Genomic DNA, 54,879 nt, shown 5'->3' with positions numbered 1-54,879 from the left:
GTTTGTCACGGCAGCCCCAGCAAACTCATACAGGTACACACACTCCACACAATTGCATATATATGTTCAACAAAGGCATGCACAACAATAGCCGTAGCAGCACTATTTATAATAGCCCAGAGTAGCCACAGTGCCTGTCAGACAGAACAAGAAAGTTGTGGTGTCTTCATGTATTATAATACTCCACAGCAGGGAGAATGAGCTACAACTACAAACACACACAAGAGCACCAAATTCGGAGTTTTGTTTTGCATAATCTGAAAGATTGGAAGAGCATTATGGAGGGACAGCCTTCCTTCCTTTGTTATTGGACAATGATGGCCTTTGCACCACAGATGATGTTCCAGCCCACCTGCTGGGACACACAGATGAGGGCAAGAGCAGACCTTCCTGGTGCTCAGAGCCCCTGGCTGTTGGATAGAGGATGAAGGGGAGTCTGAAAGGAGTCAGGGAGACCTGGGACAGGGCTGCTGCTATCGTCCAGGTTCACTCATGGCAGAGTCAAAGGCAGAACTCCAACCTTGGTCCCCTGAGTCTGTGCACCACAGCCTGTGCATTTCTATCTACTGGGAAGCCCGGTGCAGTCAGGAGAGCCCCAGCCCTGCCCCTCCCTGCCATGACCTGCAAGCCTTGGTCTGAATCCCTCCCCACTCTGACTTGGGACAGGCTTCTGCCTCTAGGCCTTGTAAGCAGCTACTTGCCAGTTCAAGTCTTGCTCACCCTCTGGGGTCCTGAACATAAAGGGCAGATAAATTCTTCTTGTGGAAGGTAGGAGGTACGTAGGTCCTGAGAGTCACAGAGCCTGAGGGTCATTCTATGGAAGATTTGAAGGTACATCTGAGTTTTTGTAGGCTTTTGTTTAGAGCTGCCAGTAAGACCATTTCAGCAATGTGGGACAGTGCAGAGGTATGTAGTACACACACACAAACACACATACACACACACTTAATCACAGAAACCACTTTGTGTGTGATTGATTGGTTAAGAGTCCCCTACAGCTGGCCATTCTGAAGCCTGTGGAGCTGAGGGGGGCTGGGGGGCCTCCCTGACCAGTGATTCGTGGAACAGTTGTGAAAGGCACAACATGTTACCACAAGACGAGGCTCATAGCCCAGCAGTCATCCGACTTCACTTGTGGCTAAATCTGGGCACAGAATGGAGATGATGTCACTAGAGCTTCAAGTTATTTCATCCAATTAACCAAGAGTTAATTAGTATGTCCAAAGTACTTTGAAGCTGAGGAACTCTGTTTATTCATGACTGGATGGAAGCAGCTGGCCAGGAGAGGCAGCACAGGGGCACTGACATTGTAATGGGAAGTTGGCCAGGCCTCTGCCTCTGACTTGCTGTGAGCCTACTAGGAGACGCTTGGGAAAGAGTCTGCAGATTGTCTTGGGGTTGCCACAATAAAGTGCCATACACTGGGGCGGGGGAGCACTTAAAACAACAGACATTTCTCCTCTCCCAGTTCTGGAGGCCAGGAGTCTGAAATCAAGGTGTCAGCAGGGCCACTCCTTCAGAACCCTCTAAAGGAGGATCCTTCCTGCCTTTTCCAGCTTCTGATGGCCCCAGGCATCCCTTGGCTCATGGCCACATCACTCCAATCTGTGCCTCTGTCTCCCCAAGGCTTTCTCCTGTGTCTGTGTCTGTGTTTTATCTTCTCATAGGGCACCGTCATATAGCATTAGGGCCCACCTGAATTACCTCATCTTAACTTGATTACATCTACAAAGACCCCATTTCCAAATTGGGTCACATTCACAAGTATCTTTTTGGGGGACACAATGAAACCCATAACACTGCCCATCTGAACTCCGGTGGCTAACAGTGCTTCATTCCTATGAGTTTCCCTCCCTCACTCCTTTCCTCAGCATAGAAACCTGGGATTGACTGAGAGGGCCAAAGGCTTCTAGAAGGAGCTGGACAGAAGACTCTAGGAGGGGATTGTCATTGTAATAGCTCTTCTTTCATGAATGGGCTTTCCTTCTTTTTTTAAAAAATATGTTTTTATTAATTTCAGAGAGAGGGAGGGAGAGGGATAGAAACATCAATAATGTGAGAGAATCGCCGAAACCGGTTTGGCTCAGTGGATAGAGCGTCGGCCTGTGGACTCAAGGGTCCCAGGTTTGATTCCGGTCAAGGGCATGTACCTTGGTTGCGGGCACATCCCCGGTAGGGGGTGTGCAGGAGGCAGCTGATCGATGTTTCTCTCTCATCGATGTTTCTGACTCTCTATCCCTCTCTCTTCCTCTCTGTAAAAAATCAATAAAATATATATTTAAAAATAATAATAATGTGAGAGAATCATCCATCAGCTGCCTCCTGCACACCCCCTACTGAGGATCAAGCCCACAACCCAGTCATGTGCCCTGACTGAGAATAAAACTGTGACCTCCTGGCTCAACCACTGAGACTGAGCCACACCTCTGGGCTGGACTTTTCTTCTTGAAATAATCTCATCTCTCCCTGAATCTTGGCCCCCTTATCTGAACAATGAGGGTGCTGGCCTATATGCCCTAACTGAGTTCAAACATTGGAGGAGGAAGGTTAGGCTGAGGGGTTGCTAGAGTTTGGTCCCAGAAGTATGCTGGGTAGGGCTTGACTATTCCCAGACAATGAACTTGGGTCCTGGAGAATTCCTTCAGCCCCCAGTCATTACAGTTTTCTCATTGCTGGGTTCTCATGCCAGTGGCCTACCACAGTGGAGGATTCCTCTGGTGAACCCCCAAGGCAGCTTCTGCTTTCCCTTCAGCTCAGCTCTGTGAAGCATTCAAGCTGAATGAGGAGAGGCAGGCTCCAGGGTGCTAATGCCTGTGCTGGCACTGCAGGGGTCATAGGGAGGTTCTGAGCAGGCCCTGCTTTGGAGGACTCCTCACTCTGGAGGGAGGCAGATGCAAGAGCCAGGCATGTTGGTCTGGTGTCATCAGTGGAGGAAGCTCTGAGCAGGCACAGTGGGAGGCTAGAGGAGGGCACAGTGCGAACTTCACCTGGCCTTGTTGCCAATCCAGTCGAGAATTGCTAGGCAGAGGGCAGGAGGCATTCCAAGGAGAGCCCCCAACATGCTGCCATTAGAAATGGGCCTCCCAGGCTAGTAGGTTTTCCTGTAAAGGTTCTGAGCAGACTGCCCATGGAGCCCCAAGTCTAGAGAGGCTATAGATGTCAAAGGTTATCTTGTGCCCCTTCACAATGAAATCAGCCCATCAGCACCCAGTGGTCTGAGCAAGAACTAGCTTTGGAAACCTCTGGAGCCCTTAGGTCTGCAGTGGCATGGGGTGACCTCTGCTGAACTACAAGCAGAGCCTCGGAGCCTTGGGTCTTATCCTTGCCTCTCTTGCAGGGCCCAGTCTCTTCAGGCTTGGTCTTGGTTCCACTTGGACCCATGTTGGGAGCCCCTTTGGTCGGCTATGAGTTGAGGGCCTTATTCTGGGCAGCCTTCACTTAGTCTCTGAGCTTCACTCTTCCAAAAGCTAATCCCAGCCCCAAACAAGGCACAAAGAGGCGTGTCCAATTCCCAGTGCCTCCCCTCCCAAGATGAAAGTCCCAGTCCCAGGATCAGAGGTCACCGCCCTGGGCCTGGAGGCAATGTTCAGACAAACACTGGTTCACCTGGGCCACAGGCTTCTCAGGCCTTTCTGAACCAGCCCCACAGACACACCCACATTTCTCAGCACCTTCTAAGCCAGCACCAGTCTATTAGTGACCTCTGTACAAGTTTTGCAATCATCAGTAGGTGCCAAACTAGCCATGGAATGATTAGAATAGTATTTGGCAGATGACTGCACGGATCCAGCCCAGTTTGCATAAAGCATTTGGCCTGTCAGAGGTGAGTTGGAGCATTGGGTAGGCAGTCCTTTGGCACTCTACCCAGGGGCTTGCCTCCCCCAGTAAGCTTGGCAGGGGCTGCCACACCCTGGATTCATAGCTTTGGAACTTGTTGGGACTTGTCTGGTCTTTGGTCCCCCTTCTAGCAGGAGGCCTGCCTTATATCTGTGCCCCAGTACCTTTCTTCCATGCCTCAGCAGCTTGCTTAGCACCCTCTTATGATGCATCTGCCTGTATTGACCAGGCTTCAGGCATGACTCTACCAGGCTACCTACTCAGCTAGTTGCCTCACTACCTTATACTGAGGTTCAGATATAACCTCATGCCTGACTGGTTTTGCCAGGACACTCCCGCCCTGCTGACTATTGGCCCAGAGGGGTCCCTTTCTAGATATGTACATCTAGCCATTGTGGTATGTTGAATAATGGCCCCCAGAGGTGTCCACATTTTGAGGAGATGTGACAATGAAAGCATATTAGAGTGATGCCATAGCCAAGCCACTCAAAGCTGAAAAAGTCAAGAAAATGGGTTTTCCCCTCAGAATTTCCAGAAGCAATCAGACCTACTAACACTTGGACTTTATCTCAGTGAAATTGATTTTGGACTTCTGACCTCCAGAACTATAAGAGAATAAATTTGCATTGTTTGAAGCTATTAAGTTTGTGGTAATTTTTTATAGTCACCACAGGACTCTCATACATCCAGTGTTCCTACCCAGTGGAGAGGTAAGGAAGGGGCTTAGGCCACTTAGGATTACCCTGGGAAATTGAAAGGCCATTGGGAAAAATAATGTTGGGCCAGAGGGATGCCAGCCTGGGGTTGAGGCCCAGTTCTGCCCCAACCAGCTGTATGTCTTTTGAAAGCCCTACCGCTAAAGGCTTTGGGCTTCCCTGTACAAAGTGAAGATCATAATAAACAGGCTTGTTGTGACAATCAAAGGAGAGAACACTGGTCCATATGTCTGTCCATCTGTATATTTGGGAATGTGCTGGCTGAGGAGGTGCTGAACAAAACCCAGCTGTCTGCCAGCCTTTCCATAACTCTGTTCCTGTCATCTCGCTCAGCATTCATCTTTGGTCTTTTCTCTAATCCCCTCCTACCAAAACCATTCAACAAATCTGGAGTGTCCACAGCATGACTAGTATTGTCTGGGGTGGGAGCTGAAGGGGTCCTCAAAGTCTAAGGAAATCTGCCCTTGAGAAGGCCACCATCAAAGAAGAATATGTAGGGGAAGATGAAGAAAAGATACAAGTTTCATAAAGAGTTCATGGAAATCTGCCTTGAGCACCAGTGTACCACAACTGGGATGACACTTGCTGCCTCATGCTGCAGCTTTCCTGTGACCACATAGCCCAGTTGAATAAATTGTGATTCTTCCATTAATGACTACCTTCCCTTCCCTTGCTGGATCATTAGCTCCACAAGGGCTCTTATCTCAACTGTTCACTATGGTGCCCTTGCCCCTAGCACAAGGCCAGTTACACAGGAGGTGCTCAGAACATATTTGTAACTGTTAGACCTTAGGGACACTTCCCTATTCACTGTCTGGGAATCTACTCTTAGCCCTCAGCCTCCTCAAATTCTCTGCACTGGCTGACACCACTGACCACTCTCCTCCCTAGCTTTCCTCGATGCCTTAGTTTTGAGTTCACCTTTTAATCCTCCAGGTCCCATCCTTCATCCTCCTGTGTTCCCATGACTTCAAGTAGCAGCAGTATGCCAAGACCCCTCAAATATTGATCTCTTGCTTTCTAGAACCCCAAGATTCCTCAGACTCACTGTGGCCAGAATGCAAGCTTTCTAGTTCTTTTATCCCTCCCTGTCCATTAGCTCCACATCCAATCATCGAGTATTGTCTATTCTAGCCCAGAACCATCTCCAGACTATTTCTTCTCTGTATCCTCATAACCAGTTTTCTGAGACATACACACTCTCACCCTCTCTCCTGGACTGCAGAAGTAGCTTGCCATTGGTGCCTGCCTCCAGTTCCTCACTTTGCACTCTACCCTCACCATTCAAGCACAAATGTCGCCATGTCACTCTCTAGGGGGTGATCAAGTCCAAGCTTCTTGACCCCTGCAACTTCATCTCCTACCATTTCTAGCCATAGCCCACAGTGGTTGCCTCAGCCAAAGGCTAGAATACCATTCCTTCTCTTCTCAGGTTGACCAAATTGGTCTCATCTTGTTTCTTCTTTTTCTTCTTCTTCTTCTTCTTCTTCTTCTTCTTCTTCTTCTTCTTCTTCTTCTTCTTCTTCTTCTTCTTCTCCTTCTTCTTCTTCTTTTGGTTAATTTTGTTGTTGTTGTTGTTGTTAGTAGGCATTCTAGTGAGTGTGAGGTGGTATCTCACTATGGTTTTGATTTGCATTTTCCTAATGACTAATGGTGTTGAGCATCTTTTTATTTGCATGTTGGTTTATCAGTCACTCTTAAGCAGATTGGGAAACTTTATCTGTAAAGGGGAAGATAGTAAACATTTTAGGCTTTGTGGGTCACACAATAACTGGTCAACTCTGCCATTGTAGCATGAATGTAACCATAGACAATATGCAAATGAATGAATGTGGCTGGGTGCCAATAAAACTTTACTGAGCGAAGTGGACAGCAAGTGGGAGTTGACCCTGAGTTCAACATTTGCAGAACTCTGCTTTTTTTTTTAATGTTAGAAAACTGCTTTATTGGAATTGTGTATTATGAAAAATTTCAAATGTACAGAAAAGTAGAGGAAATCTTATCTAATAAAAGAGTAATATGCAAATTGAACATCACTCCAAAACACAAGATGGCTGCCCCCATGTGGTCAAAGATGGCCGCCCACATGTGGACACAAGATGGCTGCCACAAGATGGCCAGCAGGGAGGGCAGCTGTGGGCGATCAGGCCAGCAGGGGAGGATATTTGGGGGTGACCAGGCCTGCAGGGAGGGCAGCTGGGGGGGACCAGGCCTGCAGGGGAGGGCAGTTAGGGGTGACCAGGCTGGCAAGGGAGGGCAGTAAGGGGTGACCAGGGCAGCAGAGGAGGGCAGTTGGGGGTGACCAGGCCTGCAGGGGAGCAGTTAGGTGTCAATCAGGCTGGCAGGGGAGTGGTTAGGGGGTGATCAGGCTGGCAGGCAGAAGTGGTTAAGGGCAATCAGGCAGGCAGGCAGGCAAGTAGTTGGGAGCCAGCAGTCCTGGATTGTGAGAGGGATGTCCAACTGCCCATTTAGGCCCAATCCCACAGGGCCTGAATGGGCAGTTGGACATCCCTTGAGGGGTCCCAGATAGGAGAGGGTGCATGCTGAGCTGAGGGACACCCCCCATGCATGAATTTCATGCACCGGGCCTCTAGTAGTATATAATAAGCATTTGTATACTCATTACTTAGGTTTAACAATTGTTAATTTGCCATCCTTAGTTTTCTGAAATAGTTTAAATATTTAAAATGAAATTATACACTGAATTATACACTGAACGCATAATAATCTGGCCACTGGCCGAGAAACCAAGATGGCGGCATAGTTAAACACCTAAACTGCAGCCTCGCACAACAATTTCAAAAATACAACTAAAAGACAAAATGGACATCATCCAGAACCACAGGAAAGCTGGCTGACTGGAATCCTACAACTAGAAGGAAAGAGAAAACCACAAGGAAAGTCAGAGGAGCCGTAAAAGCCTGAGGTACAGAGACACGGGCGTGCACGTGCGGAGAGGACGGAGCAGGAGAGGACAGGGTGGCTGAGTGCCTGGCTGGCATTCTCTAGAGGGAAGGAGATAAAAGCTCCAGACTGCACTGAACCCCAGCTCTGACTGCACTGTACCCCAGTTCCGGGTGAGACCCTGGGGACCCAGGCTCATACTGGGGGAATCTGGGCTGTAAGGCAGAAACGCAGGGGAGCGGCGAAAGGCAGAGCTCCGGAGGCGCGCACGGGAATGCGCACAGAGGAAGGTCTGTTGACTGTGCCACTGAATTGCCCTAGCGGGAAGGAGACAAAAGCTCCGGACTGCACTGAACCCCAGTTCCGACTGCACTGAACCCCAGTTCCGGGCGAGAATCTGGGAATCCAGACTCATTGGGGAAGAGACTAGACTGTTTGGCAGCGGGCAAAACTCCAGGGTGCCTTTCTCTCAGAGGTGCTTGCAGCTAGTACTGAGGGACACTGAGGGACACTGAGACCCAGGAACCTCATAAGGCGGAGCTGACGGGAAGCCAAGGCTGTAGGCTCCACCCTGAAACTCCGCCCCATCCAAGCTGAGCACAGAGGCTTTTATAATTTTGCAAGTCTAGTCAAATAAGGCTGTCTCCCAGTGTAGACATAGCTGATCCTCACAGCCAATCGGCCTGGAGGTCAACTCCTCCCACTGATACCAACAACAATCAAGACTTAACTACAACAAGGCTGTACACACAGTCCACAAAGGGGTGCACCAAGAGTGTCCACCTCAGGTAACTGGGGAGGCCAAGCCACTGGCCCATATAGGACAACTAGCACACAAAGCTACCCTACCAACTCAGGGAAGCAGCGAAAATGCGGAGACAAAGAAACAGATAAAAAAAAAACAACAAAGAAATGGAGGAAAACAAACAACTGGAGATAGAGTTCAAAACCACGGTTATAAGGTTTTTCAAGAATTTCCTAGAAAAGGCCGATAAATTTAGCGAGACCCTTGAGGATATGAGAGAGACCCTCAAGGATATGGAAAAGGACCAACTAGAAATTAAACATACACTGACTGAAAATAAAAAATATTATACAGAAACCCAACAGCAAACTAGAGGAATGCAAGAATCAAGTCAAAGATTTGAAATACAAAGAAGCAAAAATCACTCAACTGGAAAAGCTAAAAGAAAAAATAATCCAAAAATTTGAAGATAGTGTAAGAAGCCTCTGGGACAACTTCAAGCGTACCAACATTAGAATTATGGAGGTGCCAGAAGAAGAGAGAGAGCAAGATACTGAAAACCTATTTGAAGAAATAATGACTGAAAACTTCCCCCACCTGGTGAAAGAAATAGACTTACAAGTCCAGGAAGTGCACAGAACCCCAAACAAAAGGAATCCAAAGAGGACCACACCAAGACACATCATAATTAAAATGCCAAGAGCAAAAGACAAAGAGGGAATATTAAAAGCAGCAAGAGAAAAACAGTTAATTACCTACAAGGGAGCACCCATATGATTGTCAGCTGATTTCTTGACAGAAACTATGCAGGCCAGACGGGAGTGGCAAGAAATATTCAAAGTGATGAATAGCAAGAACCTACAACCAAGATTACTCTACCCAGCCAAGTTGACATTCAGAATTGAAGGTCAGCTAAAGAGCGTCACAGATAAGAAAAAGCTAAAGGAGTTCATCAACACCAAACCAGTATTATATGAAATGCTGAAAGGTATTCTCTAAGAAGAGGAAGAAGAAGAAAAAGGTAAAGATAAAAATTATGAACAACAAATACATATCTATCAACAAATGAATCTGAAAATCAAGTGAATTAAAAATCTGATGTACAGAATAAACTGGTGAATATAATAGGATCAGGGGCATAGAAAGGAAGTGGACTGACAACTCTCAGGAGTAAAGGGGTGTGGGTGATGCGGGAAGAGACTGGACAAAAATCGTACACCTATGGATGAGAACAGTGCGGGGGAGGTAAGGGAAGAGGGTGGGATGGGAACCAGGTGGAGGGGAGCTATGGGGGGTAAAAAGAGTAACAACTGTAATAATCTGAACAATAAAGATTTATTAAATTAAAAAAAATAATCTGGCCACTCAGTATATATATATATTAGAGGCCCGGTGCATGAATTCGTGCATGGGTGGGGTCCAGCCAGCCTGGCCAGGGGGAGGGGACATGGGCGGTTGACCAGCCTGCCTGCTGGTCGAACTCATGGTCGAGGGGACAATTTGCATATTAGCCTTTTATTATATAGGATATACACTGAGTGGCCAGATTATGCGTTCAGAGATCATAATAATCTGGCCACTCAGTGTATATATCTCCTGACATTTTGCCAGTTTAATATGCATCTTTACAAAATAGGGATTTTTTTACATAACCCCAATACCATTAATTTACCTAATGATTAATAATAATTTCCTAATATTATCTAATATCAAGTCACATTCAAATTTCCCTATTTTCTTCCAAACATCTCTCAAAGTACCTCTGGTCAAACCAGGATCTGATGAAGGCCATGTATCATGCTAAGACCTCTGTTCTTACTCTTAAGTCAAAGAGCACTTGGATTATTACTTTCTCTGTGGGACTCAGAGGGTAAGGGCTCTATCTTGGTCACTTCTGCATCCTTTTGGACTTAGTAGGTGCTCAGTTAATATTTCCCGAATTGATGGTCTCCACCCCCCCCCCCCCCCAATGGAGAACAAAGCCAATAGTGTGTGTCTCTCTCAGAAGTTGCTAGAAAAGGCATCTTGTAAGAGTTGCTGGGAGACAGGTTGCAGTACAGAAAAAAAGGCTGATAGGACTTCACCGTCTTCTCTCTCCTTTTATCCCCTATTCACGTAACTCTAGAAAGTTCTCTGGGCTGAAGGAGCAAATGTGAGCAAACCTCCTGGGATTGAGTGGGTGAGAGGCAGATCTGACTAAAGGAAGGCTCTAATTTGGCTCCATCATCATTTTGGGTTTTCCATGATCAATAACTAGGCAGTGCTGGTGAGGGAAGATTGTAGTATCTCCCAAAGCCTCATTTCTTTCTTCTTCTTTTTTTTTAAAATATATTTTAATTGATTTCAGAGAGAAAGGGAGAGAGAGAGAGAGAAACATCAATGATGAGAGAGAATCATTGATCGGCTGCTTCCTGCATGCCCACTTTTGGAGATCGAGCCCACAACCTGAAATCGAACCTGGGATACTTTAGTCCTCAGGCTAATGCTCTATCCACTGAGCCAAACCAGCTAGGGCAAAGCCTCTTCTGATGAAATGCTGTTGGAGATAAGGTTTAGAATGAACAGGAGGCTGTGGGCCTAGCAGGACAACAGGAGAAGCTTATAAGCTAGCTTTCTGGGATTGGATAGAGGGAGGGAAGGCAAGGGAAGTCACATCAAGAGGTATTTCAGTTTAGCAGAAAGAAAAGCCTCTTTTCTCTCCATTCCCAACTATTTGTGCTCTTTAAGCCCTTCATGTTGGAGAGCCTCAGATCAGAGCCTATGTCCCTCCCTCCCCACCTGGGCACCTTTGCTGCATTAGGCTGCCTGAATCAAATGGGTAACCTGCAGTGCACTGGCCTCAGGGGTCAGAGCCCAGGGTCTAGCCAGGGCTCTGTTAACTGCCTGAGCGCCCTTGGCTGTGGCTTCTTCTCTCTGAAGCTCCCCCAGCTGGTCAATGTGGGTATTGGTAGCTTTCCCCTCTAAATACCCTTCCAGTCTGGTTACACTTACTGGGCACCTTCCCAGGAGCAGGCATTGTACATGAATTTAGGGACATAGAAATAAATCAAAAGCCCCTGGCCCTTGACAAGTGGACATAGGAGAACTGGGCAGCTAAACTGGTGATTACCTTATAACTGAGGAAGTGCTTTGATGGCTTCCAGGCTTTGTAGGAAGCCAGAAGAGAAAGACCCTTTTGAGAGAAAGCTGGGAGGATGAAATGCTGTTGGAGATAAGGTTTAGAATGAACAGGAGGCTGTGGGCCTAGCAGGACAACAGGAGAAGCTTATAAGCTATCTTTCTGGGATTAGACAGAGGGAGGGAAGGCAAGGGAAGTCACATCAAGAGGTATTTCAGTTTAGCAGAAGGGAGAACTTTCCACCAGCAAGGGCTATTACACACCAAGGAGAAAGCTTAGAGCTACTTGTCAGTGCATAGAAATGCACACCAGAGCTTGGAGTGCTGTGGCCAGAGGCCTCAACCATTCCTGTCTGCTGAGCCATCCTCCGCCTTGGTTCCAGTCCTTCCCTGTTTTAGAGTCACAGACTCTACAGATGGAACAGCGAGCCACAAGCACTTCTGGTCCAGGAACACACGCAGATGGGAGTGCTGATAAGGCCTGGAGGCCCATTCTGTCCCTCAGTTTGTCTCTCCTGGACCCTCTCTACAAAGTGGGCTTCTCCACAGCTACTGGCCCCCATTCCACTGGCTCAAGTTTTGATTGGGCCACAGTCACGTTTGAAAAGCAGATTATAGCTATGTGCCTTTCTTTTCCTGACAAAAGACACACTCACAGGTGACTCAAAGGCTGCATCCAATTTACTAGTATGTGGTTCATAGACCTCCCAAATCACACATGAACACCGGGCTCAGAACCTCTGCTCCAACCAGTCCCACTGGCTGCTCCGTTCCCCAGGCCTTGGGTTGTTTCCTTCCGTTGGCTGCTGTTACTCTAGGATTCCAGGCCAGGCAGGTGGTTGAATGTGTTTCCTGAATGCCCATTCTGTGCTGTGGGGACATTGGTTGGCTCTGCCATAAGAGCTCCTGGACTGGTGGGGGTGGGAGAAAAGTACACAGAGGGAATACACGAAATGAGGCAAAGATTGAGATCCCCAAACTGAGAGCCTAGAGAACAGGCAAGGTTTTCAATTGGGAGGATCCGGGTAGGCTTTTTGGATGAAAGGGAGCTGGCCATTCTGGACCTGGGGACATATGGAGAGGACATTGCAGGAATCCAGGACAACCTGAGCAAAGGGATGTATGACAGGGCACGAGCAGTTTGGGCGGAGCACAGCAGGTGTGAAGCCCAATAGAAGAGGCTGGAAAGGTGGGCTGAGCACAGGCCATGATGGACTGGCCATGGAATGTGTTAGGAGAAAATCAGGACCCACTGAAGCTTTTTCAGTGGAGAGGGAGGATCTAGGTCTGTTTTAGGAAGGACTCCCTGGATGTGCATAGAGGCTGGATCAGAGGAGACAGATCAGCTGGGCTGTGCCAGTACACCTGACCCAGGTGCGGACAGAGCCAGGTGCTGAATGAACTAGGTCGACATCAATGGGGTGGAGAGATGACTGAAATGAGAGATCTCCCCAATGAACACGCAGAACTGGGCATGGACTTTCAGCTGTCCCCTTTCCCTCGGCCCGGATTGATTCTACAGATGGATGTGCCACAGGAGGGGCACAGGCCCTGGTAGGTTCTCCAGGAAGTCATTTTAGGGAGGTGTGCTGCAAGGCTATCGGCCTTCAGGAAAGGAACAGGTCGGGTGGCCCAGGGACTTGGGCCTGTGAGGGGGCAAGTTCAGTCTTGCAGTGGCTGAGGCAAGGTTCTAGTTAAGACAACGAACTGGTGGGAGGCCACTTCAGCGGTCCAGACTATTGGCAGGGCTTGGGAACAATGTGCCAGGCCCACCCCCAGAGTCTCGGTTCAGTAGGTGTGGGGTGGGGCTCCAGAGTTTCTAACAAGCTCTCGGGGGGAGGGGCTGGAGGCTGTGGTTTCCTGGCAGTTAGACTTTCTACAAACAGGTTGGGGGGCAGGTTACTTGGGTCTGGGTCAAGACTGCAGGGCAGAGCAAGGAAGGGCAGCAAAAGCCCTCACCAGTCGGGGAGGGCGGCCCTTTGCTCACTTGGGGCTCAGGGTCTGTCTGGAGGGCTCCCCCAGCCACTTAATGATCTCAGTCTCACCTTTCTGATCTGCACGAACGATGGTTCCTTGGGAAGCCTTTGATGGCTGTTCTGCCCCATTTCCAACTGGGCCAGGTTCACTTTCAGTCGCTCCCACACCTTTCCTTCTTGGAACTTTCAAGTTTCCAATTATGTATTGATTTGCACGAGCCCACTAGAATGTCAGCTGCGGGCTGTGTCTGTTTATTCACATCTGAAGCCCGGACAGCGCCCAACAAACATGTGGAAACATGTACAGTTCAGAGTTTTACGAGGGACATCTTTGGTCAAGGCGGCTGCTAGCATTTCCCCAGGGAAGCAGAGAGGACAAAGCTGAGGACACTTTGGCCCTAGATGCTTCTCGGTGAGGCCTGCCAGCCTGTCTTCCAAGCAGAGACCCTCCTCCCGGCATCTCTGACAGTGGAGTCCTCCCATTCCATGCCTCAGTTTCCTCACTCCCTCTCATCTCCCTGAGGAAATCAGGTAGGGAGCTCTGACTCCTTTCTAGGTGCTTCCATGAAGCCTTCATTTCTATTTCCAGGGCTGCATCACTTCCTAATCTGGTCTCCCAGGCTCCACACAGAGTGGCCAAAATGAGTTTCTTGATTTTAGTCCGCCATGGTTAAACTGGCAATGGTTTCCCCTGCCTACAGGGCAACGTTCAGTCCCCTTGGCTTTGCATCTGAGGCTCTACCTACCTCTCCAGTCTGACTGACCTCCCACTGCTCCACACTTCCCACCCCAAGCCAGGCTGGTCACTTCTGTACTTCACTGAATCTGAGAGAGACCACGCACTACTAATGAAACTATGACAAGCCACTGATTGTGAACCCAACCTTTAAGCCTGAAATGCCACCTAACAGCCTCTACCTACTGACTCTTATCCATCCTTCCAAGGTCCAACTCAAAACTTACCTCTTTCACAAAGGTTGTTTTTTGATGGTCTTGGCTAGAAGCCATGTCTCCTTCCTCTGAACTTACACCACCTTGTCTCCAGTGTATCATTTCCTGCCTGGTATTTCACAGGATTGTGAATGTATCTTAACTCATCTATTTTTAAGGGCCTTTGGGCAAAGACTGTCTTATTTCTGTTTATACACCCCCTACCCTATCAGTTTAGCAGTCTCTCCACAGGTGGGCATCATGCCCATATTACACAAACCAAATGGCGTGTGCAATGTCTTTATTCCAGCCTCCCCAACTTTGGACAAAAGCAGAGAAGAAAACAGGTCTTGAGGATTACATGTCAATTAGTCTTAGAAGAAACCAGGTTCTGTAAGCAGAACATCACCAGGAAAGAGAGAATGCTGAGTCATTATATGCGCTAGGCCTTCTGGAAATTGGCTGGAAGGGTTCTGTGTGAGGGGTTCTATGCGCGAAGTGCCCTTTCTGCCCAAACTCCAAGCAGATAAAGGAGACTCTTTTCTGTCTGACCTTTCCCATACCACACCATCAAGCAGTCTGATGTCAGGAGAGTCACTAAACAGCTGAAAGAGCATGCCACGGGGACAGATCACCGCTGTGCCACTAAGGACAACGGGACGCTGTTGATAAAGTGAAATGTGACCATGACAGAATGTTTTATGAAGAAAATAAACTAACAAAAAAAACCACAATGCAGACAGGCACTGCAGCTGGGCCTTGGAGATCTTGGAAGCATGTAAGGATAAGGAGGGGAACCACGAGGGATTGAGGGGGAGGGTTACAGTTGCTTAAGCTTTTTAGAAGTGTTTGCTCTAAACTCTATTTAAAATGTACACTTGCAGTCTCACCATGTGTTTCTAACTGTTTCTCCTCTAGGATGTTTGTAATATGTGGCTCCTTAAACAGTCTGTGGCTTCTACTCTTATATTGGTTTGCATGGAAATGAATCTAGTTCTCCATCCTCAATTAGCAACGGGGTCGGTTCTTTGCTACAGCTTCCTTGATTATGTACAAGGACAGAGGGATGATAAGGACCCAGGAGAAAGGGGGGATGGGAGAGAGAGAACACAAAACAGAAGAATACAAAGCTGCCCGCTAAAGGTCCAAGTCTGAGCCTGTGCTTCCACTAAGGCTTCACTTGTGGTCATGGGAAGGCCGGGTGTGCTCCTATCTAACTGGCAGGAGGTACCTGAGCTCAGAAGAAAGTCCCTTGAAGGAGGTTAGTGTATTGATCCACGAGGAGAGGTTTTGGAGGCGGAATGTGGTGAGAGGGCCCAGTCTCCGGGGCCTCACTTGACCCTCCGCAGGTGGTGGAAGCTCTGCACAGTTCGTTCCACAGCGTCATCCATGGTGACCAGCGGCTGGTAGCCCAAGGCCTTTTTGGCTCTCTCACAACTGTAGTAGTGGAATGTGCCAGCCAGCGCGACCCGCATCGGGGTGAATGTGGGCTGGAGTTGGATGACAGGACTGATCACCATCACCAGGAGGGACAGCAGGAGGGCCAGGTAGTAGGCCACCCAGTAGGGGATGTGGTACTTGGGGGCTTCATAATTGAGGCCTATCAGGATGCGGGACAGGAATGTCCAGAAGGGGATGGGCTCGTCATTGGTGATGTGGAATGCCTGAAGACAGAACAAGAAGTTAGAGACTGCTCCGCAGAAGGAGGGATGAGCAGGCCATGCTCAGAGTTCAGCCACAGCTGTTGGCTCAGCCTAAGACCAGTGGCCACTCCCCGTCTGCCTGCCCGCCACAGCTCCTTTGCAGGGCAGCTCAAAAGTGAGGTGGATATTAAGCGCATGCAGATCACAGCATTTCCGTGGTCCTCTAATCCACAAGTGTCAGCTACTGGCAGACAACCTTTGGATTTGCAGCTATGGGCCCCTTTAGGAGCAGAGAGGGAAGGCAGTGTAAATTTCCTCTGTAAGTCAAGCTTTACAGTGAAGTTTAGATTGCACTCGGGAAGGCACGTTTGTTAATTTCATTTGGTAACTGTGTTAAGCATGGTGACATTAATCTTCTTATCTTCAGGCACAATGAATGGGTCATATTAAGTTTCTCAAATGTGCTGCGTTTGGTCTAAACCAAGCATGTCAAATTCACGGCCCACGGGCCGCATGTGGCCCACAATAAATATTTTTGTGGCCCAGCCAATATAACGGTATGTAACAAACGTTTTAATAAAAATTTCATAACTTAATTTTTACAATATCCTGTTATACATAATTATTAATAACGAACTACAATGTTCGCTAATGACTGATGACTATAATCGTGTTGCATTCATTTCCCTTACGCGCCTTCGGCGCAGTCGCACCATTTCTCTCCACTAATACTAGCAGTGAATATTTTAGCAGCCGATGGCCACCTCATTAGTTTTGCACTGACTTGTTTGCTGTGCGCAACAGGAAATATTTCGCTTTTGGAGAACGAGAAAAATAGATTTGCGTTACGCTTATTGTGCAGTTATTCAGTGTCTGGTAAGTTCATGTTCAAGAAAAATATTACTTTTTATTAAAATATTTGATTATTTTATGTTAACGATGACTCATTTATTTCAGCCCTTTGTATTCAGCATGTCTCTATCGAAATAAACCTACGTTTCTATGAAAATTGGAGCTTTTGTATTTTTGTGGTCCACATAAACTTAAACCTTGTTTATGTGGCCCATGTTAGCCTTTGAATTTGACATGCTTGGTCTAAACCAAAAGCCACCCCAAGAGTTATATGAGTGGGAAAATGGAACAAGTCCCGGAGAAACAAATGAGGCCCAAATAGGAGGGATTCCAAGGCAGGAATGAGAGGAAAGGATGAGGGGCCAAATGTGCTCTCTCATCTCTGGGTGAGCTCACCTCCCCCACATGCCCAGCCTGCCCACTGGATGCCAAACGCCAGGAGATTCAGATACATCTGCACCTCAGGTGGGGTGAGAGGCATGAGCATGGCTGGACGATGAGAGGAAAATGGAGACACTTGAAATGAATGGGAGGAAGGGTGAATAGCACACACTCTGACCAATGTTCACGGGACCCTGCCTGGAGTAGCCACGTCCAAGGTAGGCAGTCAGGTTACGTTCACGAAGAACCAGGCCCGAAAACCAGAGAACCAGGTCCTGGATCTCTCAACCGCAGCTCACACCTCTGGACTTGGGCTCCCCTGTGCAATATGGTACTGCCATGATGCCATACTCCTGACCATAGGGGCATAACCTCAAGCCAATGGGATCTTAAAGCAGGTCTACCAGGATCCAGAATCACAGAGGGAATGATGTACCAGTGCATCCAATCACACAGAGAAGAAATCTGAAGATGGGCAAACGTGCAGGGGGAGCATGTGGTGGGCCAGCCATTGTCGAGCTGAGAGAAGCAGGTGCCTTACCTTCCCACCCAAGGCCGTGTCTTGGGAGAGGTGCTCTGCAGCCAGAATGTGTCCGTGAACCACATTCTCCACGAAGGTGAAGTCCACCAAGTTATCCCCGTTTCTGTGGGTATACAGATGTGGTTACACTGGGCTGGGAGCACTCAGCTGCATGCTGAGACCCTGCACATGGACCTGTGGTTGCCCCCAAGTCCCAGCACTTTATTTTATTTTTATTAATCCTCGCCCCAGGATATTTCTCCATTGATTTTTTTAGCGACTGGGAGGGGGCGAGACAGAGAGAAAGAAACATGGATGTATGAGAGACACATCGATTGACTGCCTCCTGACCAGGGCCGGGGATCGAGCCTGTAATTGAGGTATATGCCCTTGACCAGAATCAAACTCTGGACCCATCAGTCCACGGGCCAATGCTCTTTCACTGAGCCAAACCAGCTAGGGCCTGAGTCTCAGCATTTTAAAAGACTCACCTTGAGATCTGTAACAGTTAAAGATGTGCAAGGGGCCAGGACTCCTGGGGCCCTCAGAGGCAGTGGGATACTTAAGGGCCAACTAATGTATCGGAAAGCCTGGTGCCCTGCCTGCCCCATCCCGGTATGGCCAACATTGGTGTCGTCTGCTCTGAGCTCCACTTTGGGCAGCAGCCCTAACTCCTTCTGGGACACACTGGGCTAATGCCTTGCTCTGGCCTCATGTGTTTCTACCATCTCTGTGTAATCCCTCAAAGCAATAGGACAGGGCAGCCAAATGAAAGGCAGGGAGGCAAGGTAGCAAGAAAAAGACAGGAAGAAAAGGGGAAAAAGGAAGGAAGGAAGGAAGGTAAAGTAAATGTATTGGGGAAGGCAGCCAGCCACACTGCCACTACCTGCTAGGCCCCACCACCTGCACCTTACTCAAAAAGGAATGTTAATGCCTCCTATCTTCATGGATGCAACAAGAGCTGAGGGCCTGGCCCCTGACCGTGGGTCAGGCTTTCCCCTCTGAGCCTGTTCCCTCAATTTCCAAACATGGACACCAATAATTTCCCAGCCTGCCGGAGAGAGTGTACCAGGTTGAATAGTGTCCTCCCCAAATTCATGTCCCCTTGGAACTTATTTGGGATTTTGCAGATGTAATCAAGGTTAGGTGAGGTCATACTGGAGTAGAATGGGCCCTAAATCCAATGGCTGCTGTTCTTACAAACCAAGGGAAATTTGGACAAAGACACACAGAAAGAGATCATGCAAAGATGGAGGCAGAGACTGGAGTGATGCATCTATCTAAGCCAAGAAATTCCAAGCACTGCCAGCCACCACCACCAGCTGGGAGAGAGGCCTGGACGAGACTGTCCCTCAGAATCTTCTGAAGGAACCAATCCTGCCCACGGCTGGATTTCAGACTTCTGGCCTCCAGAACTGGGAGAGGATTCCTTTCTGTTGTTGTAAGACTCCAACCCTCCCCCCGCTCCCCACCGCCGGCCCCAGTCTGGGTCATTTGCTATGGGAGTCTCAGCAAATGAACATAGAGGGCAATAGAGAAGGCCACGTAAGAAGAGAATTGGCCCTAGTCAGTCTGGCTCACTGGATAGAGCATCCAGCCTGTGGACTGAAGGGTCCTGGGTTCGATCCTGGACAAGGGCATGTACCTCAGTTGCAGGCTCAATCCCCGGCCCTGGTCTGGGCACGTGTGGGAGGCAACCAATCAATGTGTCTCTCCCACATCGATGTTTCTCTCTCTCATCGATGTTTCTGTCTCTCCCTCTCCCTTTCACTCTCTCTAAAAATATCATTGGGTGAGGAATAACAACAAAAAGAGAGCTGAATGTAACTGATCTTTGTTACAGTGCGTTCAGGGGATCTTGCAGAAAAGCAACAATGGGCTGACTTACCCGATCATGAACTTCATCTTGCCTTTTCTGGCTGCCTCAATGAGGATGGGGACCAGCTGGGGGTCCCTTGGGCCGAAAATGCCATGGGGGCGGATGGCTGTGGTTAAGAAATTCCTCTCAGGATCATTGGCGCCCAGGACTTCCTGAAGGAGAGCAGAAGGAGCAGTGGATGTGCCGTACCAGCTAAGCAGTACCTCCCACAGGGGACACAGGTGCTGCCCACTGCCCGGGGCTGAAGATCTGTATCAATGAGTGGTATAATTCTGGCTACTTCTCTACCCCTCCACCCCCACCATCCAAATTGGAAAATGCAGGAGAGACAGCTGGGTCAAAACCAGTGAGATCAAACAGAAAGGCCTGGGTTTGGGTACAAGACTAAAATGGGGAAGATGAGCCTTGGCAGCATTTTGTGGAAAAGATCTGGGGGTTCCGGTGAGCCAGTCAGCCCTGAACCTCCCACGAGGCTGCTGCCACCTAAGGGGCTCTGGCTTTAAGCTCTATTATGCTGACGGCACGTTTCTGCCAGTCTTGGGCTGCTCTGGCTAGTGCTGAGCACCACCTCCCAGCAATGGGCTCTGATGAATCCACGTGGGTCACAAAAAAGGGCCCGACAAGGTGAAAGGTATGGGAGAAACAGGACAGTCAATACAGGTCAAGTCCTCAGAGCAGTGCCTAGTACCTAGTAAGCACTCAAGAGGAGGCAGCAACTATTCCTGTCATCCATTGTCAGCAGGAGAGGAAATCTACATTCTTTGTGGCTTAACGGACAAACTAGAACTTAAGGGCATAAAGTACAGAGAAACGGGTTTCGCCTCAAAAGTTACACAACTTTCTAAAGGATTTGTTGTTATTGGTAAAAATGGGGAACGTGCCAGTACCTACCTTGACAGGACTGTGTGCTAATGAAATGAGATGGCCCTGCCAATTGTTTCTGTGATACGCTTGGTAAGTATCGTTTATCACCTCACCCTAGGATCTCTACTCTACAGTGGCAAAATTTTTGTATATATTTGGGTCCCAGAGAGTTGAAGTGATTTATTGGGTTTAGAACCATTGTAGCTGCCCAACAGTGAAGAATTAGCCTCGCATGAGATTCCCAGAGCTGTCTCTCCTCTTCCCGCCAGGCCCCTGGTCCCCATGGCAATGGGGGAAATGACTAAATAAGCCTTCCAATGCCCTCTACCAAGGCTCATCTCTGTTACTAAAAAGAAGAGAGGTGAAGGGGTCCTAAGTCAATACCACATTCATTGTCTATGTTGGGAGGTCTGAACACCGACAGTGAGTTACTGTGTGCCAACAACGGCTGACAGGATGCTTTAGTGGGTTACTTCTGGGTGTTTACAGGCTTTGCTTTTTCCCATTGAGCACCGAAAGTCAGCGCAAGTGACACACCAAAGGTCTGGGCCATAGCTGCCACTTGCAGCTCCTAAGCACAAAGGGTGGAAGTCCCAGGCGTCTTGAGTGAGTGCACAGGGCCCATTGGATGCTTCGGTGCTCTCTCGGTCAAGTCCAAGAAGGTGGGAGTTCTGTGAGGCTCTCTATGCTCCAAGGGGCAGGGACAGGACTCCAGCTTGCAAAAGGCCAGGCCTCCACTCCCTGGATAGGGGAGGACCTTGTGTCTCTCTGAAGATGAGTTCTCCTGGGACTTTCTGAGCTGGAGTAATAGCAAACCGGTAGCAGGCCCTCAGGTAGTACGGGGGGACTCATGCCAATTGGACACTAAACTCTGGTTTAGTGGCTGTGGTGTGCTACAAACTCCTGGGAGAGGTAAACCCGCAGGGCCCCATCTAAGGCAAGCTGTCTGTGGCTGATGAGCATTCATGGCCTTCAGCTGAGGCTGTCCTCATGGCAGTGTCCTCCCTGGACATTAACCTTGGAACTAGCTGTTGTCAGGGTCCCCAGAGCTCAGGAGTCTGAAGGCTTGGTGCCTGTTACTCAACTCAGATTGCTGCTAAATCCAGGTTCCACCACCTACTAGCTGCATGGCCTCAGGGAGCTTCTGAATCTCTGGGTATCAATTGTCCTCACCTGTAATCTGATGATGATAATAGTACCTACCTTAGGGCATCATTGTGGCATTGAAATGAGGCAGTTCCAGTAAAAGGAACAGTGTCTGGCCACATGAAGCTATTTTGTTATGATTTTTTAAACTGAATTTCACCCACAAATTTTACTTCCCAAGTTAGGTACTTAGGCCTCAGAATACTAACTTCATATGTTTACAAACATTTCTCTTAGGAATCTAAGCCCCTCAGATGTTCCTGGCACTCGCCTGGCACTCAACCAGCTCTCAGGTACGTACTCTCTCCTGCAAGATCTTCGTCTCCGTGTAGTAGTCAATGGGTTTCATGGCATAAGGGAGGTCCTCAGTTCCATTCTTGATGTCAACGCCCTCAAAAATGACACTAGCACTGCTGGTTAAAATGAGTTTCTGGCAGAGGAGAAAGGAAGATGAAAAAAAATATACGAGTTAGGAATGATCCCTAACTAAACATTCCAATGGTTGTGGATAAAAGAGAATCAAATGGTACCTGTTCATGACCCTTGCATGCAAGGCACTATACAAACTAATGACTGTAGTGCCTTCACTTTTCAAGCTTTCTTAAAATAATCCAAAGATCACCGTCTTTTGCAGCTATGAGGATCCTAGGCACATTATGGCATTACATTCTAATATAGATTTCACATTTTTAAAAAATCTTCTATCACAACTGAGGGATAGAACAGGCTTCCATTATTCATGGTGTCTCACTATGGGAGTGATTCTCCATGGCAGAAGGATAGCCCACAAACTCTGAGGGAGATCTGTCTGAAAAATACCCCTGCTGATTCTGACACCAACCTTGTCATATCAGCACATGCACCCAGGCCCACTTGAGAAATACTATTCAAAAGGAAGATGCTCTCTTATGAGGGTCTCCAGCTCCCAGCCCATCTGATTAAAGGAACCTCATCCAACACTGAACATCATTAACTTGAATCATATCTTTTTTTAAAAGTATCTTAGGAATCTAAGCCCCTCATATATATATGTGTGTGTGTGTGTATATATATTGATTTCAGAGAGAGGGAGAGGGAGAGACAGAAACATCAATTTTGAGAAAGAATCATTGATCTGCTGCCTCTGGCATGCCCCCTACTGAGGATCGAGCCCGCAACCCAGGCATGTGCCCTGACCGCTAATGGAATGTGACCTCCTGGTTCATAGGTTGACGCTCAACCACTGAGCCACACTGGCCGGGCTTGAATTTGAATAATATCTTAACCACTTTTATTCAACACTATCCTGGAGTCCTAGGATAAGACAAACAAAAAAGTATTGTAATTTGAAAAGAAGAAACAAAACTATCACCATTCACAGATATGAGAAATGTGGACACAGAAAACACGATGAATGTACAGAGAATATTAAAGTTAAGGGTTCAGCGAAGTTGCTGAGTACAAAATCAATATACAAAAATCAACTGTGTTCCTATACACTAGCAATTGAAAATGTGATGTAAAAGATATTTCAATAACTATAATGAGAACATAGGGATAAATTTTTCAAAAGATGTAAAAAACCACTATCTTACCTAATAATAGACAAACATGTAAATTGACCATACCTCCGCTATGCCCACAGTCAGAGTGAGTATGCAAATTAACCCAACAAAGATGGCGGTTAATTTGCATATGTAGGCGCCAGTGGCCTGGGTCCCAGGACCATCCTCGGCAGCCAGGTCACTTGGAGGTAGGCCCCGCGTGGGCTCCTGGGCAGGGCCGAGCCTGTGATAGGAGCCGAGGGGAGGCCCCTGCCCAGGCCTAAAGCCTGGGTCAGAGGCTTTAGGCCTGGGCAGGGGTGGAGCCGGCAATCGGAGGGAGCTGGGGGGCAGGGGCGATCGGAGGGATCTGGGGGGCCCTGCCCAGGTCTAAAGCCTGGGTGAGAGGCTTTAGGCCTGGGCAGGGGCGGAGCCAGCGATCAGAGGGGGCAGGGGCCGAGCTGGTGATCGGAGGGAGCTGGGGGGCCCCTGCCCAGGCCTAAAGCCTCGGCCAGAGGTTTTAGGGCCTGGGCAGGGGCCGAGCCAGCGATCGGTGTGAACTATAGAGGAAACTCCTTTTCTGACCGCTCATTGGCTAAGCTCCCTGTATGCCACTGGTAATATTCTTAGTAACTTGGGTAATAAGAATCCAAAAAGGTGATCTAGGTTTTTTCCACCACACCCCTGGAGAAAAAAACGAAGGTCAGCTGCTGGAGGGCTAAGAAATGTCATATCCTGCCCTAGCCGGTTTGGGTCAGTGGATAATGCCTCAGCCTGCCAACCGCAGGGTCCAGGTTCGATTCTCATCAAGGGCATGTACCTAGGTTGCAGGCTCCCCACTGGCTGGGGCCCAGGTCAGGGCTCATGCAGGAGGCAACCAATCAAAGTGTTCCTCTCACTTTGATGTTTCTCTCTGTCTTTCCCTTTCTCTTCCACATTCTCTAAAAATCAATGGAAACGTATCCTCAGGTGAGGATAAAAAAAAAATAAAGAAAGAAATGTCATATCCTATGAAAGACACATCTTGAAAATGCCTAAAGAAAGTTGTCATTTTTCCATGGTGAAGGGACTGGAGTCCGTGTTGATGAAAACACCTTGGTGGCTGTGGTGACTGGCAGTGGCTGCAGCAGCGGGGTGATGGGGCTGGTGCCTTCCCCTGATCAGCCTGGTTGCCTTCCACAAAGGGAGGCCAGACTGTGACTTAGGCCCGCTCCCCACGGAGCCTAAGCCGTCAATAGGACATCCCCTGAGGACTCCCAGTATGTGAGAGGGGGCAGGCTGGGCTGAGGGACACCCCCTCAGTGCACGAATTTTGTGCCCCGAGCCCCTAGTGAAGTATAAAACTCTACCAAAAGGCATTAGAGAGATAAAGAGAGATCACATGTATTTATGCATAGGAAGACTCAATATTGGAAGCATGTCAATTCTTTCCCAAATGACCTTTAAGTTTGATACAATTATAATAACAATTCCAGTAGGCTTTATTAACTCAACAAACTGATCCTAAAAAGTATATGGATGAACCCTGGCCCGTGTGGCTCAGTTGGTTGGAGCATCATCCCGTACACTGAAAGGGGGCCGGTTTGATTCCCAGTCAGGGCACATACCCAGTTTGCGGGTTTGATCCTCGGTTGGGGCATGTATGGGAGGCAACTGATGGAAGTTTCTCTCTCACATCAATGTTTTTCTCTCCCTTCCTCTCTAAAATCAATTTTAAAAACATTTTAAAAAAGTATATGAATGAGGAAAGGGCTAAGGTTGACCAAGCAAATTCTGTAGAACACGGTTGGGGGTGACTTGTCCTACCCCACACTGAGATGCATCCTTAGACTCACCGAATTAAGGCAGAGCACAGTGGCCTGAGCACAGACAAAGGCCAACGGAGTGGAAGAGAGGGCCAGGCACAGACTCATGCACAGAAATGTGTGACAGCACTCACTCCAGCCTTCCCCTTACCTGAACCCCAGCCTTTTTGCAAGTTTCAATGACGTTCCTAGTGCCAATGTAATTCACTCTATAAAAGAGTTCCTTGTTGTTACTGGATGGTGGGGGTGATGCGCAGTGGAAAACTGTGCTTACACCTTTCAGAGCTGGGTACAAGTCCTGGAAAAGCAAACAAAGACAAAACAAATCACTCCTGCCTTGCACAAGTAAACAGCCTCCTCACATTCCCACTCTCCAATCTGTGGCGCATAGGTGTCTTGCCCTTTTAGAATTCTACAGTTAACAAAGAAATGCATTCTCATTGTAAAAGATTCAAACAATGCAGCAGTACATGCGAAAGAAACAATGCTGTCCCTTTAATTACCCCCTCCCCATTAACTGGTCCCTAATAAAAACCAGTTTGGGGCATCAGAAGCCTGTGGGACCTGGCCAGAGGCAACATCTGTGCCATGGGGTAAGGGCATGATTCAGGACACCTGAGGGTAAAACTTCTGGGGAAGATGAGCTTATAGACACAAATTATAAATCATATGAAAAAGTCCCACACCATGAAAGACAGTGTAAATGGCCAATATACAGGAGTATTCTTTTCTGTGAAACTAGACATAAAACAACAACCTTAAAAGGAATTGAAAACAGGTATGTTTAATTTACTGCTAAGAGGAACCAGAGGTCCCCAGAGCAATGCCTGATTGCAGATCTGGGGCAGGAAATAGATGAGATGAGCCAGCAACACCTTGTCATACTGGAAAGCAAGAAAGCTCGCCAAGACTCCTGAGGTCCTGCTAAAAGGACTAAAAGCCAGTTTATAAAGTCTCTCACTGGCCAAAGAAGGGACAATTTGATCACCAGTATAATACAATTTCCTTCTGCAAACTGGTAAATAAAGGGAAAGAGTCACGCATTTAATCTGCATAAGTTACAAAGATCTGAGGTAAGAAACAAAGAGAGAATGATAGCACGTCACCATTTGGCAAAGCCTTAATTAAGTAATAAGATCTAAGAATGACCATCAATAGATGCTAACATCACCAAGACAAAGACGCCCATGAATTATGTGCCTAGATTCACTGATTATTAATATTGTGTCGCAATTCCCTCTATGTAGATATGCATAGACATATGTTTGTTTGTTTGTTTTTTTCTGAAACCATTAGAGAGTAAGTTACAGACATCAGGCTACTTTGCCTCTAAACTATTCACCTAGCATCTCCTAAGAACAATGCCATCTTCCTAAATAACCACAAAACAATGATCACACACAGAAATGTAACAGATAGGACACTCTTGTCCAATAATTAGTCTATATCTAAATTTCCCCAATGGTCCCAATAATGTCCTTTATAGCCATTTTCATATTTGGATCTAGGATCCAATCGTGGATCGATCACACATTGTATTTAGTCCTCGTACCTCTTCCAGGTCTTTGAATCTGGAATAATCTCCCTATCTTATTTATTTATTTATTTATTTTGTCTTTTGGAACACTCACTTTTCAAGCCAGTTATTTCAGAGTGCCCCTCAATTTGGATTAATCTGTTTCCTCGTGATTAGATTCAGGCCTAATACTTTGGCATGTTGGCTTTGATCACTTGGCTAAGGTGATGGCTGTCAGATTCTGGCCATAAAAAAGGTACCTCTTTCTTTGTGTAATTAACAAGTAATTTGTGGGCGCTGGCTGGCGTGCCTCAGAGTGTCGGCCTGCACACCGAAGGGTCAAGGGTTCAATCCCAGTCAAGGGCACATACCTGGATTGCAGGTTTGATCCCCAGCCTAGGTCAGGGCATGTGTGGGAGGCAATTGACGTTTCTCTTTCTCTATCTCCCTCCCCCTTCCTTTCCACTCTCTCTGAAAATCAACTGAAAAAATATCCTCATGTGAAGATTAAAATTTTTTTTAAAAGATTCAGTGGGGTGATCATTTGAGACTATGTGAATAGCTTCCTCCCCAGCAACCTTCTACCAACTGATTTCAGCATTCACTGATGATCTCATTCTCACTCCCAAACAAGGGAGGACATGTGACTAAGCATTGCCTAACAGTGACACCAAAAAGACTAACTGTACCAAGTGTTGGTAAGGATGTGCAGCAATGGGAGTATTCCCACATTGCTGGTGGGGATGAAAATTAACGTAGCAGCTTTGTCAAGCAGTTTGGCAAAATCTAACAAAATTCAAAATATTAATACTCTTGTTGACCTGGGTAAAGCTTGAAAACATTATGTTCAGTGAAAGAAGCTAGTCATAAAATGACAAGCACTGTATAATTACATGTGTATGAAATGTCCAGAATAGGCACATCCACAGAGACAGAAGATGAGTGGCTGGGTGAGGAGGAGAGGAAATGGGAAGCTAATGCACCTGGGGTTTTATTTTGGGGTGATGAAAACGTTCTGGAATTAGTGATGACGGCTGCCCAACTTTATAAATATACTAACAACCACTGAATTGTATACTTAAAAAATGGAAAATTTATGGAATGTGACTTATATCTGAATAAAAAATTTAAAAATCCCTGGCAGCCTGCTGGTATGGCTCAGTGGTTGAGCGTCGACCTATGAACCAAGAGGTCACGGTTCAATTCTGGTCAGGGCACATGCCCGGGTTGCAGGCTCAATCCCTAGTGTGGGACATGCAGGAGGTATCCAAACAATGATTCTCTCATCACTGATGTTTCTCTCTCTCTCCCTTCCTCTCTAAAATCAAAAACAAACATTTTTTTAAAATAATAAATAAATAAATAAATTTAAAACCCCCAGAATTGTACTTTTGGGTACACACTCTGGAGTAGCAGCTTACCAGCTACACTACAGTCCATGGTCAACTTTGTTTGTAAATAAAGTTTAATTGGCACATGGCCATGCCCATTCATTCATGTATTGCCCAGGCTGCTTTTGCACTACCACGGCAGAGTGAAGTAGTAGGGACAGAAATGACAGTTATTCATTCTGAGGAGTAAGAATGTGGGTGGGTGTCAAATTCTTTCCTCTAACTTTAATATTTTTCAAAATAAACACTTTTTGGAACAACAATGTGCCTAGCCTCTGAGCAGGGGAAGTCCACCGCTTTCCATTTGGGGCCGATGGGAAATCGGTAAGGCTGGGTGGCCCATTACCTGTTGGCTGCAGAGGTCCCCCAGAAAGAATTGCACCTGTGGGTTGTCGAAACCCTGCCGCATATCAAACACATTGACGGTGTAGCCTCTTGCCAGCAACTGCTCCACCATGTGCTGCCCCAGGAACCCAGAGCCTCCGATCACTGTGCACTTCTTGGCCTGTGGAGAGAGAGAGACAGCAGGGGGCACAGATGCGGTGAGAACTGGAACCTACAAAGAGCCTGAACTCGCACGTCATGAGCCACTGAGATGGCAGGTCCATCTCTTTGTTTGTTTGAAACCCTTCTTGAACCAAGTTAGAAGCTTTATAGAATTCTGGTATTGTATCCCCAGTGGCAACCTCCTCTGCCGGGATCAGTGAGGAGGGAAGAGCGAGAGCAAATGAGACTGAGAAAGACTTTGGCTGCACTGATGACCCAATATCTGCTGTGTGTTCAGTGAAAGGAAAAGGAGTCAGCTCTGAAAGAACTTACACCCCTTATGATCGAAACTGGACAATATGGCCCAGGTGGTATGGCTCAGTGGTTGAGCATAGACGTATGAACCAGGAAGTCGCAGTTCGATTCCTGGTCAGGGCACATGCCCGGGTTCCGGGCTTAATCTCCAGTGGAGGTCCTGCAAGAGGCAGCCGATCAATGATTCTCTCTCATCATTGATGTTTCTATCCTTCTCTCCTTCCCTCTTCCTCTCTGAAATCAATAAAAAATATATTAAAAAACACACACACATAAAACACTGGACAATATGAAAAAAAAAAACAAGTGATATCATTTTGCTTCTGGTAGCTGATTTCTGGGCACTTATAAGGCAAAACAAACAAAAAACAAAACATGCTCCCACTCAACATCAGAGTGCACTTAAAACATGAGAAAGAGGAGAGCCCAGTCTTCATACTTGTAATAGAAAGTCAGGCCCTTTTTCTCCCTGACCCTATGGGGCTGAGCTGGGTGGCATTGGGCTCACTGCCTAACCCCTTCTTGCCTTAGTATGTCCAAGACTGTTATAATCCAATGGCATCTGCTGGTGGGGCTTCCATGAAGATGGGTGATCTGTTAGCCAGGCCCAGGGCTTTGCTTTTCCTTCTCTGAGCTCCGAGGAGGTCAATGAATCTGGGATAGCTCTAGTCTTTTTTTTTTTTTAAATATATTTTTATTGATTTCAGAGAGGAAGGGAGAGGGAGAGATAGAAACATAAATGATGAGAGAGAACCATTGACCGGCTGCCTCCCGCGTGCCCTGCACTGGGGATCAAGCCCACAACTCGGGCATGTGCCCTGACCTGGAATTGAACTGTGACCTCTTGGTTCATAGGCCAATGCTCAATCACGGAGCCACCATGGTCGGGCAAAAGAGCTCTAATCTTTATATCTCAGCTCCTGCAACATGGACACTTTCTTAGTTAAATTCCACCTCTGGTAAATAATGGAAGGACAGAGCACTTAAATATTCTCACTCCATGGAGTCAATGCAAAATTGTGGCTGCTGCATGTTTATTACACCGGCTACAAGTGTGCCCAAAGGAGGACCTGTGATATCCTTCCTCTCTTTCGGGTCTTTCTAAAACCAAATCTGGACTTCCTTAAGATGACAAACCCCCATTTTTCCTAAGCTCATGTACAGTAAATCAAAGTTGGGGTCTAGGAAGTAAAAATCTTAAAGAAATTCTGTTCTTGATTAAGCACAAACAAGCAAACGCCCCTACTTATTCCTTACATACCTAAACAACGGAGATGCAGGAGACTCCAGGGGTGCCAGGGCCCCTTCTATAGACCCACTGCTGCCACCCTGGTGTCCCATTAGGAATGACATTTTTACTGGGATCCACTGGGCATCTGCAGAAGGCTCTGGAGCTTTGGCATCATTTGTCCAGGCCTCCCTATGCCACTCCCACCAAATGATCTTTTCAACTCAGTCTTGCCTACACTGTTTTGATTACTCCCACATACATGTAATCATATCATGCTCAATAACTTGCACCTTGACTGAAATTTCTAAGATATTCCCAGGGCGTAGGCAAATTAAACACTAATCCCATCCAGTCCTGTTTTTGGCAATCCTCTCTCGTCCCCTCCTCCCAAGTTCAGGTTTTTTTTTTTCTCAAATAACTCTGATCCTCCCTGCTTCTCTAATTGATTTCTCTAGGTCAGTGGTCGGCAAACTCATTAGTCAACAGAGCCAAATATCAACAGTACAACGATTGAAATTTCTTTTGAGAGCCAAGTTTTTTAAAGTTAAACTTCTTCCAACGCCACTTCTTCAAAATAGACTCGCCCAGGCCGTGGTATTTTGTGGAAGAGCCACACTCAAGGGGCCAAAGAGCCGCATGTGGCTCACGAGCCACAGTTTGCCGACCACGGCTCTAGGTTTCCGCAAAGTCCGCCTGGGTCTAAAGCGGGGCCGATGTCTTTCATCACACCTATAATGCCACGCAGTTAGAGATCAGGTGAAATAACCACTCTTCATGGCCATGAGAAACAATGCAGGGGAAGTGGGTATAATGGACAAGGAACATGTATTAGAAGGAAGAATAAAACTCCAGACTGGAAACAGGTAATGAAATTCAAGAATGGGTTACTGAGGGGAGTTATAAAATCAGTATCTTAGAGAGTATTTTTTTCTTTTCTTTTTTTAAAAATATTTTTTATTGATTTTTAGAGAGAGAAGAAGGGAGAGGGAGACAGAAAGAAAAACATCAATGTGAGAGTGGAACATCAATTGGCTGTTTCCTGCAAGCCCCCCACTGGGGACGGAGCCTGCAACCAGACACATGTCCTGACCAGGAATTGAACCAGCATCCCTTTGGTTCAGGGGACGACGCCCAACCAACAAGTTTTTTTTTCTTTTCTTTTTCTGATTCACTGTGATATATATTCTCAAACATTCTTAAAAAAACGTAAGCAAATCCAGGTATAGATCTTTTAAACTTACAAAAAGAAAGGCTAAATATAGTAAGGCAAACCAAGAAGGGACCCATTTTATATATCTACCACATTTTCTTTACTCATTCGTCTATTGATGGACATTTAGTTTGCTTCCACATCTCGGCTATAATAGGTAATGCTGGCTACAGCACAGGGAATACAGTCAACAACATTGCAATACTTGCCCATGGTGCCAGATGGGCACTTGTCAGGGTGATCCCCCCACAAGTCATATAAATGTCCAATAACCATGCTGTAGACCCGCAACCAACAGAATAGTGTATGTCACTTGTAATTGACAAAAATATAAAAAAGTGACCAATCTTTACTTTATCTGTCCATCTGTATATCTATATCTATCTATCTACTGCTCCTAACTACTTTAGTATGAACTTCTTTCACATTTCAAAAGATATTCCTAACCCAAAGTTATCTAGTTCGGGATCACAGGTGATTTAAAGATTTCCAATTTGTATTTCAAAAACAAAACTCTTGCTCTAGAGAGAGTGTTAATAGGAAAGAAATCCATCTAGACATCCTATTTTAATTGCAGTATGATCTTGAGATAAGAGAATGTCTAGGCCACGGGGTTTCTTTCAACCTTTTTTTCCCCTGTTTTTCAGAGATGTCTCACACAGAATGTATAAATAAGTTCAGATGAAAGTGTTCTTTTGATTTTAGTAGTTTACATGTATTACTTTTACTTTCTATAGTGCTAATCAATGAGCAAGAACAACCTTTGATAGAACCATTGGAATCTAGGCTTTTTTTTTTTTGATTGCTGAGTATCCGTAAAATCCTAATTTATTCAAATGAGGAAGTCCAGCTGGCACGTGACTCTGCTAGTTTGTCTGAACACAGAATCTAAGATGAACCTTCAACTCCAGGGGCGCAGAGGAGGCTTCGCTCTGAGCTCGACCCCCCCAACCAGGGGGATGCAGTGGCTCACGGGAGTTCTCCTTTATTAGCATTTGATATAAACACATTTTAGCTTGGCATGATTACATTTCTGAAGCATCAGCATTCATTAAAAGTGAATGGAAAAATCTCTGGGAGGCCTTGCTATTGACCCTGTCACCCCAGAGGAAGGCCTCTGCCATTCCACTCAGAAGCCTAGTCTAGCCTGCTGGGCCCAAATGAAGGCAAACTGAGGTACCCAGCTGACAGCAGTTCCTGCCAGGCATGTGAGGCCATCTGGAACATACACCTCAGGAAGTTCACATGACTGCAGCTTTGGGAGTGAGCCCAGGGGAGACCAGCCACGGACTCCCCAATAGGGCCCAGCCCAAACCATAGAATCGTGAATAAAGAAATGGGTGTTGTTTTAAACCACTAGGTTCTCACATTGGTACACAGCAGGAGCTGATACCTTAAATAAAGATATCTATCTTATCTAGAAAAATAATATTCAACATTAATTGATTTAATAAGTGTACCAAATATAATGTTTAACCCACAGCTAATTATCAATGGCTTACTGGTATGTATGTGCTTGACTTTGCCCTTATCTGGTTTGGGCTAACCTTTCTTGTGTCAGTACTCACTTTTAGAATGTCTTCTGTCAAATGTGTCCCTGTGATCTGGTCTCTCTTTGGTTCGCCAACTGCTTGTTCCATTTCAGCTCCAAATATGGTCCTGTTTGTGATGAAACCTTCTTTTCTTAAAAAAAAAAAAATGCTTTTATTGATTTCAGAGAGGAAGGGAGAGGGAAAGAGAGATAGAAACATCAATGATTGGCTGCCTCCTGCACGCTCCCTACTGGGGATCGAGCCCAAAACCCGGGCATGTGGCGACCAGGAATGGAACCGTGACCTCCTTCCTTGTTCTTAGGTTGACACGCAACCACCGAGCCATGCCTGCCGGGCAGAAATGTCTGTTGTTTTAAGCCCCACAGTGTGTGGTCATTTGTTGCAGCAGCCCCAGGAAATCCACACAAGTATTCTTCACAGTCCTGCAATTCAAATAGCACAGTTGCCAATTACATAGCCCACCTGCCCTACTAGAAAAGCAAGAAGTTTTAAAGTCTGTCTCCCCTCCATCTCTAGGCGGGGATTTAGGAGGGAAAAGAAGAAACCTGTCCTGCCCACATGGATCCACACCATTCAAACAAGTCTCATGCGATCCTCAGCAAACCAGCCTCTTGTGAAAACAAAAACGACATAAAATCTATGTTGTATCAAGTTATATACAGATTATTTTAAAGTGTATAAATACTATGAGCCAGGTAAGAACTTTGGTTATACTGTAGTTGTCTCTAGGGGCTGGGGTACCCAAGACTATCCTGAGGAATGAACCAGATCCCACTGACAACCCACCCACCTTAATCCCCTAATTGATAATATGCTCAGGTTAAAATGAACACCAAGAATAGGTCTGACTGAATAGACATTTTTCCGAAAAAGGCATTGCAGATGGCCAACAAGCACAGGAAAAGATGCTCAACATCACTAATCATTAGGAAAATGCCAATCAAAACCACAATGAGATACTACCTCACACCCAGTGGGATGGCTATTATAAAACAAAGCAAACCCAAAACAGAAAATAACATGCTGATGAGAATGTGAAAAAAGGAATCCTTGTGTACTATTGGTGGGAATATAAAATGGTGCCGCTGCTATGGGAAACAGTATGGAAGTTCCTCGAAAAGTTAAAAATGGAATTTTCATATTATCCAGCAATTCCACCTCTGTGCTATACCCCAAAGAATTGAAATCAGGATCTCAAAGAGATGAGCCCTCCTAAGCTTTATTGCAGCATTAGTCACAATAGCCAAGATGGAAAATAACCTAAATATAATCGACAGATAAATGAAGAAAATGTGCTATATACATAAAAAGGCATATATATAAAAAGGCCATCCTGCTAGCGGTTCTCAACCTGTGGGTTGTGACCCACAGGTTGAGAACCGCTGCTGTAGAGCCTAAGACCATCGGAAAACAAAGATATTTACATTACGATTCATAACAGTAGCAAAATTACAGTTATGAAGTAGCAACGAAAATAATTTTATGGTTGGGGGTCACCACAACATGAGGAACTGTATTAAAGGGTCGCGGCATTAGAAAGGTTGAGAACCACTGGCTTAGTAGATATAATAGAGTTTCAGTTCTACAAGATGAAAAGAATTCTTGGAGATGGAATGTGGTGATGGCTGCACAACAATGTGAATCTACTAAATGCCATTGAACTGTACACTTGAAAATGGTGAAAATGGTAAATTTTCAGTTCTACTTTACCGCACATTCACTCAGAACAGTTCTGAATGGGAAAATAAGCCCCCAAAGAGCAATGTGTGAGAGGCTGATTGTTCAAGTTCACAAATCAGAAGCCTGAAGTCTTTCTCCTTTAACATGGCAGATCTCTGAATCCATTAAAAACCAGTATATGTGTGCGCTTCTACACACTGGGACAAAGTGTTAGGCTGCAAAGAATCTAGGAAAAGAGAGCTACCTTCTATTGGTGAAATCCAAGTGCTTCACTCAACTTCTGGGCAAGAGGAGGAGGGCTGCTGACGGGATCCAATGAAGAGAGGAGTGAGTGAAGCCGATTTTCTCCTTTCTGCTGGGACAACTTCCACACGGCTGAGTCCTGGAGAGAAAAGGAAGGGATAGTCTGTCCATTTCAAACCAGACAGGGAAAGATGAATATATTCCCTCCTTGTCCTTTCACAGACCAGAGGTATCTGTATGTATCTGTCAGTCATCCATCTCTCTGCTTATCTGTTTACTTTTAGGACACAGAAAAGCCCTGGCTTTGAATATATGGTGGCCACTGGGAAAGCCAACAGCATGCCTGTGAGCTTTACCATATGCTGTTCCCTCTCTGCTCCATGGTGAGCTCCTCCTCATCCTTCAAGGCCTAGCTCAACTGTCACCGCTGTGAAACCCCTTCTCCGTCCCTAAGAAAGGTTAGCAGCTACCTTAGCCCCATCCTATCACTTTGCACACTGGTTTATACCTTTCCTCCCTCGTCTGTCTTGGCCCATTAGGCTGTGAGCCCCTGGAGGGCCAGCAAAGAGCCTGGAAGGGAGTCTGGGTTGAACTGCGCTGCTGTGGCTGGTCTAAGAGACTTCACCTGGAGGGCAGCAATCTCTCCTGCTGACCTCGGAGCTGCTGCGGTGGAGCCCAAACAAGCCCCAGGGGTAAAAGGGAGCTGCAGCTTGTAAAAGAGCACCCAGGTGTGTCAGCTCACTTGTTCCTACATTCCCTCGCTCACAAGGCACCGAATGCTGGCCACTACCAAGCAGAACCTGCATAAGGAGCCCACCACCCAGTGTGAGAAACAGACCTAGGAGAGCAATGCAGAAGTGCCTTTGAGCTCTGCTGAGGGTAACCCCAGAGCAAGAAGCCTTGTCCAGAAGGCAATCCCTGAGCTGAGCTCTCAAGGCCCGGAAGGAGTGAGTCAAGTGGACGGGGTAGGTGTCCTAAAAGACATTCCATGGCTCATGGTGAGAATGATGAGGTAATGGCACAGAGCCAGCATGCTCTGGCAAGTATGACAAGTGTCATGGTATGAAGCAAGATTGGGAGCAAAGTCCTAGCTGGGTGACTCAGCTGGTTGGAGCATCATCCTGTACACCAAAAAGGTTGTGGGTTCGATCTCCAGTCAGGGAGCATATGGGAGGCAACTGCACAATCTCTCTCTCTCTCTCTCTCTCTCTCTCTCTCCCTCCCTCCTTCCCTTCCTCTCTCTCTAAAAACAAACAAACAAAAAATAACAAAACAAACCACATCCTTGACTGAGGATTGTAAAAAATAATACAAAGATTGGGAGCAAAACTGAGAGCATGCAAGATTAAGGAGTTACGTGAGGAAATGGGGGAGCCCTTGGAAGTTGTAAGCCGGGGTGAGTGTTAAGATCAAAAAGATCACTCTGGCTGCAGTATGGATAACGGATTTTAGCCAAGTCTAAGGCTCCAGGCATGCTAGGTAGATGGAATGACAGGAGCAAATCAGAGAAAAGAACTAATATTGCCTGAAAACCTGTATCCAGTTAGGGAGACAGTCCTGGTCTCATTCATCAGAGGACAAACTGAGGCTCAGAGAGGTCAAGCGACTTGCCTAAAGTCACACAGCTGGTGCACAGTCAAGGCAGAACCTGTAGTTGTTTCTTGTCTGCCACCTACAGACTGACTGGGAAGTAGGATGTGGAGGGACACGAAGTAAGAAAGACTAGCAGGGATAAAACTGGGCAGGAGGCTCAGATGCTAGGCTGAGTCTGGACTTGACTCTGTATCCAGGGGAACCACTGAAGGTTTAAAAGTATGGGGGTGACTTGACCAGAGCTGCTCACTGGGAAGATTAACCTGATAGAACCGGGTAGACTAAATAGGTAAGAAGCAGGAAACAGGGGGATTACTCACCAGTTTTTCAACCAAGATTTATTGAGCACCTAATATGCGTCCCCCTCACTGTTGCAGGTACTGGTGTGCTGGTAGTGAACAAAACAAAGGTTCCTGCCTTCAAAGAGCTAACCTTCTGCTGGATGGGCAATAAAGACAAAATAAATAAGTAAAAGGTACCGTAGGTTAGAAGGTGATAAGCACTGTGGGGAAAAAAAAGTAGAGCAAGATGTGGGGCTTGGGTGTGCTGCGGGCTGCAGGGCTAAATAAGGAGCTTAGGGTGGCTCACTGAGAAGGTAATAGTGAAGCAAAGACTGGAGGGTGAGGGGAGAAGTGGATCAAGCAGGCAGAAGGGACAGCCGGAGCAAAAGTTCTAAGGTAGGAGTGTAACTGTGCTTTTGCAGCCCAATAAGGAAGCCAGTGTCCCGGGGCTGGGGAAAAGAGGGGGTGTGTCATGCCAGGCCTTGCAGACCAAGGTGAGAACTTGGACTTGGACTAGTTGGGAGGCTGATGCTGAGCAGGCAGAGGTGGAAAAGAAGAAAAGAAATAAATGGCACTTAAGGGTAGAACTTAGAGGCTGGTCAATGTGGAGGGGACAGAAAAAAAAATCATATATGACCTGACCAAAATGTCTGGACCCGGTTCATGTTCAAAGCGGAAGAGGGCAAAGGACAGAAGGTGTGTAAATACTTGCATTTAAGGAATGCTAATAAACCTCAGGCCTTTCTCAGTCTGAGAAACTTTTGCCCTGGGTCCTGCCTCCCTAAATACTGCCCCAATGTCCAGAGGGGAAGCAGGTAAGGGCTCAAAGCCACGTGGAGCCCTAGAGCTCTTAACACAGGGCTGGTTGGGGAGGGCGGACCCGCACTTTCAACTCCTCAGCTACAGCTTCCCTTTGCATACTACCCGCTCCCTTATACTCCTCCAAGCATGCCTCACACTTCCAAAACTCCTCTGTGACTTTACTCAGGAGAGTGTCTTCGCCTGGCATGCTCCTCCCTATCTGCCTTCTATTGTCTGGGTGTCAAAAAGAGTGTATTGTGACGCCCTCTCCCTCTCAAGCTCGCTCACATCTCCTTCCCTCCCAGGTCCGTTCCCAGGCCCCCAACCACCTTCCTGGGCTGCTTTAGCCAGGGAAGAACTCAAGTGATTCTCACTTGGAACCTGGTGTGTGTGTGTGTGTGTGTGTGTGTGTGTGTGTGTGTGTGTGTGTGTGTTGGAGGGGGTGGGGATACTCTCAAAGGGACCCCTTCAAAGAAAGCCTCAGCTGGATTCGGCTTCTAAGCCCCAGTCGTTAGAACCTGTGCGACAATGCTCGGCACGTCCCTTCCCTTTCTGGGTCTCCTTGTGAGTACCCTGCACTCCAACACAAAAGGTTCTCTCATCCGTGTGAGGCCCTCTGACCCTAATTCAGTCTTAGGCCAGACTAGAAAGCCCGAACCAGGTCTGCCCCAATCAGCCCCTAGCCTTCCCGCCCAGTCGTCAACACAAGGCAGCCTCCAAGGGAGAGGTTGCGACCCTTACCCGTCCGTAGACGTTCCCCTTGAAAGTTTCAGCAGGGCTGCAGCCAGCATCTACAGAGCTGTGGTCGCTGGCCGCCACCCTTTTCTCGCGGCCCGCGTGAGCCAAGGACCGGTGGAGGCTCCTTTAAGACCCGGAGCCGCTCGGCTAGGAACGGGCTCACCCAATCTACGCACGAGGCGTGGCCCTGCCCAATGAGGTCAGGTATCCGCCAGGAACGCGCCGCTCCCAAACCTGGGCGGGGCCTTTGTCGGTTAGTCCCGCCCACCCAGGCCTTACGCCAATGGCAAGTGGCGGCGGCGAGCGCGTCACCAATGGGGAGCGGGGCTGCGCGCGTGGTGTGACGGGAACTGCGCCCATTAACTGTGTGTACATTGGTTACCCTAACAACCGGGTGCGGAGTTGGTCGGAGATGGTGAGTGCTGCCCTCTATCGCGCTCCTTTCCCACAGGCTGAGCTCTTCCCAGTTCCCTTCTCAGTCTTTCCCGCGCGGTTCTCGGCTTCGGGCACGCCCCTCCTTCTTGTGTTATCTTTCTCCACAGGGCCTGAAGAAACGCCAGCCTCCTAGCCGGGCCAGTGCCCCGTTCCTGCCTCCCCTTAACCCACACCCGCCCCCCACCCGCCCAACGGGCGTCCCTGGCCCTCTCCGAAAATTGTTCCAAGGCAAAGAAGACACGGCTTCCCCACAGGTCTGATCCCTCTTAGACCCTGGCCTCCCGGCCGCTTCGCAGTACCAAAGTTTCCGCACAGTGTTTGGGGGGAGGTTTATGATATTAATGCTCATTTTGAAATTTAAATATAGGGCTATTCGGGAGACGCTCTGACCTTTTTGGGGAAGGCAGAGCCCAATGGATTGAGTTTTATTATTCGATATTGACAGAATGTACATCTTAACTTACTAATATTTAGCCAAATCTAGAAGTAATCAGAACGAATACTTAGAGGGAAGCGGAGTACCGCGAGTGGCCATTGTAAGGAAATTCTAGAATTAGAATTCAGGGAATGTTTGTCATCTGTACAGTTATCCACACTCTGGTTCTTAGCTAGCTTCTGGTCCTTGCTTCTAGAAACAATAGTAAAAAAGAGGGAGGGTTAGAGGTGCATGGAAAGATTGTTATTCCCAGTAAACCCTATTATCCCTCCAGTTAAGCAAAGCTTTGGGATTGGTTGGTATGAAGTATTTTAAAAGCATATATGGTTGTCTTTATTTTATGTAATATATGGGCTACGTTACATAATATTGTGCTTATGTGTTTGTAAACCATCTAAAGGCCTCTAGCAGTGTTAAGGAGGCAGACATGGCAGCAGCATCATCATCTTCCCAGAAAAAAAGGGTGAGTGCTAAGCTGGAGCTTTCCAAGGAGCAGATACAGGAGATCCGTCAAGCTTTTGATCTCTTCGATACTGATGCAACTGGGACCATTGATGTTAAAGAAATTAAGGCAAGACCTGTACATTCCTGCTCTGCTGCCTTTCCTTTCCTGTGTCTCTTTGTCTTCTTTCCTTGTCACCACTCTACTCCCGTTGTCCTTTTCTCCCTGAAAAAAGTAACAAGGGAAGAATACACTGTGCTGTTATCCTATCTTTACTGCAAGTTTGATTCAATAAAATGCGTGCAGATGCTGGCTTAATGCTCCCAACACTGTCATTTTTGCTCTTGCTATATTTACATGTGCTTATTGAGATATTCCTGTTTTCATTGTAGGTGGTGATGAGAGCACTGGGTTTTGAACCCAAGAAAGAAGAGATTGCGAAGATGATAAGTGAAGTTGACACGGAAGGGACAGGAAAAATGAATTTCAATGACTTCTTGACTGTGATAACTCGAAAAATGGTAAGTTAGCTCATCAAGACCACAAAGTCACAGGAAAAGTCATGTTACCCTCTGTAAAGTAGTGAAGGTACTACTGCTATCACTCTTTTGCTATTGTCTTTCTTTAACTGGTATGTCAATACGATAATCACAAGCAATAAAACCTATAAACACCAACAATATTACAGTATCTCACATTTTGACAAGATGCAGTTCCTGTATTTCCTCTAATTTTAACTGCACCCCTTTCCTACTATATTTTAAAAACAAGTCCAGTTTCTCTTTGGTTTCTATAGAAAGAATGTTTTAAGTGCAGTACTTTATCAAGTTCCTTTTTAGCCTCTGGGGTTTGTAATGTCATTGACTTTGTCCTCTTTTTCTACCCTGAATGATGTTTGATCTCCTAGGACCTATGTCACAAAGGCTGTCACCAAGACCAAGCAACGATGTAGGGGAGGGCAGAGGGATTATACAGTAGTGAATAACTGCAGTGTTTCCCTACTCATGTATTTTATCTTCTACTTCTTAAGTGTGAGAAAGACAGCAAAGAGGAAATCCTGAAAGCTTTCAAGCTTTTTGATGATGATGAAACTGGGACCATATCATTCAGCAACCTCAAACGTGTAGCCACGGAGTTGGGTGAGAACATCACTGATGAGGAGCTTCAGGTTTGTAATACACCAGTCTGGAACCCAGAATTCCTGCTTGGAGCTCTGGGTGACTCTTCTGAGTTACATTTTGTCTGATGTGAGCTCCACTTTGAAGGAAAACTAGTGTTTTTTCTTGCCCCTCTGCTGACCACTTAATTTCCCTTTTGTAGTGTGACAAACCTATGCATCCTGCTCCCAGAAAAATACACACATGGACAGTTTTACTTTCAATGTTAGGCTTTAGGAATCCACTCGAGCTCCCTTCTAGGTGATATATATAACAAATTATGACTTAGATTCCACATAACTTTTCAGGAACCTTGGACAATTGTCTATTCATGTAGTATTAGAAAAGTCTATTGCTTGGTCACATTTTAGCTTCATTATGAATTAATCTAACCTGAATCCTTACTGTCATGCAGGAAATGATTGACGAAGCTGATCGAGATGGAGACGGGGAAGTCAATGAACAAGAATTCTTGCACATCATGAAAAAGACCAGCCTTTATTGAGAGTATTCTCTCCTACTCTAAGCACACACAATTAGTTTTAGTGCCTGTTATTGTGTGAAACCTGGTTTTGGAGAACACAAATGTTTTCCCCCACTAACCTCCCTGTTATACTTTAGTAATAGCCTCACATCTGTTTTCAACTTTTGCAAGTGTTCTTTGACAATAAGTTCTTTGTGAAGTGACCTGCTGCTTCCTTTAATTCTCCAAAAAAGAACAAGAGCACATTAGAGCTTTCACTTACTTTGCCATTCTACCTTATATTGCTTCGCTCTTGTCACGCAGTCCCACATTTACGCCACCACAGAAAGACTTCTCAGGAAAATACATGTTGTAACTTTGTCACCACTAACAGCAGGCATATCTCTACTATGGTTCTACCTTTCTCTTTTAAAAAAATCCAGTGAGCTCTCTCACTTGCATTTGGATGTGTTTTTTCTAGTTGTTTTGTCTTAAAATAAAGCATTTCTTACTTTGAGCTTTTGTTCTCTAAGTGTGAGTTCTTTGGTCTTGACCAGTGGTCGGCAAACTGCGGCTCGCGAGCCACATGCGGCTCTTTGGCCCCTTGAGTGTGGCTCTTCCACAAAATACCACGGCCTAGGCGAGTCTATTTTGAAGAAGTGGCATTAGAAGAAGTTTAAGTTTAAAAAACTTGGCTCTCAAAAGAAATTTCAATTGTTGTACTGTTGATATTTGGCTCTGTTGACTAATGAGTTTGCCGACCACTGGTCTTGACTAAGTTAATCTTCTAAACCATTGTGTTGAAGGCAGTCTGGTAGATCTCAAACTCCTTACCAGCCTGTGGGCAGAAAATGAAATAATCCTTTGCTATTGGCATGAGTTGTTTCTTTGCATTGGGAACCTGTTGGTCAAAACTAGAAGAATCCATTTCATGTAAGCCTAAATGATGCCCTAAAAATGGTTTTGACAAAGTGTTAGGCCAAAAAAAGTTATTGGCAAGTTATTCTTGGACAAATCATGGAAATCCAGGTTCTTATGACAGTAGGTTTAATTCAGCCAACCTCTGGTCAGTTATTTGCTGGATGGTTTCTTAGAATATTGGCATCAGGTTGCACTGGGTGACCTTGTTCAGCTTCCTTCTGGTCCCACAAGGGATGACCTGTAAGAGAATCCCTGGCAGATGGCATTAAGGTCTCTGCTCTAGGCTGAGGGTGGGGAGCATGAAGGCTGGAATGGAAAATGGACAAGGATGTAATGTTCCTTTATCCACACAGGGTGGGTAGAGAATGGATTTCAGACTGCTAAGGGCATCCTAGTTCTGAGATAGGGTTGCCTGATTTAGCTAATAAAAAAAGAAACATCTAGGTCAATTTGAATTTCAAATCAACAAAATTGTTTTTAGTACAGGTATGTCCCATTTGGACTTTGCTGTTGTTTCTTTATTCATTGTTGATCTGAAATTCCATTTTACTTGGGTGTCCTGTATTTCAACTTGCAACCCTAGGTTGGGAGCATGTTAAGAAGCATGGCTGTGGGCCTCATTCCCTGGACACTGGCATCCTGGAGGACTTGACCTCCAACCCCCATGAGTCTCCTGTGCCAAGCAGCCATTGTAAGATAGGTTGACAGTTGCTCAGTGGAGGGAATAGGGACAAAATAAGTGGATGAGGGACTATAGCAGAGTTGCAAGGGATTCAGGAAGATGGAGATAGGGAGCTTGGACCAGTGCATGTGGAGGCATAAAATAAAGCTGCAAGGGGGTAGGAGGATGTGGATGGAGAGAGGGCTTGGGTCAGTTTGTGTGGGACAGGACCAAATGGATGGAGGAAGTGAGAAGGATGGGGAGGAAATGGTTGGAGAGGTCAGTGCAGGAGCAGATGATGCAGAAAGTTGTAGTGCAGTGGTTCCCAATGTGGGGTACACACCCCACAGGAGGGCAATTTGATTTTTAAGGGGGGCAATTTGAGAATGAGTGATTAACAGTGAAATTTTTGCATTTCTTATGGTTCTAGGGGCCTCATATATAGTATATAAATATATACTGTGAAATTTATGCATTTCACTTCTTTATTATATGTTTTGAAACTTTATTTGCTATTTTTTTCATATTAATATTTAACAATTTCTTAGTGATTTCTTCCTCAGTACTTCAACTGTCCTTTTGTTCCTTTATTTTTCTCTTTCATGGATGCCATGTTTTTTAGAAGCTTGTTTAGACAAAGTTAATGGCCTTTTAGGCTTCCTCACGTGAATAGGGGTTCACTTTTTGAATAATAAGAATTATATGTCACAAGGGAGCATCAGGATTTTAGAGATGCTTAGGTGGGGCATGGCCAAAGAAAGGTTGGGAACCACTATTGTAGAGTGAGTTGAGGGTGATGGTGAGGGAAGGGAGCAGAGGTCATTTCATGTGCGGCTGGACAAGAGATGTCAGGGAGATGGGGGGCAGAAAAATAGAAGAGGTTAGTTTCTGTGCGGCTGGACCAGGGAGTTGTAAGGGGAGTGGTTGGGTAAAATCTGTATATGTGTGGAAGGGTGGGTAGGGAGGGAAAGGCAGGGTAGAACAACTCATGGGGATTGTTTATAGAGCTGGAGGAGGCGGGTGTGATGAGCACAGAGAGAGAGAGAGGGAATAGGGGTCAGCACTTGTGGGTGGACTAGAGAGTTGTAGGGGGTGTAAGGTGGAATGGGGTGGGAAGGTAGCAGAGTTCAGTTTAATTAGGGATGGATCAGCAAGATATTGGGGAGTGAAATGGGACTGAGAAGGGGAGGGACTGAAGTCATCTATGTGAACAAAAAAGAGTGATTGGGGGAGAGGGAGGAAAAGAGGGCAAAAATTAGTTCATGTGCAGATGAACCAGAGCTTTAGGGACTTTGGGGGTGATGGGGAGGAGGAGAGAGCAGTTTTTAGTTCACTCAGCCTGAGCAGAGAGCTGCTGTAGGATGGGGGTGATGAGAGGGAAAGGGTACAGAGGTCAGTTCATGTTGGACTGTACTAGAGAGCTTTAGGGTAGTGTAAGTGGGATTTTGACACAGAGAGCACAGACATCTGTTTATGGGAGGATGAACCAGATAGCTCTATGGGAGTTGTGAGGGAGGAAAGGAGGAAAGTAGGGGGAGAGGAGGGAGGAAAGGTGCCTTCATATGGGGCTTGACCAGAGACAGATATGCAGGTGTAATTGAGGAGAATGAGAGTAGTTAGTTCCTGTGAGTGGGATAGAGAAGTATATGCACATGGGAGATATGGAGAGCACGAGGAGGGCATTTCATATTAGGCTGGGTATTGGGAAGGAAAGGGAGCCAAAGTTAGTTGATATAAGATGAACCAGAAAGAGTCATAGTGAAATGGCAGGAATGTGGATGGAGACGTTCCTTCATATAAAGCTGGAGTATAGAGGTGTAGGGGGTGTAGGGGTGGGGATGGAGAGGGAGATGGAGTCAGTTCCTATGAGGATGTAGAGAGATACTGGGAGATGGAGGGAATGGGAGCTTTAGGGGGGGAAAGGTGCAATGAATGAGGAAGGAGAAGAAGTCAGTTCCTGTGGGGCCTTTTGGTCCTCCCTAGTAACTCAGGGACATATCAAGCTTCCTTGAATGAACTCTGCTGGATTAGTCTTTTCTTTGTTCTAAAATGTTTCAATTGTTAGGAACAGCTGGATTCCTTGGTAGTCATATTCAGGCTTTGAGTTAAGTAGATTCTATCTAAGGAAGTTGTTTAAAGAAGGGGGATAGCTCAGATCCTGTCCTTACAGGCATGGAATTGCTGCTGGACCCAGACCACTGACTGGACACTAAAGGGTGGAAATGCACATTGACTGACCTAGGGGGCCCTCTTGAGGTTCTTTCACCCTCTATCAGATATTAAATTCTTGGTTTTGTTACAGTTTTAAATACTAGGATTTTTGGCAGCACACTGAAAGGGAGTAAGACACTCCAAACAACACTTTACTGATGGTTACAACTCTGTCAGACCTCCATAGAAAACAGCCATTAATCATCCCTCTACACAGTCACTCTTTGGTTTGATTAGAACACTTGCTCCCAAATGGCCCTCCCTCATGATGCCAAGTTTCCCCAGAGTCCAGGAACTACCTTTTCTTTGAGCCCTTTAGGACCATTGTGATAAGTATCTTATAGCAAGTAACTCCCTCCATTCCATGTCTCATGACCAGCTCAGCTCACCACCCTATATTCTAGAAGCTGCTGGAATATTGTGCATCTTCAATTGTAGCAAAAGTAAGCAGTCTGCATTGATTGCAATTGTGAAGCAGTGACAGTATCCTAGTGATGGTATCAGCAGTGCCTGAAACTCTCACAGGGGCTCAGGGCCAATTTCTTAAAACATCGCCATGGGAACTTGATGTATCTGGAAGCCAAGCCACCTCTTCTCTAGCTTTTACATGATGACCCCCAGACTTCTCTTCTGAGCCTCCCTCTGTTCTTTCTGGTTGCTACAGTTTTCTTAATCTGCTTTCTCTGTCCTGTCTTTTCCCAAGATGATCTGTGGTACTATCTTCCTCATGCCATTACCTTGCTCGGGAAGGAGCCTGGCCTTCAGATTAAGTCATACCTGGTTCAAATTCCACTCTTCTGTTCAGCAGCTGTGGGCTTGGGGGACATGACTTAACTGCCTTGAGCCTCAGTTTCCTCATCTAGAAAACAAGGGTGTTGTGCGTAGGAGCTAACAAATGTCGGGTGCGTAGGGTAGTGCCAGATACCTGGTGGACATGCAATGGGTGATGCTCCCACCACAGCCTCATGTAGAGTCCATCCACCCTTCTTTGTTACCAGTTATCACTGTCCGTTTGCCTGCTTTTCTTTTTTCCTTAATGTAAGGACAGGGAAAAAGTCTTTTTCTTTGATGTGGTCTTCCACAATCTATGAGAAGCGCCTGATAATTAAACCCCAAGTTTGTTGGCTCGTCTGTTTGAACTGTGGAATAAAATAAGTTACCTTTAAGGCTACATTCTTGCATCCCCCTCCTCCCTGCTATTTTCACAACTTAGGGATAATTTGAACCAAGGTGTTTCTAGTTAGTAGAAAGTTCCTCTCTCCCCTATCCTTCAAGCAAGCCTCTTTGAACTTTTCATAACTTTTGCTCCAGTCTGTTTTACAGGCTTGGGAAAAATACTGATAAGACACCTCCTTAAGGACCTCTGCCAGTCTGTCTCCTGGGAAGCAAAGAAACTATAACTTTTCAAGACAACTCCAGATATCTCTGCTCAGCCTCAACAGAATTCCACTCCCTTCCTGTTGCCTAGCAACAATGTCTGCTTAAAAGACCAGGCCACTCTTTATTGTCTGCCCTGTATTGACTAGCAGCATTTGGTCCTTTTCCTTGGTGGAAAGCAAAATAAACTTCCTCTCTGCATCTCTTCTTTTAGTTGTGAATTCTTTCACAGCCTGTATCACCTGACAAACCCTAATACTTAACTTAGACTGTTCTGTCCTTAAAAAGTGCCTATGTGTGTTACCCTTGGTACAGAGTTCATACATATACTTAAGCCTCTGCTATTGTCCCTAATGAAATATTATGCCCATATTTTCCCCAAATCTGTATTCTTCTCTTCTTATAAAACTCTCCCCCACCCCTGAGCTCCCTCCTTCCAGAAAAAGACTTTGGTTATAGAGGACCCGGGCCAGCTTTGCCCGTGCTGGCCACAGCCACAGGGGACCATGGGTGGGCGGCTTTGCCGGGACCACAGCCGCAGGTGCCCGGGACTGCAGGGCGGGCAGCTTGTTCCTCTCCTGGGCCACAACCCCAGCTGCTGGTGCCTGGGACTGCGGGGCGGTTTGCTTGTTCCTCTCCCGGGCCGCAGCCTCAGCCGCTGGCACCCGGGACCGCAGGGCAGGCAGCTTGTCCTTCTCCCAGGCCACAGGCGCAGCAGCTACTTGTGCCCAGGACAATGGGGTATGCGGCTTGTCCCTCTCCCAGGCCAGGCTGCAGGCACAGGCACAGCCGCTGGCTCCCAAGACCACAGGCAGACGGCTTGTCTCTCTACTAGGCCGCAGCCTGGCTGGTCCCCATTCCTCTCTCCCCATTGTTGAGTGTCTGAGCTGTTACAGCATGATGGCATGAGAGTGTGAGAGCATGAGGACCATTTGTATATTAGCTCTTTATTATATAGGATATATATAATTATTAAATAACATTTCACACAAAGTAGAATGGTTATAATTTTTAAAACCCCAGAAAATAACAAATATTGGCAAGGATGTGAAGACATAGGAATATTGATACATTGCTGGTAGGAATATAAAATGGTGCAGCCACTTTGGGAAACAGTTTGATGGTTTCTCAAAAGGTTAAGCATTGAACTGCCATATGACCCAACAATTCCACTTTTAGGTATATTTTAACCAAAAATTGAAAGTAAGGACTTGAAAGGATATTTATGTAACCATGTTTGTAACATTATCCATGATAGCCAAAAGGTGAAAACTCAAGTGTCTATTGACAGATGAATGAACAAAATGTGATATATATATATATATATATATATATATATATATATATATATTTCAGCTATAAAAAAGAATTAAATTTTGATATATGCTAAATCAAATGACAAGTATTGTATGAGTCTACTTATATGATGTACCTAGAATAGGCAAATACATATAGATAAAAAGTAGAATAGAGTTTACCAGAGGTTGGTGGAAGGGGGAAAGGGGTGCTATTATTTAATTTCTACAGAACTTTTGCTAAGTATAATAAAAAAGTTTTGAGCCTAGGTAATGGTGATGGTTATTCAACATTGTGAATATATTTAATGCCACTGAATTTTACACGTATGAATCATTAAAATGATAAATATTATGTATATTTTATCAAAAGTAAAAAATACTTGAAGAATTCTTGAGAAAGGGCTGTTGTAGTATTAGATCCAGTTGTACCCTTTTATAAAGGGCAAAAGAGTGGCTTCTAAGGAATATAGAGGTGCAGCTTCACTTTTATGGATAGTGTGTTTGTGTGAAGTAAGCAAGTGCTGAGAAAGTTTCTGACAGTTGGAATATCATAAGGAGATTTGAGGATCTGCTGTCATCCAGGTTCACACTAAACTCTGTCAGAATGAGAACTGGATCTATCTTTGCTCATCATTGCAACCTTAGAGCCTAGAACAGAGTCTGGTGCACAGTAGGCACTCAAATATTTATTGAATTAATTGATGAATGTTTGTTACTTGCAGGTAAAAAACATTCTCTAGTTTATCATTTTGGGAACTATTATCAATGATTTAATGCACAATAAATAAAGGCCTAGAATTCATATATTTGATTATCATTAGCATAGAGATAGTGTATTAGTTGGAATGGGCTAACTGCTATATCAAACAATCTCTGTATCTTTTTTTTAATTTAATAAATCTTTATTGTTCAGATTATTACAATAGTTTCTCCTTTTTCCCCCATAGCTCCCCTCCACCCAGTTCTCACCCCACCCTCTGCCCTTACCCCCCCCCCAACTGTCCTCATCCATAGGTGTACGATTTTGTCCAGTCTCTTCCTGCACCCCCCATACTCCTTTCCCCATGAGAATTATCAGTCCACTCCCTTTCTATGCCCCTGATTCTATTATATTCACCAGTTTATTCTGTTCCTCAGATTTTTAACTCACTTGATTTTTAGATTCACTTGTTGATAAATATGTATTTGTTGTTCATAATTTTTATCTTTACTTTTTTCTTCTTCCTCTTCTTAAAGAATACCTTTCAGCATTTCATATAATACTGGTTTGGTGGTGATGAACTCCTTTAGCTTTTTCTTATCTGTGAAGCTCTTTATCTGACCTTTCATTCTGAATGATAACTTTGCTGGGTAGAGTAATCTTGGTTGTAGGTTCTTGCTATTCATCACTTTGAATATTTCTTGCCACTCCCGTCTGGCCTGCATAGTTTCTGTTGAGAAATCAGCTGACAATCGTATGGGTGCTCCCTTGTAGGCAACTAACTGTTTTTGTCTTGCTGCTTTTAATATTATCTCTTTGTCTTTTGCTCTTGGCATTTTAATTATGATGTGTCTTGGTGTGGTCCTCTTTGGATTCCTTTTGTTTGGGGTTCTGTGTGCTTCCTGGATTTGTAAGTCTATTTCTTTCACCAGGTGGGGGAAGTTTTCAGTCATTATTTCTTCAAATAGGTTTTCAGTATCTTGCTCTCTCTCTTCTTCTGGCACCCCCATAATTCTGATGTTGGTATGCTTGAAGTTGTCCCAGAGGCTCCTTACACTATCTTCAACTTTTTGGATTCTTTTTGCTTTTTGCTTTTCCGGTTGAATGTTTTTTGTTTCTTTGTATTTCAAATCTTTGACTTGATTCTTGTGTTCCTCTAGCCTGCTGTTAGATCTCTGTATAATATTTTTTATTTCAATCAGTGTATGTTTAATTTCAAGTTGGTACATTTTCATATCCTCAAGGGTCTGGCTAAATTTATTGGCCTTTTCTAGGAAATTCTTGAAAAACCTTATAACTGTGGTTTTGAATTCTATATCCAGTCATTTGTTTTCCTCCATTTCTTTCTTTTGTGATATGTTACTTCATCTCCACATTTTCACTGCTTCCCTGAGCTGGTAGGGTAGCTTTGTGTGCTAGGTTTCCTATATGGCCCAGTGGGTCGGCCTTCCCAGTTACCTGAGGTGGACACTCTTGGTGCACCCCTTTGTGGTCTGTGTGTACAGTCTTGTTGTAGTTAAGTCTTGATTGTTGTTGGTATCACTGGGAGGAATTGACCTCCAGGCCAATAGGCTATGTGTATCAGCTGTGTCTATGCCGGGAGACCTGTGCTAGAGGCAGCCTTATAGGACCAGACTTGCAAAATTGCAAAAGCCTCTGTGCTCAGCTTGGATGGGGCAGAGTCTCAGGGCTGAGCAGACAGTCTTGGCTTCCCGTCTGCCCTGCCCTTGCGCTTGCATCTCCAGACCTCTGCCTCGGCGGCTCCCCTGAGTTTCCACCTGACAGTCCAGATTCCCCCAGGCTCGCCCGGAACTGGGGTTCAGTGCAGTTGGAACTGGGGTTCAGTGCAGTCAGGAGCTTCTGACTCCCTTCTGCTAGGGAGAGCTAGCAACAACCTCCGCAGTCAGTCTTCTCTGTGCGCACTCATGTGTGCGCGCCTCCAGACCCCTGCCCGCCACGGCTTCCCCGAGTCTCTGGAGTCTCCGAGCCTCTGTGTGCCTTTCTCTCTACCTGACAGTCCAGACTCCCCCCATATGAGCCTGGGTCCACAGGGTTTCACACAGAACTGGGGTTCAGTGCAGTCGGGGGCTTCCTTCCCTCTCTTGCCAGAGAAAGCCAGCCAGGCACTCAGTTTCCCTTCCTCTCTGCATGTGTGTTTCTGTACCTCAGTCCTTTGCAGCTCCTCTGATTCTCCGTGTGCGTTCCTCTTTCCTTCTAGTTGTAGAATTTCCACTCAGCCAGCTTTCCTGTGGTTCTGGATGATGTCCGTTCTGTCTTTTAGTTGTAGTTTTGAAATTGTTGTGTGAGGCAGCAGTTTAGGTGTTTACCTATGCCGCCATCTTGGTTTCTCCTCCAATCTCTGTATCTTAGTGAGTTGACTTAATAAAGTTATTTTTCACTTATGTTACAGTTCAAAGTCAGTGGGGATAGGTTGGAGTGGGGGTTGAGCTCTGCTCCACACAGTTTATTAGAGACCCAGCTTCCTTCTTTCCAGAGGCCTCTAAGCACTCAGAGGTCTGCACTGGCTTCTTTGTATCTCTCTCTCCACTGGCTGGCAGATGAGTGAAGAGAGATATCTTGAAGGACCATCAGTGAAATTTGAGTGGCCAGACCTGCAAGTGTCATTGTCCCCCGCCCCACCCCCCATTGATCAGAACCCAGTCACATGACTACACTGAATCACAAGGGATTCTGGGAAATGTGGTATAGCTTCAAGTAAAAGGGGAAAGGGAAATGGTGTTTGATGAATATGTAGTGTTGCTTATGTTATAAATATGATATGTGTGGGGAGAATTCCTAGGGTAACTATGGGCTTGCTAAAAGAAGGCCATCCAGGACTGAAGTCCCAGGAGCCTCAGTGTTTAAGAAATGGGAAAGGAGAAGAGGCAAAGCATGGAAAATGAAAATAAGGAAAGTGACAGCAGGAAACCCAAGGAAATAGAACGTCACAGAAGCAAGGGGAGAATGTGTCAAGAGACAGACCCTAGCAAGAGCAATTTCTGTGGAAATCAGATTGTGTGGTACTTAGGGGTAAAATGTGGGTGAGGAAGTAGAGGATTATATGTAAAACATTTTGAGAAATTTGACTGTAGAAGTGTAAGAAGAGAAAGATAGTAGCTAGTGGTCATGTGAAAGTAGCATGGGGGAGAATTTTTTAAATAGGAGGGACTTCAGAATGAATGTTTAAAGGGAAGAAACCAGAGCAAATAAAAACAATGTGGTATAGATCAGAAACAAATGACTATTGGAACTGAAGAAATTATCTTGAAACAGACTTAGGTGTATATAGCAATTTGGATTATTTCGGGGATGGTGTAAAATGATGGACTGTTTCACATGCATATATGTACGTAGTAATCTATGTGTATATTTTGCTTTTATTCCCCAAAGAATTTAAGGCAGCTTAAAAAGATACAATCTGGTGACAAAATAAAACAAATATTTCAAGAGGGAGAAAATGACAGGTTGGGACAATGAAGTGAAATAAGCATTTAGGTTTTATAACCCTAAACATCTCCTTGATATTTAGTAGTTTAAACATCAGTGCTATGCTGGTCATAGGTACTTGGATCAATTTGTGCTGGGATTTGTCAGATAAATCTGTCTATGTAACTTGCTCTTCAATGTCACTTTTCAGGCAGAGACTTGCATTAACTCCTGATGTTGCTATGAGAATCATGCCATCCCTGCCCTTTGTCCCATGTATTGTGCAGCAGTAGCCTTTGACCACAAGCAATAAAGCCTGACATGCCCATTAGATAGGCACAGACTGTCCTGGCCTCAGAGACAGCTTCTAAGTCAGAGAGGAAGCTCAGTTTCATTTCTCTGTAATCATATCTTGTCCCTGACCCCAATGACACCCTGTGAGCCATCTTATGCTGTATTTACTCTGAAATCTTTTTCCTATGCTATATGATACTCCTGAACCTTTGCACATCCTTATGTCCACAATGTCCCCTTATGTTTCCTCTCTCCCTACCATATTCATTCTTATCCCTCAGTCCCTGTCCTTTCCATCACAGCTCTGGTGCTGCTGGGTTAGCAAGGCCATCTACTCCACTGACCTTCTGCCTTAATTCTGCGGAAACCTTCCAACAGAGTTGTGGGGGTTTCTATTTAAAACTACAACTACCATTTTGACCTGGACGATTACATGGAAGTATACATTTGTTAAATTTCACATCAAGCTTTACATTTAGGATCTGTGCAGCTTATTGTATGTGTATTATACCTCAAAACAACAACTGTTAACTTAAATTTGAAAAAAAAAAAAAGAAGCAAGTTCCCCCTTAAGTACCTCTAGTTTCTTTTGCTTTCCAGGGGGGAGTGACATGGTTTTCTTTGGCTAAATAGCTCTTGTCAAAGTAAGCTTAGGGAGATAGTTGGCTGCCTCAGGGATAAAACAAGGGTTAGAGAGAGTGCTAAATTACTCCTTCACATGAAGAGAACAGAATCTGGTATTTCCTGGGGCAGCCATTTTAACCTTAAAAGACAGTGTCCCCCTAGTGCTAAAAGGTTTAGGGACCCCATGCAGCTGCCATTTTGCTGTGTGACATTTTTCAAAGTTCTTTTCATATCTACTCTTTTGTTCTGTCTTTGGGACAAAACATGTCAACATGGCCTGAGTCCTTCAGTGAAAGAATACAGCCAAGGCAATGATCTCAGCCTGGGGCACAGGTGCCAACCACCAGAAGGCTTTGAGGCCTGGAATCCCAGAAGAAATGTGCTGGTCATGGGCCTTGGGGGCAAGTGAGCTGTGCCAGAAGTACCTGAGCCCACAGGACAGCAGAGGTACAGGCTTACCCGGGAAAGGCCTCTGGTTGTTCTGAGTCGGGTGAGTTGGGATGCAACCCACCCAGGATGGCTGAGTTGTAAACACAGGCCTGGGGGTCAAACTAAGCTGAGTCTGTGTCCTGGCTTCGCTATGTGGTAGCTTGTGTGGCTCTAAGCAGGATACCTAACCCTCATAGTCTCAGGTCTTTCCTCTGTGAGATAGTCATAGTCTATTCCATAGGAGTGAGAGCAGAGAAGGATATTATACTAGTCTGCTGGAGCTGCCATAACACAACTGGAGCTGCCATAACACATACCAAGCGGTTATATGACACACACTGGGGTGGGGGTGGGGGTGGGGGCTTAAACAACAGAAATATATTGGAATGCTGAGGAATCTGAGATCAAGGTTGAGAGGTTTGCGACATAGGAGAGAAAACACAGAGTCCAGGCGATTAAAAGTGGGGGAGGTTTTAATCTTGTGATCCCGGGCAGGCGAAATTTGCTGGTCCGAGGGTGGGCCAGGGAAGTTCGCGCCAAAAGGGGGCATAGGTACTTATTTTATACAGCTGTTTAGTAGGGGGAGGGCGGAGGGCATGAGAGGTGTGGAATTTCTGCCTCAGGCCAGGGGTCTAGGAAGATGCCAGTTATCTCTGTCACCATCTACCTTGCAGATGCATGCATGGGCTCTGGACTTCCTCCCTGCCTCTACCTAACAAAGGTGTTGGCAGGGTTGGTTTCTCCTGAGGCCTCCCTCCTTGGCTTGCAGATGGCTGTCTTCTCCCTGTGTCCTCACAGAGTTTTCCCTCTATGTGTGTTGGTGTGCTCTAACCTTTACTTCTTCTTTTTTTATTATTATTGTCTAAAGTTTTATATGTCTCCTTTCCCCCCAATTTAACCCAGCCATTCCCACCCTGGGCAAGCTCCCTCCTTCCCAGTGTCTGTGTCCATTGGTTATGCGAATATGCATGCATATAAGTCCTTTGGTTGCTCTCTAACCCCCCGCCCCTCCCCTACCATTTGTCTCTGGATCTATTTTTGTTCATCAAATTATATTGATCATTATATCCCACATATGAGTGAGATCATGTGATATTTATCTTTCTCTGACTGGCTTATTTCACTCAGCATAATGCTCTCCAGTTCTATCCATGCTGTTGCAAATGGTAAAAGTTCCTTCTTTTATATAGTGGTGTAGTGTTCCCTTGTGTAGATGTACCACAGTTTTTTAATCCACTCATCTGCTGATGGGCACTTAGGCTATTTCCAAATCTTAGCTATGGTGAATTTGCTGCTATGAACATAGGGGTTCATATATCCTTTCTGACTGGTGTTTCTGGTTTCTTGGGATATATTCCTAGAAGTGGGATTACTGGCTTAAATGGGAGTTCGATTTTTAACTTTTTGAGGAAACTCCATGCTGTCTTCCACAGTGGCTGCGCCAGTCTGCATTCCCACTAGCAGTAAAGGAGGGTTCCTTTTTCTCCACATCCTCGCCAGCACTTGTCGTTTGCTTTATTGATGATAGCCATTCTGACAGGTGAATCATTGTTGTGATTTGCATCTCTCAGATGATTAGTGACTTTGAGCATGTCATACTCGACATCCGAGTGCAAAAGGTTAATGGGGATTGCATTGAATCTGTAGATTGCTTTGGGTAGTATGGACATTTTAATGATGTTGATTCTACCAATCTATGAACATGGTTAATCTTTACTTCTTATAAGGACACCAGTCATATTGGATTTGAGGCTACCCTAAGGACCCCATTTAACTTTAATTACCTTCTTAAAGACCCTATCTCCAAATACAGTCACGTTCTAATGTACTGGTGTTTGTACTTAAGCATATGAGTTTTTTGGGGAGTGAGGGGAGCACAATCCAGCCCATGCCAGGTTCTGGCATGCAGGAAGTCTCACTAAATATAATATGGCATGGAACTTTTTCCGTTGCCATAGAATTAGTACCCAGGGACAAAGAGATGGGAAATATCTACTTTCTAAAGGCTCCAGGAAATAGGAAGCAGGCATCCTCTTCAGGGCTTTCTAAGACATGAGTAGAACCAGAGCTGCTACCACCCGCCGTGGACTCACTGCTGCCTCAGCCCTAATTCCAATTGTATATACTTAATG

General features: G+C 45.9%; 2 protein-coding genes across 3 annotated transcripts; one reads left to right on the top strand and one right to left on the bottom strand.

The window, feature by feature from the left end:
- Positions 1-14,511: 14,511 nt before the first annotated feature.
- Positions 14,512-38,035, bottom strand: NSDHL (NAD(P) dependent 3-beta-hydroxysteroid dehydrogenase NSDHL). Of its 2 annotated transcripts, none has more exons than XM_079764870.1 (9): positions 37,877-38,035; positions 34,462-34,599; positions 32,553-32,667; positions 28,089-28,247; positions 24,987-25,133; positions 21,812-21,940; positions 19,510-19,652; positions 17,643-17,745; positions 14,512-15,889 (listed from the first exon to the last, which is right to left on the bottom strand). In XM_079764870.1, the coding sequence occupies exons 3-9, from the start codon at positions 32,622-32,624 to the stop codon at positions 15,557-15,559; spliced, it is 1,086 nt and encodes a 361-aa protein (XP_079620996.1). In that variant the 5' UTR covers positions 32,625-32,667; positions 34,462-34,599; positions 37,877-38,035; the 3' UTR covers positions 14,512-15,556. The 2 variants fall into 2 exon arrangements, with proteins under 2 accessions (XP_079620996.1, XP_079620997.1); XM_079764871.1 differs by having other exon boundaries at positions 32,553-32,662.
- Positions 38,036-38,260: 225 nt separating this feature from the next.
- Positions 38,261-41,316, top strand: CETN2 (centrin 2). Its single transcript, XM_079765840.1, has 6 exons — positions 38,261-38,288; positions 38,416-38,562; positions 39,145-39,315; positions 39,579-39,707; positions 40,217-40,354; positions 40,759-41,316. The coding sequence occupies exons 1-6, from the start codon at positions 38,286-38,288 to the stop codon at positions 40,846-40,848; spliced, it is 678 nt and encodes a 225-aa protein (XP_079621966.1). The 5' UTR covers positions 38,261-38,285; the 3' UTR covers positions 40,849-41,316.
- Positions 41,317-54,879: the final 13,563 nt, after the last annotated feature.

The sequence above is a fragment of the Cnephaeus nilssonii genome (assembly GCF_951640355.1).
Source record: "Cnephaeus nilssonii genome assembly, chromosome: X".
In the NCBI taxonomy this organism is placed as follows: domain Eukaryota; kingdom Metazoa; phylum Chordata; class Mammalia; order Chiroptera; family Vespertilionidae; genus Cnephaeus; species Cnephaeus nilssonii.
This window is presented reverse-complemented; position numbering and strand designations above follow the sequence as displayed.

What these genes read in the sequence shown, in the direction of transcription:
- NSDHL (XM_079764870.1), bottom strand. Translation starts at nt 32,624, where the DNA reads ATGGAACAAGCAGTTGGCGAACCAAAGAGAGACCAGATCACAGGGACA. An exon ending in TGACAGAAGACATTCTAAAA is followed by an intron (nt 28,248 to 32,552) that starts GTGAGTACTGAC and finishes CTCTCTCCACAG; the next exon opens with GCCAAGAAGTGCACAGTGAT. An exon ending in CGAAGATCTTGCAGGAGAGA is followed by an intron (nt 19,653 to 21,811) that starts GTACGTACCTGA and finishes GCTCTCCTTCAG; the next exon opens with GAAGTCCTGGGCGCCAATGA.
- CETN2 (XM_079765840.1), top strand. An exon ending in AAGACACGGCTTCCCCACAG is followed by an intron (nt 38,563 to 39,144) that starts GTCTGATCCCTC and finishes AACCATCTAAAG; the next exon opens with GCCTCTAGCAGTGTTAAGGA. An exon ending in TTGATGTTAAAGAAATTAAG is followed by an intron (nt 39,316 to 39,578) that starts GCAAGACCTGTA and finishes TTTTCATTGTAG; the next exon opens with GTGGTGATGAGAGCACTGGG.